The 72,089-nt window shown below is 40.1% G+C and overlaps 2 protein-coding genes and 1 long non-coding RNA gene across 3 annotated transcripts; 2 read left to right on the forward strand and 1 right to left on the reverse strand.

Annotated features, from left to right (window-relative positions):
* The first annotated feature begins 660 nt into the window (after window positions 1-660).
* On the forward strand, window positions 661-2,361 carry LOC309506067 (uncharacterized protein). Its single transcript, XM_082179616.1, has 2 exons — window positions 661-1,176; window positions 1,375-2,361. The coding sequence occupies exons 1-2, from the start codon at window positions 951-953 to the stop codon at window positions 2,172-2,174; spliced, it is 1,026 nt and encodes a 341-aa protein (XP_082035742.1). The 5' UTR covers window positions 661-950; the 3' UTR covers window positions 2,175-2,361.
* Window positions 2,362-8,579: 6,218 nt separating this feature from the next.
* On the forward strand, window positions 8,580-11,957 carry LOC309505447 (uncharacterized protein). The gene is made up of 2 exons (XM_082178829.1): window positions 8,580-8,882; window positions 9,534-11,957. Exons 1-2 carry the CDS (start codon window positions 8,648-8,650, stop codon window positions 10,748-10,750), a joined length of 1,452 nt encoding a protein of 483 aa, XP_082034955.1. The 5' UTR covers window positions 8,580-8,647; the 3' UTR covers window positions 10,751-11,957.
* On the reverse strand, window positions 9,846-13,582 carry LOC309505448. Its single transcript, XR_014208440.1, has 4 exons — window positions 13,035-13,582; window positions 12,800-12,926; window positions 12,502-12,630; window positions 9,846-10,511 (listed from the first exon to the last, which is right to left on the reverse strand). It is a non-coding gene; the product is annotated as an uncharacterized lncRNA (long non-coding RNA).
* Between the last annotated feature and the right edge of the window lie 58,507 nt (window positions 13,583-72,089).

Here is a 72,089-nt window from a genome sequence, read left to right on the forward strand (position 1 = left end):
ATGCGGGTCAGGAAGCGGGTCGGGTACAATATTTTCTTTCTCTTTTTTTGCGGTCCGAGTTGCGGGCGGGTTAGTTGAAAACGTCGGTCGGGTCCGGGTTGTTTATACATTGACCCGCGCATCACTGTTGAGCAGATCAACAAATGGACAGGGAACTACGTCATCACGTTGAAAAGTCACGCCGGCGCCGGCAGAAGTACAAACACATTTTAACAAAAAAAAGGTAAAACAATGATGGCAGACGATTTTGAAGTTGAGGGAGAAAATGAGATCGCTTTTTCACTTAGAAAGAGCGTTTGTCTCGTTTGTCTTAGTCTTCATACAGTCGCATTGTAAACAGTGTACTTCTGCCGGCGCCGGCGTGACCTTTCGACGTGATGACGTAGTTCCCTGTCCGTTTGTTGATCAGCTCAATGCTGGCTCAACATCATGATGTCTTGTCAGCCATTGCAATGGATGATGGCATCGTCTATCGGCCCAACCCTACAATGGCTAATTAATTGTTCATTTTAAATTAGTAAGTATTTACAACATTTTTATTTAAATAAATGTAATATTTATCTGAGAGACTGTCAGAACTGTATTACTGTTGTATAGTTTTAAAATGTTAATATTATTTTAGATAATTGTGCAGTTGATCTAATAAATGCTCCTCTCCAGTCACCCTACCACCTGCCCGCTTGACCCCATCCCCTCACACCTTCTACAAGCCATCTCTCCCACACTTCTACCATCACTCACACACATCATCAACTCATCCCTCCATACTGGCACCTTCCCTACAGCATTCAAGCAGGCTCGGGTTACTCCACTGCTCAAAAAACCCACGCTAAACACATCATTTGTAGAGAATTACAGACCTATCTCTCTCCTACCATTCATTGCGAAGACACTTGAAAGAGCTGTCTTCAACCAACTAACATCCTTCTTGTCTCTAAACAACTAGCTGGATGTTCAACCAATCTGGCTTCAAGAAAGGACATTCAACTGAGACTGCATTACTGTCAGTCACAGAAGCCCTACGGATCGCAAAAGCTGCTTCCAAATCTTCAGTCCTCATTCTCCTGGATCTGTCTGCTGCCTTCGACACGGTGAATCATCAGATCCTTATGTCCACCCTCTCATCACTGGGCATCACAGGAACTTCACTCCACTGGTTTGAGTCCTATCTCACAGGTAGGTCCTTCAAGGTCGCATGGAGAGGTGAGGTATCCAGAGCACATCAGCTGACCACAGGTGTTCCCCAGGGTTCAGTTCTTGGTCCCCTCCTCTTCTCCATCTACACCACATCACTGGGACACATCATACAGGCACACGGTTTTTCCTACCACTGCTATGCTGATGACACGCAGCTCTTCCTCTCCTTTCAACCAGATGATCCCACAGTAGCTGCACGGGTCTCAAGCTGTCTGGCGGACATCTCCACATGGATGAAGGAACATCACCTGCAGCTCAACCTGGCAAAGACTGAGCTTCTCGTCCTCCCTGCCAATCCGTCTCTACAGCACGACTTCACCATCCAGCTAGAGTCATCATTAATCACCCCATCAAGATCGGTCAGAAATCTTGGAGTAACGTTTGATGACCAGCTGACCTTCACAGATCACATTTCAAAGACAGCTCGATCATGCAGGTTTGCACTGCACAACATCAGGAAGATCAGGCCTTTCCTAACTGAGCATGCAACACAACTTATCGTCCAGGCCCTGGTCATCTCGAGGCTTGACTACTGCAATGCTCTTCTGGCTGGACTTCCAGCATGTGCAACCAAACCCCTACAGATGATCCAGAATGCTGCAGCTCGTCTTATCTTCAACGAGCCCAAGAGGGCCCACGTCACTCCTCTGTTCATCTCTCTGCACTGGCTACCTCTCGCTGCTCGCATCAAGTTCAAGGCACTGACGCTTGCTTACAGAACTATCACAGGCTCAGCTCCCTCCTACTTTCACTCACTCCTACGAGTCTACATCCCTACCAGACACCTACGATCGGTCAACGAGCGACGTCTCGTGGTTCCATCACAGAAAGCCACAAAATCACTTTCCAGAACATTCTCATTCACAGTTCCGTGCTGGTGGAACGCTCTCCCCACCCTCATCCGGAATGCAGAATCCCTGACAACATTCAAAAGACAGCTGAAAACCAATCTCTTCTGTGAGCACTTAACCTTATAGAAAAAAAAAAAAAAAAAAATTTCCTTTCCCTTTGAAACATCACTTATCAGGCTTATGCTACTCTGAATAATACCTGAACTTCGTATTTTGAGCACTTCTTGCGTTGTTGTTGCTTTTGCCTCTTTATGATGACTCGCTGAATTTTGTCCTAATTTGTAAGTCGCTTTGGATAAAGGCGTCTGCTAAATGACTTGTAAAAGCAATTTTCAGAGATTAATAAAAACAGCATCAAAGGTGTAAGAAAACTTTCAAGAGGCAAAGTTGTTTTAAAGAGAAAAGGTTTATTCTTTGAGGATTCTTTTCACATCCGCAGCCACCCAGATGTGAAACAGAATGACCTAGTGGACTCAATGAAACATAGACATTTTATACAGGTTTCTGACATTCTTGACTCCTCCTTTCCCAGTTTCTGTAAATTTCCTTAAAGACATCTTATATCTCAAGCTGGTATGGACTGATCCCCCCCCCCCAGAACACATGCTGTTCTTTGTCCCTGAGAAGTCAAAAGGCCTTCATCTACAATCTAAATGACCTCCTGCTTCCCTCAGGAGGGGGCCTGGGACCCTATTATTATACGACACCCTGTATTCCTTAACTAAAACTCTTTCTCGTGCCCCAGGTGGTTGTTCTCTTTCCTGGCCCATCTGGCATTATTGTGTTTATTCTTTCATGTCCCCTTCAGCTGTAAGAGATCCTCACAGAAACATATGACTAGATGATATTAACAGTTAGGAAAACGATGAAAATTAAGTAATACTGAATTTTTTCCATCACAATATTCCTTCTCTTTATCATTCTCTGATAAACAACATAGAAAAAATTCACTCTTGTTTCCTAATCAAACCCATTATACTGTTAAATCTTTGAGAATAGAATTAATTCAAGTCTTAATTCAAGAACAGTTATACCCTTCATGTCTGATTTTTTTTTTTTTTTTTTTTTGTATACCTGATCACTCTACTTGAACTTTGAAAGAAATACGATTTTTTAAAAGTAAAAAGCTTGTAACAAATAAATAAGCATTTTGCCTGAAACCGGGCTAAAAATGAACAAACATTGTTATCGCATTTTCCTGGTTGAGAACCAGACCCTCAGTCATCCCAGACATAGCTCAAAGCATATAGTGAGAAAAACGTAAATTATTATAATTGCAACTTCCGTTACTCGTACCATCTGCATATTTTGTTCATCCCTAGGATAGACTGTACCCATTAATAACAAAATTATCAGAATAACACATACAATCATAACACTATGTATTTGTATATGTAGCTTTTTCAATTAATCACAATATTTTGTCAGGAAATGGTTTTACTTCTAAAGCTATATTTAACTAAAATCTATTTAATAAAATCTAACCCGAAAAGTTTTATAATTTGATCATTCGTTGTTCGAAATTATCCCTGACTTTTCCATTACACACCGTCTTTTTTTTTTTTTTTATATCACCATACTTCACATTAATTAATAGATCTTCCACCTGAAAACACATTTTTCTTTGCACAAGTCAAATGATTAGATTTATATCAATACTAAGCCCTAATTTGATTCAATCAAATAAAAATCACAAAACTTTTCTTCAACCATTAATTGGTCAACATTTTCTCCAGATATGTTGATCATCTCGTTGCCTCATGGACGTTCCATCTTCACCAATATGACACTTTGCATGCCGTAGAGAGGATTTTTCCAACGTTGGCGGGGTAGATAGTTTCTAGCACATATCATTGATCCCCCACTTTATTCTTTGCGTTGGTGTTTTGGGTTGCTGACGTTGGTTGGTGTGGTTAAGGTCAGATGCTTCGACCCAGGTCTAACACTCTTCAATCATTTTCAAATCCTTTACAAGATTTTCCCTTAGATCACGATCGCACCCCCACTGGAATGAGTCATTTACTGTCTGCTGTCACCTGCGAAAGCAGACCTTAAGTGATTTTGTTAGTGACCGCTTGTCTTGCCGTCCCTTTGGTGTGACCTGTGAAATTTTCAACCTGAAACATATCACCGGATAATTTCTTGCTCATTGAATAGCACTCGGGGTCCTTGTTCCCCTAAAAAACATTCAACCCATGTTGCTCATGTTAACAAAACAATACAGAATCAGTTCTGTTTGGTTCAATCCGTTCTGACATCCTGCAAAATGAAAATGTTAAGTTATGCGTTGCACAGGGTTAGGCACTGTTTCTTCACTTTGCTCATGCCATGCGCAAAGTCTGCATCTTCTGTAAAGAAAAACAAATGTTGAGGTTATTGTCACATAGTTTTCTTTTGTCTGCTGTGCTGCCACATCTGCTCCGGCGTTTCCTGTCGAAACAATTCTTGTTATTAGCACACTTAAAATACAAACAATGCACACAATTAAACCCAATGTCCTCCCAACATTTATCTTCCCACCTGTGCGATGGCTTTCAGCAAATGTGAACCCCTTGGTAAACCAGATCTGGCTGGCTAAGACAAATAAAGTTCTTGCTTTCCCTCGGAAATCAAACCCATGACCTTGGCGTTACAGGTGTCACACTCTAATGTTCGAGCAACAGGAAAACTGCAATATTTGTTAATATTTATTTGGTAACATTTGTTTGGATATAGTTTGTTAACCCAAACGTTGTCCTTCAGCCAAATTTCCTTTAGACATCTTTCTCTGCCTCTGAAACAAAAATATTACTTAAAGCCACAATTTCATCTTCTTATCAAATTGTTTTAAGGCAACGGCCCCGAGTCTCACAGTGTTTCTTGCTTTTCAGGCCTATTGTTTGGTCTCTTAAGCAACTGTCATCTACGAACATTCTTCAGGTCATCAATTGGTCAGGTCAGGTTGTGGTTTCCACACTTCGTCAACGTCAGTCGAATGACAATCTCCCCCTACTTTACAATACATAGGCTAACTGTTAAGGGCTCTCTGGATAGTCTGATATTTACTTAGCCTACGTGTTTGTTGCTGTCAAATCTATAACATTTTCTCAACACATGACTGACGGCTATCTATGACTTCACAATTCTAATTTACACATCAATACTTAAACCTGTCCAGAAAGTAATTCAAATCTACTGCACATCATAAATGACCAAAATAACAATCAGACAGAGCTCGATGACCAATCAACTTAAGGCTCGTCCTATGTTCTGTGTTGCCTTCTCATCAGATTGACTCACAATCCTCAGCTTACTTTCAAATTTGTCATTTGCCTTAACCCATTTAAAATACTAAAACACTCTTTCCAGAGGTTAAATGACAAATTTATACACACTATTCAGACGGGATAGTTGTCCTTAACTAACGCATACTGTTCAAAACATGAATTAACACTCACACTCATCCCTGACTATGAACCGCTCATATTTCTTATTTATATATTTTCTCTAAAAATATTTAAATTTTAAATGACAGTTAAACCTTACATTTTCCTGTATCTTTTATCTAATGTTTTTATTTATGGCCTCTTAACCAGTTTCAAAGCATGTCTGTTCATTATTCATTTGATTTTAGAAAAGTCAGCTGGATTGTTTTGCTTCATCTTTCTTTGGCTGACTGATAACAGAAAGACAGGCAGAGTATCAAGCAGTCTCTCAGTAGTCCACTCAAGCAGTCTCTTTCTCTCTCACTATAAGCAAATAATCTTTTCAACAGCCTCCTAGGACTGTAACTAAAATAATCATAGTCATAGTCAACCCTTAATAGTTCACAAATGTCAAAATACAAATATTTGACTCAAATTAGAACCATTATAATAATCTAAAATACATTATTCTATGATCTTTTCTAAGGTTATCTTTAGTTTAAATACTCAATTCACCTAACCTTCGTTTTTTTCAGAAATTTCTCTTGACTCATCACAAGCTGTTCTCATCTTTAGCCACCACCATGTCTAACGACCTTCAGAAGTTAAAACTAGTTCAATATCAAACATTTTTTCCTTGCCCATGAGGCAACCAACATCATGTTCCTTATATAAATTAATACGACTTGTTACGGTCTCCACAACAAATAATGACAATCACCTCACGGTCTCAGTTGGCTCTTGAAAGCCTATTTCCATTAGCTCTTAAGCAATAATTTTCTTTTCTTCAGGGTGTTGTCTCCCTGGCATAGATGCAGACACGTCACAATGGAGGACAAGCCATACAATCAACGCGGTTTCTTGTGAGTGGTATAGGGGCTCACATTTTCTGGGGCAGACTGAACTTCTTACAGCTCATCTCACCTCTCAATTATCTGCTGATGCTGATCGCCACTCAGTCAATCAGCGCCACTCTCATATCCATCTCACATAAAAACACCTCCATCAGGAAATGCCCAGTGTTTTTGCGTGATCCTTCTGTCTTAGGTTGTCCTTTTGGCTTAAAAGATCTTACCCGTCTTTGAAGTAATCACTCGTACACACTGGTAACCGCTTTTCCCCATTACAGAATCTGTGACCGTTTTCTTCAACATAATCTGTTGTTTTCTGGAGCTTAGGAAAAGGCGCATTCAAGAGTCATCAGAGCCATTCGGACTGCCTACTAGTGTTAAACATAGGGAGACGGATTAATAACAGCAGTATTTAATCACTTAAATTCATTAATCATTTTAAAGGCAGCAACCTAGCTGCTTAGATTATACTCAGTGAATTTAGATCACAATCGTACATTCAGTGTACTGTTACTTCTGTAGCCGGAGCCATCAGCCCTGTTTTATGGTGGGGGCTAAAATGAGACAAAGTCACTGGTCCTAAAATAAACAAGTTCAAAACAGTATTATTTTAAAGACTTCTTTAAAGTCTTTCAGTTTTACTTTTAAAACGTTTTAAGTACAAATTGCCCTTTTGAATGGCAATGATTTCCTTTAACATCTCTGTGTCTATGATTTTCAACTGAAACACTGTGCTTTACACAGGCTCAGACAACAGCTTTCAGCTGACATTGAATGAGAGAGAGACTCTTGAGGCATTCAGGACTGATACACTGCATTCTCATAAACTTTTAACTTCAGACTTTATCTACCATCTTAAGGCATCTTTTCCATAAATTACATGTATTGTAATTTAGACATTACAAATTTCCACTCAGAATGAGTCTCTGTTGCACTGAAACTGTGGCAGTTTCAGTCACAGCACATACCAAATTCAGAAAAGCAAACCTGTTTTGGCCAATTCACAATCTTATCTTTTGAACCCAAAACATCAGCTGTTAGCTCTTTTCATAGTCAACAACAAGCTTTTGTTTAATCAAATGCCTTTTACACATTTTACATTTAGCAACTGTTAATCCTGTAACACTGCTTCTGTTTATTTTATCTTAAAAAATAATAAGAATTATTCTAGTTCTTAATAACGTTTAAAATTTCATTTCAATTTTAGTTGTCAGGTTTTCAATTACCATAATTTAATACCCGACTTCAATGTTTTCTCTAGGAGTTTATCAATCTGCTTCTATGGTTCCTACTAGCTTTTGAGGCTGCGCTCTCTGCTTTGTCATACATTTTATGATTATCACTATAAATCATTCGTTAGATTTGTCTCTCTATATCATCGCATTTTACAGTCACTGAATGACTCCGCTGACCGCAATAAAACACTCTTTGTTATTCTACCTACAGTCTTATCCCTGTGATCTTTCTAACATCTCCACCCTACTTTACACCCCTGAAGCAGTGTGTTCTTATTCAGGAAATGCAAACAGAGCCCCTGATAAGTTCTCTGCATTTTCCCCCACTGTCCGCTGCAAATTCAATTACAATAGCCGAATCACAATCTTCATCATATTAACACTGATCTACTTTCTATATTAACACAGACTTTTCTTTAAATTTGTGTTAGTTTGGCACTTTCTTTGTTTGGAGCCAGTCAAAGTTGATCTTTCCAATCAGAATCAAACTTTTACAAAAACATAATCTGCAAATCTCTTTAAACTGAGAGCTTCAGAGCAGAGCTGCTTACAGCATTTGCTCTCTTTTGTATCAGGACTATTCAGTTACTCTTCATACAGTATAAAGAAATTTAGCATGTCATTAATTTCATTAACACTGGTTTGATAGCTTATTCAAATGGTTAGTATGCAGATTCAACTTAATATTATCATTATTCAGTCCCACTTATCTCTACTGTTCCACAGAAATCACAAGATTCCTCAAATCTTGTTCTCAGTCTCTAAATTACACAGACAGCTATCCTAGCCGTTTGCACCTTCAACTCTTGTTATAAAAATATGGCAATCTACACTTAAATAACCTTGTTTTCATAACATTAATACAATAAAGCACATCCACATCATTATTATTGGCAGAACATTAATTTTCATAAGCGACATGGAAAATCAAAATATTCTAAGCGGGTTTCACAAAGTTTCTGATTAACTTTTAGTCATACGTGTCTAGGGAAATTATCTCCAACCCATAATTTCCTTTATAGACGGTTTCATCGCACGCACGCGCGTTGCCGGGGTTACGCATTGGCCCGAAGTTAACTTCCGGTCTGTGTTGTTTATCCGTAATAATTATGGCGCCGACTACAAACGCAGTTAAAATAAAGGTGATGAGTAGACTGAAGTTGGGCTCAGGTTGTTGTGCTGTGGGATGCAACCTGACCTCTGGAACAAATTCCTTATCGAAAATAAAAATGTTTCGGTTTCCTAAAAACGAAGGGAGACGGCGAGCATGGATCACCGCTGTGCGAAGGGAGGCTTGGCAGCCAGGCAACAATTCAAGGATCTGTAGCACTCACTTCGTTACAGGTAAGAAACTCATGATAAGCAACAGATAATAGCTAGCTGACCAGTAACAAGCCTGCAATAGTTAACGTTATGTGTTTAACTAAATTGATTACTAGCAGCTACACACGTAACGTCAGCTGTAACATTGTATACATTCATTTTACACAGTAACGTTAGCTCAATGTCGTAGTTGATACATTTTAGCTGCGCTATGATTTAAACTAGCGTTATGATACCTGATGTCTATCAAACATAAAAGCCACGATATTTTTCCATCAATGCTATAAAAATAAACTACATTATTTAACTAACAGTCACCTTTGGCTTATTTCCTGGGGACATAAATACAATAATGCATAAGCTCTTCTAATGAAGCTTTAAATGAAGTACTAAATATGGACTTTTACTACATTTTCACTGACGAATTTACTACATTATCACTGATATATTTTATCTGTAAAGCTGCTTTAAAACAATGTGCATTGTGAAATAAATTTGACTTTGATCTAATTTCATTGTACTAGAAAGGCTACTAATATTTTTTTTAATCAAGTTTTAATCAATATCATAGAAATGCACATGAAACCAGTTATGGATTATGCAAAGCATGCATGTATGATGCTTAGCAAGGTGCAATACTGTCAACACAAACTGTTTCTGTCTTTATTTTAGGTGCGCCATCAGTGGACCCATGCCATCCAGATTATGTTCCATCAGTTTTCGCTCATAAAAACACCATTGATGGTTCACAGAAGTTGGAGCGATACCAGAGGAGACAGAGGAGACCATCTGTGGTTGAGTCTATGGATTCACCTTCCTTAGAGGTCACCCACGCTGACCCTGAAGAAGGATGCACTGCTGTGGGTACAGATCTGTCAATGGCAGACATTGACCAGCTACAAAATGAAAACATTGAATTAAAAAGAAAAATGGCTTTACTGGAGAAGAAACTGGAATCTCAAGAAAAACGACTACAAGAGCACATGTTTGGCAGTCCGTCTGATTTTATTTTAAATGATGACAAGCACACTCATTTTTACACTGGTCTACCATCTGCTTCTGTGTTTTTCACCCTCCTCACTTACCTGACAACAACATGGAACGCATCATCAACCATACTTACCCTTCCCGAGCAGTTTCTTGTGGTCCTGATGAAGCTTCGTCTAGGCTTAACTCATCAAGACCTCGCTTTTCGCTTCAGAGTGAGTTGTGGAACTGTCTCAAACATCTTTCATGAATGGCTCGATGTGATGGCTAAAGAGTTACAATGCCTTGTCCGGTGGCCATCCAGGAAAGATATCAGAAGAAATCTCCCCACCCTCTTCAAGACTACAGGTTTTCAACAAGTTAGATGTATAATAGACTGTACTGAAGTGTTCATTGAGAGGCCAACTAGTTTGCAAACACGGGCAGTCACATACTCCCATTATAAATCACATAATACTGTGAAGTTCCTTGTTGGTATTAGTCCAACAGGAGCTTTTACATTTTTATCAAAAGTCTGGGGTGGTCGTGCTAGTGACAAGGTTATTACAAAAAATTCAGGCTTAATTGACCTTCTTGAACAAGGAGACCATGTAATGGCTGATCGAGGCTTCAATTTTCCCGAATATTTTGCCACCAAATGTGTTCGTCTTCATGTACCAGCATCTACAAAGGGAAGAAAACAATTGACAGGATTAGAGGTGACACACTCTAGAAAAATGTCCCGAGTGAGAATTCACGTGGAAAGGGCCATAGGAAAACTGAAGACATTCAGAATTCTGCGGAACACCCTGCCAGTCAGTATGGTCAAACGGAGAAATGATAACAGTCTTTGCACAATAGATAAAATATTAATTGTTTGTGCAGCACTTACAAATCTGGGGAAACCACTTGTACCAAAATAAAGCAGGACTTAACTACAACTTAAAGGGACAGTTCACCACCTAAAAACCCTCATGTCGTTCCAAACCTGCAAGACCTTTGTTCATCTTCGGAACACAAATTAAGCTATTTTTAATTATTAGGCTGTCAATGGAGGGACAGAAAGCTCTCGGATCTCATCAAAAATATCTTCATTTGTGTTCTGAAGATGAACGAAGGTCTTACAGGTTTGGAACGAAATGAGGGAGAGAAATGAATGACAGAATTTTCATTTTTGGGTGAACAAACTCTTTAATTTGATACTTTTACCTACGGGATTACTTTTTTCTTAAATTAAATATATTAAAATACCAAACACATGTATTATGATATTTGTAGTGCTGAACTTGTATCACAATGTTTCAAATGGATTGTAATTATAAAATGAAATGATATATTCACTAATGAACACCAACAAATATTGATTAACTGATTTATTGACTGATGAATAAAGTACTATAGACTACGATTTCCGTTTTTAATGTATTAATGTATTTGATGTAAAAAGTGAAAAAGCTTGGTGCTCAAAAAGGCAGGAACAACCTATGCTTTAAGACAAAAAACTTTCTTGTAAAACTTATTTCAGATCAGCACTATTAAGATGCTTTTGTGACAATTTTCATGTAGCTGTCACTCAACTGCAGTCTTCCCTCTACAAATGCATCCACAACTTTTGGCAGCATGTGTTTAAAGTAAAAGCTACGTAGCCTTTGCATATATGTGGAGACAAAACCATTGTCATAAGGCACATCAAGTTCCAGGTGCTGTACTGGGGTCCAAATAACAAGACAGGATGTTTTCAGCCCGAGACAGTGCATCCCTAACTGTATCTGCCTGTAGTAACCTCTGGGGCCTTTTGGGTTCACAATGTACTGCCCGCCCTCCACTCTGATGTCTTGGTTTGTGGCAGTGAGTGCATCATTAAGGGATGTGCAAGCATTGAGTGTGATAGGGCATTTTACTTCTAGCAGCTTGTCATCAATGATGCCATCAGGGCTTGCTGCCAGCCATGGGTCTCCTGCACACACCACCAACCCTTTGTCCATGACTATGCAGCCCCTCTCCCTAATCTGCTCCTTAGCAAGTCCCTCGCTTTCCTTCCCATACCTTGTGGCCATATTCCCCTGGAACTTTGGGTAGAGGTGTTCAGTGATAAACTTAGCCGGGTCAGTTGTCTCACGCTGAGGCACCTTGCTGGCTGGCTTGCGCGCATCATGCCAGAGTGGTTCTATGCTCTGTTTTCTAGTGTTTCTCTCTAGTTCCACCACTTGATCTGGGTTCAGTTTAATGAAGGCCTCATAAAATGTTGTGCACTTTGGACAGCTCAGAGCACTACCATGCTCACTGTGGGGCTGAGCTAAGCTGCTGAACATGTTGAGTTCCTCTCCCTGAGCATCCTGCTCTCCCTGACTGCTGATGAAATCCTGACTACCTGACTCAGAGGCTGTGTCTGTCTCACTGCTGTCACACATGACGGAAAAGAGAGCACAGCCTGGCACAACTTCCTAAAGTAAATGGTGAAAAGATCGTACCTTCACTGCTATATATATATATATATATATATATATATATATGTATATGTATGTGTGTGTGTGTGTGTGTATATATGTATATTTATGTATATGTATATATGTATCTTTTCTATATGTATCTTTATGTATATGTATCTGGTATAGTACTGAATCTTTTACATTAGACTAGTTGATTTGTTAGAGATATATGAACTATAACTTACTTTCAGGGCTTTAAAAAGCTTTTTTGGTGACCCATCTGGATTTAGTGGGGGGAGGCAGAGGGGAGCTTGTAGCTTGATCTTCTTGCCAGGTTTCAAGAAATCACACTGAGCTACTGGTTGTGGATCAGCCTGAAAGGATATTTGAAATGTACATTATACAAAAATATACATGATAATAAAAATAATTATTAAAGAAAATTTACATATGTAGTGTTGTACAAAATACCACCAATTGTACACTGATATTTGAAAAGACTAGGATATAATTATTAAATATAATAATTGTTAAAATGCTCACCTTTTTAGTCACCCGTGACCATACACTTGGTTTTGAAGTGACAGATGGGCCACTCTGGAGTCCATCCTGAACACACTGCTCCGCAGCAACCAAAATCGTACCCACATGGCTACACACCTCTCCATTGCTGCATAGATGCAGATAGACATTTTACCAACGGGATAAATGCAAGTATTGAAAAAGTGTATCTAAATACTATTGTAAAATGTAACGTTAGCTAGCCAGCCATACTTACCCTGCCATGCAGGTGCAATGTCCACTCTGGATTTCGCCGGACTTCTTCGCAATGATCCAGGCGGAGTAACTCTTTGAAAGCGTCTGACCCGCCTCGATTTCCCCGTAAACGACACAGGTATTTCCATCCGTGTGTGTAAGAATCATTTTAACTTTTCCGGAATGAAAATAGTTATAGGCATCCAAGCTGCGATATGCCTTGAACGCCTCCCTTGTGTACACACATTCCTTCTCGACTAAGTACTCAAATATATTTACCTGACTGACCTCCGGTAAATCAGACAGGTCTGTAGAAAAAAATGTTTGCCTCAAATTTTTGTTGAACGGGTCTGGCAGTGTAACGTTGTCACATTTAAGTTTGGCCAAGTAACGGCTCTTTTCTTCAATTGGTAGTCCCAAATAATACTGACTAGACATACTTGCTAGCTAATGTAATTTGCTTGTTTCTATACAGGTTTCTACAGAACTCTGTTGTTTGTTATTGATTCTACCGGAAGTTAAGTTTGGGCCACAAAAGCGCGCATGCGCAGTAACGTTTGTTTATGTTGTTGCCGTTGAAACCGTCTATAAAACAGACAATGTCCTTGTCTTTCAATGACTTAATTTCAACAAAATATCTGACTTTGTACATTATTGATTTCCCAAATCTTCAGACATAGCTGTCTTTACATCTATCTAATTGTGTTATCATCAACAACATTTTTATCTAAAACTCACTTTTCATATCATTTCAACTTAATTTGACTTAATCAGGCGTTCATAAATATGAATTTTATCTTCCCCTACATGCCAGTTTCCTCTGTATCTGTTCAATCCAACAATTCACTGTTTGTATTTTCCATCAGGAAAAACATTCTCTTTTTCCCTACATGCCAGTTCCTTCTCCTATCGACTCTGTTCTTTTTTTTTATCTGATTTTCCATCAGGAAAAACTTTCTCTTTTCCCTACATGCCAGTTCCTTCTCCTATCGACTCTGTTCTCTTTTATCTGCTTCTTTTCCATCCAACAATTCACTGTTTGTTCACATTTTTACACTCATGAACAAACTAACGTTACAACAACTCTTTGACTAGTAACGGATAAATTGGCACTTCAGAAAAACCCTGTACTTTTGCCCAATCTCATACGCTCATCATTTACAACACTGCTCAAATCATCAGTCATAGCTTTGCTCAAAGTTTCATCAGACACACAAAAAGATTTGCAAGCAGTTTCTTCATTGCAGATAGCAGAAAGAAAATCAGTGTATGTGTTTGTGTGTGCGTCGTGTGTGCGTTTGTTAGTAAAAATATTTTCACTTCCCTTTGCTGTAGCCAGACTGAATTCCCAGAGCCGAACCCTGCCCTCTCGGTTCAATCCGACTTTATGGCAGGACATGCGCTGCTCCAGTGTCCGTCCTTCTTGCATATTCTGCATTTTGTACAGTCTCGGTGCGAGTGGGCATTTGTTGCACAAACATAACAGTTCCATTTTCCTCCAGCAGCGCTTCCTCTCAGTCCTTTTCGATTAGCCGGGTTTGAATGGGAAAACACAGGTTTGTTCTTCGCTGCTTGTTGCGGTCTGTGCTGAGGAGTTTGCCTTCCCCTGCTGCACTGGCGCCGCTGGCGATGTGCATGAAACTGCGCTGTTTGTCTTTGTGCCATTCGCTGTCTGTCCTGCTCCAGTTCTTGTGCGGTTCTCATGGGCGACGGAGAGCGGTCCAGATCGAGGTCCAGCTGGGCCGTTATTTCTGCTATGGGGTAATGGTTTGTGTTGTAGGCAGGTGGCGGAGCCGTTGTCAACTCGGTACACACATGTTTAACACACACACAACAACAACCATTCTGTTTTCCCTCGTTCTTTTTCATTTGACAAAAAATAGGTGTGTGAAAATGGTCTACTTTACTGTTAGATGACCCCATTTTGGCTGAATCTCCCTTCTGGATTTCACAACTTCGACACGTGTCTTACAATATCTTGTCAAACGTCTTCGACAGATCCGATCTTTTTCCGTCACCCAAAATCGGTCGGGTTTCTGTAATTACGTTTTACTCAAAATCTTCCCATAGGCCTAAGCACTTTCTAGCGCTCTATTAATTATATTTCCTCAGGTTACAGAGACTTTGAGTAAAACTAACTAATCAGCAATTGTGATTATCTGAATCACCTGTGGCACTCCTGTCCACCTGTGGCACTCCCGTCCACCAACGAGCTAAGTGTGGTAGAAACTGATCCGAAGCTTCTTCAATTTCTTCCCCAAACAATTGTGATTATCTGAATCACCTCTCGCTCGTACCAAAGCAAAATTCAGCCAAAATGGTTCACGTTCACTCACAATTATCAAATTACACTTAACATCAATAAAACAATTCTGCCGTTTCTTACCCAGAGATGCTTTTCTGTTTTCTGTAATTGCCACGGATTCTTTTTGATCTTTGTGGGATTTCTTCAACTGGTCCTGAATGCGGGTATTTCAACCGTCGAGGTATGAGACGGCCACCTGACGCTGCCGGGTTGCACTTCCGTCAAATCCGTTCTCAGGACCAGGAGAAGAAGAGTCCGCACGAGATCCGACACTTCTGACACCACTTGTAAAAGCAATTTTCAGAGATTAATAAAAACAGCATCAAAGGTGTAAGAAAACTTTCAAGAGGCAAAGTTGTTTTAAAGAGAAAAGGTTTATTCTTTGAGGATTCTTTTCACATCCGCAGCCACCCAGATGTGAAACAGAATGACCTAGTGGACTCAATGAAACATAGACATTTTATACAGGTTTCTGACATTCTTGACTCCTCCTTTCCCAGTTTCTGTAAATTTCCTTAAAGACATCTTATATCTCAAGCTGGTATGGACTGGTCCCCCCTCAGTGTGGAAAGAGTTTCGCACGCAAACATAATCTCGAGATTCACATGAGGATCCACACTGGAGAGAAACCGTTCACATGTGATCAGTGTGGGAAGAGTTTCACACAAAAATCTCACTTTAAGAATCACATGAGGATCCACACTGGAGAGAAACCATTCACATGTGATCAGTGTGGGAAGAGTTTCGCACATAAATCTCACTTTAAGAATCACATGAGGATCCACACTGGAGAGAAACCATTCACATGTGATCAGTGTGGGAAGAGTTTCACACAAAAATCTCACTTTAAGAATCACATGAGGATCCACACTGGAGAGAAACCATTCACATGTGATCAATGTGGGAAGAGTTTCGCACAAAAATGTCACTTTAAGAATCACATGAGGATCCACACTGGAGAGAAACCCATCTCACCCAACCTCCAATCCCTCCACTGGCTCCCTGTGCACTTTCGTACTGATTTTAAAATTCAAATGTCTGCATGGCCTGGCCCCCCAGTACCTGTCTGATCTGTTCGTGCCCTACACCCCCTTTCGTTCGCTCCGGTCGGCTGACCAGGTACTGCTGGTCCGTCCCCAAGACCAAACGTAAATCTAGAGGTGACCGTGCGTTTGCCGTGGCAGCTCCGAGACTCTGGAATGAGCTGCCTTTGCACATCAGACTGACTGAGTCTCTTCCTGTTTTTAAATCTCATCTTAAAACTCATTTATTTTCTTTGGCTTTTAACTCAGTTTGAGGGTTGACTTTCAGTTTTGTATTATTGTTGCATTTATTTTTATTGTTATTTATTGTTTTATTATTTTTTTGTTGCGCCTCTGTTGTATGTTATTGTTTATTTATAGACTGTGTTCAGCACTTTGTTCAACAGTGTTATTTTTAAGGTGCTTTATAAATAAAGGTGGATTGGATTGGATTGGAGAAACCGTTCACATGTGATCAGTGTGGGAAGAGTTTCACACGCAAACATAATCTTACGATTCACATGAGGATCCACACTGGAGAGAAACCGTTCACATGTGATCAGTGTGGGAAAATGTTTTTCAGGGCTTCAGACCTGAAGAGTCACATGCTAGTTCATACACAGGAGAAACCACATTCATGTTCTTTGTGTGGAAAGAGTTTTTCTTATCTGCAGAATTTAAAAGTTCATCAGAAAATACATACTGGTGAAAAAGCTTATTTGTGCTTTGAGTGTGGGAAGCCTTTTATTACAGCTTTGAAAAGACACGAGAGGATCCACACTGGAGAGAAATCGTTCACATGTGATCAGTGTGGTAAAATGTTTTTCAGGGCTTCAGACCTGAAGAGTCACATGCTACACTGTTAGACCTTACCAGGTTTTTTCACAGTAAAATACTGGCAACACTGTTGCCAGTAATTTACTGTTAATTGTACAGTTCTTTACTGTAATCTACAGTATGTTACTGCAATGCACTAAATTAAAACTCGAGTTAACTAATTTCACTTGCAGAAACCGACTGCCTTAAATTGACCAACTGTCATTTAAATGTATTAACTAAAATGTATAATGCATTAATAAAGTGACCAAAGTATTACTGTGAACTTATTTCATTTGAGGCCACTAAAAAGCTATTGTACAAAAAAAGATTTCCACTGGACCAGCAACTACTCAGTCACAGCCTGTTAAATAAAGCAACACACAGCATATCATCAATGTTTGTAGATCTTCTCCTGGACTGAAGCACAGGCTCTGCTCTTCAGCACAACGGTGACCCAAAAAAAATACATTTTACAGTAAACTACTGGCAACAGTGTTACTGTTTTATAACTTACAGTTTATTACTGTTAAAATACAGTCAGTGGGTGTGTCATTTCATCTTACACTGTTAGCCCTGTCAACGCCACAGGAAAATCCACTCTACAAAGAGTAAAAGTAACATTGACGTAGTGTTGCAGTGAGATAATTAAGTGAATATGGTCCGACGGTATGGGCAACACCAATAGGTATCATGTAACACAAAATAACACAATCTTAGTTTGTTTTTTATTTTGTTCCCATTAGACATATGAGTGTGTTTTAATTTGAGGTATGAAAACCTGACGGTGGCACATATTGAAAGCTAACTTGATATAACATAAATTGTCAATTTGAAATGATACTGTACACTGGTGTACAGTAAGCATTTGTTGGCCTATTTAAATGTATAATAAATGAAATAAGATCAAAAGAACGCCGTGTTGCGATGAGGGTGTACCCAGCCAGATCTGCCAATCCTTCTAGCGATCAATGGGCGGGTACAGTCCTCATCGCTCTACACGACAATAAAGGAGTGCGCGCGGGGGCTATTTATAGCGCAGAGTCGACCTGTGTTTCTGTACGACGGTAACTGGAAATTCAAGCTTGGATTTTTCACGATGGATATACTCGCGACATCAAGTATAGATTGTGTTAAACACGACAAGAACACTACAAATTCTACGTTTGTTGGTTAAAACAGTCGGTATTTCCGGCAAAAGACTCTGATTTGCAGCTGCTGTTGGCGTACGTCACTTCTACCAAGCGCTGCTATTGGCCAACGTAAGGTCAGCTGTATTTTTAACTGTTTTTGAAATAAGTCTCTTATCCTCTGCGTTTATTTGATTAAAATATAGTAGCCCTAGGCTATGAACAACAGTATTGTGATATATTATTACAATTTGAAGTAACAGTTTCTATGTGGACATATATTACAAGGAATTTTTTTTTCTTCTTTTTTTGAGAAGCACCTGGCTGCAGCCTGCAGATTTGGGCGGGGGTGTACATCTCGTGAATATAAATATATATAAATATAAGGTATATATAAAAAATATATATATATAAAAATAACCTTCAAGCTTTTAAAACTATTTCAAACTTTTAGGATAGGCTTTCTCAAGCCAAATTAAAGTTTGTGTTGACAAACTTTTTCAACTAGTTTGTTGTTCATAAACAAAGTAAGTCTCTTAGGTACTTTACAGACAAAGCCAATAACACTCAAGCATATCTTGTCTAACATTTTCCTATAATATGTTTAAAATGTATAAAAAAGAAATTCCTTGTATGACTCTGTACTATTCTAATGCCTCTCTTTAAAATGATTCAATATTGTTTGTTCTGTATTTTATCTAAATTAGGTGTTGTGAACTGGAGTGCATTTTCCAGACAATATAGGCAAGAGTTCCGGGTGCCCTACTCGCTGACTCTGTGCTTGCACTGCACTGAAGTATACAAGGACTGCCCACCTGGGTCTGTGGGTGATGGCCGAAGCGGAGTCCTGCGGGGACTTTATTCTGAGAAGGAGGTTGAGGGCTATTGCTCGGTTGACTGTTTTTTTTTTCAGGCTGAGTAGATTGTGTGTGAGTGTACGTACTTGTGTGTTTGTGAGTGTACGTACGTGTGTGAGTGTGTGTGTGTGTGTGTGTGTGTGTGTGTACGTACGTGTGTGAGTGTACGTACGTGTGTGAGTGTTTGTGAGTGTACGTACGTGTGTGTGAGTGTACGTACGTGTGTGAGTGTACGTACGTGTGTGAGTGTACATACGTGTGTGAGTGTACGTACGTGTGTGAGTGTACGTACGTGTGTGAGTGTATATGCACACATACAGATAATCACGTACATCAACCGTACACACACATGCGTACGTACACACACGCATACACACAGACAGACGCGTACGTACACACACACACACACACACACACACACACACACACACACACACACGTACGTGTGTGTGTGTGTGTGTGTGTATGTGTGTGTGTGTGTGTGTGTGTGAGTGTACGTACGGATGTGTGTATGTACGTGTGTGAGTGTACGTACGTGTGTGTGTGTGTGTGTGTGTGTGTGTGTGTGTGTGGGTGTACGTACGTGTGTGTGTGTGTGTACGTACGTGTGTGTGTGAGTGTACGTGTGTGTGAGTGTACATGTGTGTGAGTGTACGTGCGTGTGTGTGTATGCACATACGTGTGCGTATGCGTGTGTGTGTGTGTACGGACGCGTCTGTCTGTGTGTGTGTGTGTGTGTGTGTGTGTGTGTGTGTGTGTGTGTGTGTGTGTGTGTGTGTGTGTGTGTGTGTGTGTGTGTGTGTGTACGTACGTACGCGTGTGTGTGTGTGTGTGTGTGTGTGTGTGTGTGTGCGTGTGTGTACGTACGCGTCTGTCTGTGTGTGTATACGTATGCGTGTGTGTACGTACACTACACGCGTGCGTGTGTGTACGTACGTACACGTGTGTGTGTGTGTGTGTGTGTGTGTGTGTGTGTCAGTTGTATTTTTAAATGTTTTTGAAATAAGTCTCTAATCCTCACCCAGCCTGCGTTTATTTGATTAAAATATAGTAGCCTAGGCTATGAACAACAGTATTGTGATGTATTATTACAATTTGAAATAACAGTTTGTATTTGGACATATATTAAAAGTATTTGATCAATTTTTTCCTGATTTCTCATTTGAACGATCTCTCATAGCTTTATGTATGCAATTGTAAATGCAGTGAAAATATATGAATGGCAGATCTGATGCCACTTCTGTGTATGCACTGCAAAGATGTATTTTCCTTGAATGATTTAATTTGACTGGTAACAGTGTATATTGTGTAATCATTGTAATAGGATTGAGTCGTTTCTCTCTGTTTTGCATGCATGACGTCATGGTAATCATGATTGTTATTATTATAATTTGTATTCTTTCTGTCTTTTTTTTCCTCTGTCACAGTGCATTCTTAACCTGAATTAGCACCGTTCATACGGTATGGGCAACACCAATAGGTATCATGTAAGACAAAATAAACATGTGTTTTCTTCATGATACAGGGCAGAATCTTAGTTTGTTTTTTATTTTGTTCCCATTAGACATATGAGTGTGTTTTAATTTGAGGTATGAAAACCTGACGGTGGCACATATTGAAAGCTAACTTGATATAACATAAATTGTCAATTTGAAATGATACTGTACACTGGTAAGCACAGTAAGCATTTGTTGGCCTATTTAAATGTATAATAAATGAAATAAGATCAAAAGAACGCCGTGCTGCGATGAGGGTGTACCCGCCCAGATCTGCCGAGCCTTCTAGCGATCAATGGGCGGGTACAGTCCTCATCGCTCTACACGACAATAAAGGAGTGCGCGCGGGGGCTATTTATAGCGCCGAGTCGACCTGTGTTTCTGTACGACGGTAACTGGAAATTCAAGCTTGGATTTTTCACGATGGATATACTCGCGACATCAAGTATAGATTGTGTTAAACACGACAAGAACACTACAAATTCTACGTTTGTTGGTTAAAACAGTCGGTATTTCCGGCAAAAGACTCTGATTTGCAGCTGCTGTTGGCGTACGTCACTTCTACCAAGCGCTGCTATTGGCCAACGTAAGGTCAGCTGTATTTTTAACTGTTTTTGAAATAAGTCTCTTATCCTCTGCGTTTATTTGATTAAAATATAGTAGCCCTAGGCTATGAACAACAGTATTGTGATATATTATTACAATTTGAAGTAACAGTTTCTATGTGGACATATATTACAAGGAATTTTTTTTTCTTCTTTTTTTGAGAAGCACCTGGCTGCAGCCTGCAGATTTGGGCGGGGGTGTACATCTCGTGAATATAAATATATATAAATATAAGGTATATATAAAAAATATATATATATATCAAAATAACCTTCAAGCTTTTAAAACTATTTCAAACTTTTAGGATAGGCTTTCTCAAGCCAAATTAAAGTTTGTGTTGACAAACTTTTTCAACTAGTTTGTTGTTCATAAACAAAGTAAGTCTCTTAGGTACTTTACAGACAAAGCCAATAACACTCAAGCATATCTTGTCTAACATTTTCCTATAATATGTTTAAAATGTATAAAAAAGAAATTCCTTGTATGACTCTGTACTATTCTAATGCCTCTCTTTAAAATGATTCAATATTGTTTGTTCTGTATTTTATCTAAATTAGGTGTTGTGAACTGGAGTGCATTTTCCAGACAATATAGGCAAGAGTTCCGGGTGCCCTACTCGCTGACTCTGTGCTTGCACTGCACTGAAGTATACAAGGACTGCCCACCTGGGTCTGTGGGTGATGGCCGAAGCGGAGTCCTGCGGGGACTTTATTCTGAGAAGGAGGTTGAGGGCTATTGCTCGGTTGACTGTTTTTTTTTTTCAGGCTGAGTAGATTGTGTGTGAGTGTACGTACTTGTGTGTTTGTGAGTGTACGTACGTGTGTGTGTGAGTGTGTGTGTGTGTGTGTGTGTGTGTGTGTGTACGTACGTGTGTGAGTGTACGTACGTGTGTGAGTGTTTGTGAGTGTACGTACGTGTGTGTGAGTGTACGTACGTGTGTGAGTGTACGTACGTGTGTGAGTGTACATACGTGTGTGAGTGTACGTACGTGTGTGAGTGTACGTACGTGTGTGAGTGTATATGCACACATACAGATAATCACGTACATCAACCGTACACACACATGCGTACGTACACACACGCATACACACAGACAGACGCGTACGTACACACACACACACACACACACACACACACACACACACACACACACACACGTACGTGTGTGTGTGTGTGTGTGTGTGTGTGTGTGTGTGTGTGTGTGTGTGTGTGTGTGTGTGTGAGTGTACGTACGGATGTGTGTATGTACGTGTGTGAGTGTACGTACGTGTGTGTGTGTGTGTGTGTGTGTGTGTGTGTGTGTGGGTGTACGTACGTGTGTGTGTGTACGTACGTGTGTGTGTGAGTGTACGTGTGTGTGAGTGTACATGTGTGTGAGTGTACGTGCGTGTGTGTGTATGCACATACGTGTGCGTATGCGTGTGTGTGTACGGACGCGTCTGTCTGTGTGTGTGTGTGTGTGTGTGTGTGTGTGTGTGTGTGTGTGTGTGTGTGTGTGTACGTACGTACGTACGTACGCGTGTGTGTGTGTGTGTGTGTGTGTGTGTGTGTGTGTGTGTGTGTGTGTGTGTGTGTGCGTGTGTGTACGTACGCGTCTGTCTGTGTGTATACGTATGCGTGTGTGTACGTACACTACACGCGTGCGTGTGTGTACGTACGTACGTACACGTGTGTGTGTGTGTGTGTGTGTGTGTCAGTTGTATTTTTAAATGTTTTTGAAATAAGTCTCTAATCCTCACCCAGCCTGCGTTTATTTGATTAAAATATAGTAGCCTAGGCTATGAACAACAGTATTGTGATGTATTATTACAATTTGAAATAACAGTTTGTATTTGGACATATATTAAAAGTATTTGATCAATTTTTTCCTGATTTCTCATTTGAACGATCTCTCATAGCTTTATGTATGCAATTGTAAATGCAGTGAAAATATATGAATGGCAGATCTGATGCCACTTCTGTGTATGCACTGCAAAGATGTATTTTCCTTGAATGATTTAATTTGACTGGTAACAGTGTATATTGTGTAATCATTGTAATAGGATTGAGTCGTTTCTCTCTGTTTTGCATGCATGACGTCATGGTAATCATGATTGTTATTATTATAATTTGTATTCTTTCTGTCTTTTTTTTCCTCTGTCACAGTGCATTCTTAACCTGAATTAGCACCGTTCATACGGTATGGGCAACACCAATAGGTATCATGTAAGACAAAATAAACATGTGTTTTCTTCATGATACAGGGCAGAATCTTAGTTTGTTTTTTATTTTGTTCCCATTAGACATATGAGTGTGTTTTAATTTGAGGTATGAAAACCTGACGGTGGCACATATTGAAAGCTAACTTGATATAACATAAATTGTCAATTTGAAATGATACTGTACACTGGTAAGCACAGTAAGCATTTGTTGGCCTATTTAAATGTATAATAAATGAAATAAGATCAAAAGAACGCCGTGCTGCGATGAGGGTGTACCCGCCCAGATCTGCCGAGCCTTCTAGCGATCAATGGGCGGGTACAGTCCTCATCGCTCTACACGACAATAAAGGAGTGCGCGCGGGGGCTATTTATAGCGCCGAGTCGACCTGTGTTTCTGTACGACGGTAACTGGAAATTCAAGCTTGGATTTTTGACGATGGATATACTCGCGACATCAAGTATAGATTGTGTTAAACACGACAAGAACACTACAAATTCTACGTTTGTTGGTTAAAACAGTCGGTATTTCCGGCAAAAGACTCTGATTTGCAGCTGCTGTTGGCGTACGTCACTTCTACCAAGCGCTGCTATTGGCCAACGTAAGGTCAGCTGTATTTTTAACTGTTTTTGAAATAAGTCTCTTATCCTCTGCGTTTATTTGATTAAAATATAGTAGCCCTAGGCTATGAACAACAGTATTGTGATATATTATTACAATTTGAAGTAACAGTTTCTATGTGGACATATATTACAAGGAATTTTTTTTTCTTCTTTTTTTGAGAAGCACCTGGCTGCAGCCTGCAGATTTGGGCGGGGGTGTACATCTCGTGAATATAAATATATATAAATATAAGGTATGTATAAAATATATATATATATCAAAATAACCTTCAAGCTTTTAAAACTATTTCAAACTTTTAGGATAGGCTTTCTCAAGCCAAATTAAAGTTTGTGTTGACAAACTTTTTCAACTAGTTTGTTGTTCATAAACAAAGTAAGTCTCTTAGGTACTTTACAGACAAAGCCAATAACACTCAAGCATATCTTGTCTAACATTTTCCTATAATATGTTTAAAATGTATAAAAAAGAAATTCCTTGTATGACTCTGTACTATTCTAATGCCTCTCTTTAAAATGATTCAATATTGTTTGTTCTGTATTTTATCTAAATTAGGTGTTGTGAACTGGAGTGCATTTTCCAGACAATATAGGCAAGAGTTCCGGGTGCCCTACTCGCTGACTCTGTGCTTGCACTGCACTGAAGTATACAAGGACTGCCCACCTGGGTCTGTGGGTGATGGCCGAAGCGGAGTCCTGCGGGGACTTTATTCTGAGAAGGAGGTTGAGGGCTATTGCTCGGTTGACTGTTTTTTTTTTTCAGGCTGAGTAGATTGTGTGTGAGTGTACGTACTTGTGTGTTTGTGAGTGTACGTACGTGTGTGTGTGAGTGTGTGTGTGTGTGTGTGTGTGTGTGTACGTACGTGTGTGAGTGTACGTACGTGTGTGAGTGTTTGTGAGTGTACGTACGTGTGTGTGAGTGTACGTACGTGTGTGAGTGTACGTACGTGTGTGAGTGTACATACGTGTGTGAGTGTACGTACGTGTGTGAGTGTACGTACGTGTGTGAGTGTATATGCACACATACAGATAATCACGTACATCAACCGTACACACACATGCGTACGTACACACACGCATACACACAGACAGACGCGTACGTACACACACACACACACACACACACACACACACACACACACACACACACACGTACGTGTGTGTGTGTGTGTGTGTGTGTGTGTGTGTGTGTGTGTGTGTGTGTGTGTGTGAGTGTACGTACGGATGTGTGTATGTACGTGTGTGAGTGTACGTACGTGTGTGTGTGTGTGTGTGTGTGTGTGTGTGTGTGTGGGTGTACGTACGTGTGTGTGTGTACGTACGTGTGTGTGTGAGTGTACGTGTGTGTGAGTGTACATGTGTGTGAGTGTACGTGCGTGTGTGTGTATGCACATACGTGTGCGTATGCGTGTGTGTGTACGGACGCGTCTGTCTGTGTGTGTGTGTGTGTGTGTGTGTGTGTGTGTGTGTGTGTGTGTGTGTGTGTGTGTGTGTACGTACGTACGTACGCGTGTGTGTGTGTGTGTGTGTGTGTGTGTGTGTGTGTGTGTGTGTGTGTGCGTGTGTGTACGTACGCGTCTGTCTGTGTGTATACGTATGCGTGTGTGTACGTACACTACACGCGTGCGTGTGTGTACGTACGTACGTACACGTGTGTGTGTGTGTGTGTGTGTGTGTCAGTTGTATTTTTAAATGTTTTTGAAATAAGTCTCTAATCCTCACCCAGCCTGCGTTTATTTGATTAAAATATAGTAGCCTAGGCTATGAACAACAGTATTGTGATGTATTATTACAATTTGAAATAACAGTTTGTATTTGGACATATATTAAAAGTATTTGATCAATTTTTTCCTGATTTCTCATTTGAACGATCTCTCATAGCTTTATGTATGCAATTGTAAATGCAGTGAAAATATATGAATGGCAGATCTGATGCCACTTCTGTGTATGCACTGCAAAGATGTATTTTCCTTGAATGATTTAATTTGACTGGTAACAGTGTATATTGTGTAATCATTGTAATAGGATTGAGTCGTTTCTCTCTGTTTTGCATGCATGACGTCATGGTAATCATGATTGTTATTATTATAATTTGTATTCTTTCTGTCTTTTTTTTCCTCTGTCACAGTGCATTCTTAACCTGAATTAGCACCGTTCATACGGTATGGGCAACACCAATAGGTATCATGTAAGACAAAATAAACATGTGTTTTCTTCATGATACAGGGCAGAATCTTAGTTTGTTTTTTATTTTGTTCCCATTAGACATATGAGTGTGTTTTAATTTGAGGTATGAAAACCTGACGGTGGCACATATTGAAAGCTAACTTGATATAACATAAATTGTCAATTTGAAATGATACTGTACACTGGTAAGCACAGTAAGCATTTGTTGGCCTATTTAAATGTATAATAAATGAAATAAGATCAAAAGAACGCCGTGCTGCGATGAGGGTGTACCCGCCCAGATCTGCCGAGCCTTCTAGCGATCAATGGGCGGGTACAGTCCTCATCGCTCTACACGACAATAAAGGAGTGCGCGCGGGGGCTATTTATAGCGCCGAGTCGACCTGTGTTTCTGTACGACGGTAACTGGAAATTCAAGCTTGGATTTTTGACGATGGATATACTCGCGACATCAAGTATAGATTGTGTTAAACACGACAAGAACACTACAAATTCTACGTTTGTTGGTTAAAACAGTCGGTATTTCCGGCAAAAGACTCTGATTTGCAGCTGCTGTTGGCGTACGTCACTTCTACCAAGCGCTGCTATTGGCCAACGTAAGGTCAGCTGTATTTTTAACTGTTTTTGAAATAAGTCTCTTATCCTCTGCGTTTATTTGATTAAAATATAGTAGCCCTAGGCTATGAACAACAGTATTGTGATATATTATTACAATTTGAAGTAACAGTTTCTATGTGGACATATATTACAAGGAATTTTTTTTTCTTCTTTTTTTGAGAAGCACCTGGCTGCAGCCTGCAGATTTGGGCGGGGGTGTACATCTCGTGAATATAAATATATATAAATATAAGGTATGTATAAAATATATATATATATATATATATATAAAAATAACCTTCAAGCTTTTAAAACTATTTCAAACTTTTAGGATAGGCTTTCTCAAGCCAAATTAAAGTTTGTGTTGACAAACTTTTTCAACTAGTTTGTTGTTCATAAACAAAGTAAGTCTCTTAGGTACTTTACAGACAAAGCCAATAACACTCAAGCATATCTTGTCTAACATTTTCCTATAATATGTTTAAAATGTATAAAAAAGAAATTCCTTGTATGACTCTGTACTATTCTAATGCCTCTCTTTAAAATGATTCAATATTGTTTGTTCTGTATTTTATCTAAATTAGGTGTTGTGAACTGGAGTGCATTTTCCAGACAATATAGGCAAGAGTTCCGGGTGCCCTACTCGCTGACTCTGTGCTTGCACTGCACTGAAGTATACAAGGACTGCCCACCTGGGTCTGTGGGTGATGGCCGAAGCGGAGTCCTGCGGGGACTTTATTCTGAGAAGGAGGTTGAGGGCTATTGCTCGGTTGACTGTTTTTTTTTTTCAGGCTGAGTAGATTGTGTGTGAGTGTACGTACTTGTGTGTTTGTGAGTGTACGTACGTGTGTGTGTGAGTGTGTGTGTGTGTGTGTGTGTGTACGTACGTGTGTGAGTGTACGTACGTGTGTGAGTGTTTGTGAGTGTACGTACGTGTGTGTGAGTGTACGTACGTGTGTGAGTGTACGTACGTGTGTGAGTGTACATACGTGTGTGAGTGTACGTACGTGTGTGAGTGTACGTACGTGTGTGAGTGTATATGCACACATACAGATAATCACGTACATCAACCGTACACACACATGCGTACGTACACACACGCATACACACAGACAGACGCGTACGTACACACACACACACACACACACACACACACACACACACACACACACACACACGTACGTGTGTGTGTGTGTGTGTGTGTGTGTGTGTGTGTGTGTGTGTGTGTGTGTGTGTGTGTGTGTGTGTGAGTGTACGTACGGATGTGTGTATGTACGTGTGTGAGTGTACGTACGTGTGTGTGTGTGTGTGTGTGTGTGTGTGTGTGTGTGGGTGTACGTACGTGTGTGTGTGTACGTACGTGTGTGTGTGAGTGTACGTGTGTGTGAGTGTACATGTGTGTGAGTGTACGTGCGTGTGTGTGTATGCACATACGTGTGCGTATGCGTGTGTGTGTACGGACGCGTCTGTCTGTGTGTGTGTGTGTGTGTGTGTGTGTGTGTGTGTGTGTGTGTGTGTGTGTGTGTGTGTGTACGTACGTACGTACGCGTGTGTGTGTGTGTGTGTGTGTGTGTGTGTGTGTGTGTGTGTGTGTGTGTGCGTGTGTGTACGTACGCGTCTGTCTGTGTGTATACGTATGCGTGTGTGTACGTACACTACACGCGTGCGTGTGTGTACGTACGTACGTACACGTGTGTGTGTGTGTGTGTGTGTGTGTCAGTTGTATTTTTAAATGTTTTTGAAATAAGTCTCTAATCCTCACCCAGCCTGCGTTTATTTGATTAAAATATAGTAGCCTAGGCTATGAACAACAGTATTGTGATGTATTATTACAATTTGAAATAACAGTTTGTATTTGGACATATATTAAAAGTATTTGATCAATTTTTTCCTGATTTCTCATTTGAACGATCTCTCATAGCTTTATGTATGCAATTGTAAATGCAGTGAAAATATATGAATGGCAGATCTGATGCCACTTCTGTGTATGCACTGCAAAGATGTATTTTCCTTGAATGATTTAATTTGACTGGTAACAGTGTATATTGTGTAATCATTGTAATAGGATTGAGTCGTTTCTCTCTGTTTTGCATGCATGACGTCATGGTAATCATGATTGTTATTATTATAATTTGTATTCTTTCTGTCTTTTTTTTCCTCTGTCACAGTGCATTCTTAACCTGAATTAGCACCGTTCATACGGTATGGGCAACACCAATAGGTATCATGTAAGACAAAATAAACATGTGTTTTCTTCATGATACAGGGCAGAATCTTAGTTTGTTTTTTATTTTGTTCCCATTAGACATATGAGTGTGTTTTAATTTGAGGTATGAAAACCTGACGGTGGCACATATTGAAAGCTAACTTGATATAACATAAATTGTCAATTTGAAATGATACTGTACACTGGTAAGCACAGTAAGCATTTGTTGGCCTATTTAAATGTATAATAAATGAAATAAGATCAAAAGAACGCCGTGCTGCGATGAGGGTGTACCCGCCCAGATCTGCCGAGCCTTCTAGCGATCAATGGGCGGGTACAGTCCTCATCGCTCTACACGACAATAAAGGAGTGCGCGCGGGGGCTATTTATAGCGCCGAGTCGACCTGTGTTTCTGTACGACGGTAACTGGAAATTCAAGCTTGGATTTTTCACGATGGATATACTCGCGACATCAAGTATAGATTGTGTTAAACACGACAAGAACACTACAAATTCTACGTTTGTTGGTTAAAACAGTCGGTATTTCCGGCAAAAGACTCTGATTTGCAGCTGCTGTTGGCGTACGTCACTTCTACCAAGCGCTGCTATTGGCCAACGTAAGGTCAGCTGTATTTTTAACTGTTTTTGAAATAAGTCTCTTATCCTCTGCGTTTATTTGATTAAAATATAGTAGCCCTAGGCTATGAACAACAGTATTGTGATATATTATTACAATTTGAAGTAACAGTTTCTATGTGGACATATATTACAAGGAATTTTTTTTTCTTCTTTTTTTGAGAAGCACCTGGCTGCAGCCTGCAGATTTGGGCGGGGGTGTACATCTCGTGAATATAAATATATATAAATATAAGGTATGTATAAAATATATATATATATCAAAATAACCTTCAAGCTTTTAAAACTATTTCAAACTTTTAGGATAGGCTTTCTCAAGCCAAATTAAAGTTTGTGTTGACAAACTTTTTCAACTAGTTTGTTGTTCATAAACAAAGTAAGTCTCTTAGGTACTTTACAGACAAAGCCAATAACACTCAAGCATATCTTGTCTAACATTTTCCTATAATATGTTTAAAATGTATAAAAAAGAAATTCCTTGTATGACTCTGTACTATTCTAATGCCTCTCTTTAAAATGATTCAATATTGTTTGTTCTGTATTTTATCTAAATTAGGTGTTGTGAACTGGAGTGCATTTTCCAGACAATATAGGCAAGAGTTCCGGGTGCCCTACTCGCTGACTCTGTGCTTGCACTGCACTGAAGTATACAAGGACTGCCCACCTGGGTCTGTGGGTGATGGCCGAAGCGGAGTCCTGCGGGGACTTTATTCTGAGAAGGAGGTTGAGGGCTATTGCTCGGTTGACTGTTTTTTTTTTTCAGGCTGAGTAGATTGTGTGTGAGTGTACGTACTTGTGTGTTTGTGAGTGTACGTACGTGTGTGTGTGAGTGTGTGTGTGTGTGTGTGTGTGTGTGTGTGTACGTACGTGTGTGAGTGTACGTACGTGTGTGAGTGTTTGTGAGTGTACGTACGTGTGTGTGAGTGTACGTACGTGTGTGAGTGTACGTACGTGTGTGAGTGTACATACGTGTGTGAGTGTACGTACGTGTGTGAGTGTACGTACGTGTGTGAGTGTATATGCACACATACAGATAATCACGTACATCAACCGTACACACACATGCGTACGTACACACACGCATACACACAGACAGACGCGTACGTACACACACACACACACACACACACACACACACACACACACACACACACACGTACGTGTGTGTGTGTGTGTGTGTGTGTGTGTGTGTGTGTGTGTGTGTGTGTGTGTGTGAGTGTACGTACGGATGTGTGTATGTACGTGTGTGAGTGTACGTACGTGTGTGTGTGTGTGTGTGTGTGTGTGTGTGTGTGTGGGTGTACGTACGTGTGTGTGTGTACGTACGTGTGTGTGTGAGTGTACGTGTGTGTGAGTGTACATGTGTGTGAGTGTACGTGCGTGTGTGTGTATGCACATACGTGTGCGTATGCGTGTGTGTGTACGGACGCGTCTGTCTGTGTGTGTGTGTGTGTGTGTGTGTGTGTGTGTGTGTGTGTGTGTGTGTGTGTACGTACGTACGTACGTACGCGTGTGTGTGTGTGTGTGTGTGTGTGTGTGTGTGTGTGTGTGTGTGTGTGTGTGTGCGTGTGTGTACGTACGCGTCTGTCTGTGTGTATACGTATGCGTGTGTGTACGTACACTACACGCGTGCGTGTGTGTACGTACGTACGTACACGTGTGTGTGTGTGTGTGTGTCAGTTGTATTTTTAAATGTTTTTGAAATAAGTCTCTAATCCTCACCCAGCCTGCGTTTATTTGATTAAAATATAGTAGCCTAGGCTATGAACAACAGTATTGTGATGTATTATTACAATTTGAAATAACAGTTTGTATTTGGACATATATTAAAAGTATTTGATCAATTTTTTCCTGATTTCTCATTTGAACGATCTCTCATAGCTTTATGTATGCAATTGTAAATGCAGTGAAAATATATGAATGGCAGATCTGATGCCACTTCTGTGTATGCACTGCAAAGATGTATTTTCCTTGAATGATTTAATTTGACTGGTAACAGTGTATATTGTGTAATCATTGTAATAGGATTGAGTCGTTTCTCTCTGTTTTGCATGCATGACGTCATGGTAATCATGATTGTTATTATTATAATTTGTATTCTTTCTGTCTTTTTTTTCCTCTGTCACAGTGCATTCTTAACCTGAATTAGCACCGTTCATACGGTATGGGCAACACCAATAGGTATCATGTAAGACAAAATAAACATGTGTTTTCTTCATGATACAGGGCAGAATCTTAGTTTGTTTTTTATTTTGTTCCCATTAGACATATGAGTGTGTTTTAATTTGAGGTATGAAAACCTGACGGTGGCACATATTGAAAGCTAACTTGATATAACATAAATTGTCAATTTGAAATGATACTGTACACTGGTAAGCACAGTAAGCATTTGTTGGCCTATTTAAATGTATAATAAATGAAATAAGATCAAAAGAACGCCGTGCTGCGATGAGGGTGTACCCGCCCAGATCTGCCGAGCCTTCTAGCGATCAATGGGCGGGTACAGTCCTCATCGCTCTACACGACAATAAAGGAGTGCGCGCGGGGGCTATTTATAGCGCCGAGTCGACCTGTGTTTCTGTACGACGGTAACTGGAAATTCAAGCTTGGATTTTTCACGATGGATATACTCGCGACATCAAGTATAGATTGTGTTAAACACGACAAGAACACTACAAATTCTACGTTTGTTGGTTAAAACAGTCGGTATTTCCGGCAAAAGACTCTGATTTGCAGCTGCTGTTGGCGTACGTCACTTCTACCAAGCGCTGCTATTGGCCAACGTAAGGTCAGCTGTATTTTTAACTGTTTTTGAAATAAGTCTCTTATCCTCTGCGTTTATTTGATTAAAATATAGTAGCCCTAGGCTATGAACAACAGTATTGTGATATATTATTACAATTTGAAGTAACAGTTTCTATGTGGACATATATTACAAGGAATTTTTTTTTCTTCTTTTTTTGAGAAGCACCTGGCTGCAGCCTGCAGATTTGGGCGGGGGTGTACATCTCGTGAATATAAATATATATAAATATAAGGTATGTATAAAATATATATATATATAAAAATAACCTTCAAGCTTTTAAAACTATTTCAAACTTTTAGGATAGGCTTTCTCAAGCCAAATTAAAGTTTGTGTTGACAAACTTTTTCAACTAGTTTGTTGTTCATAAACAAAGTAAGTCTCTTAGGTACTTTACAGACAAAGCCAATAACACTCAAGCATATCTTGTCTAACATTTTCCTATAATATGTTTAAAATGTATAAAAAAGAAATTCCTTGTATGACTCTGTACTATTCTAATGCCTCTCTTTAAAATGATTCAATATTGTTTGTTCTGTATTTTATCTAAATTAGGTGTTGTGAACTGGAGTGCATTTTCCAGACAATATAGGCAAGAGTTCCGGGTGCCCTACTCGCTGACTCTGTGCTTGCACTGCACTGAAGTATACAAGGACTGCCCACCTGGGTCTGTGGGTGATGGCCGAAGCGGAGTCCTGCGGGGACTTTATTCTGAGAAGGAGGTTGAGGGCTATTGCTCGGTTGACTGTTTTTTTTTTTCAGGCTGAGTAGATTGTGTGTGAGTGTACGTACTTGTGTGTTTGTGAGTGTACGTACGTGTGTGTGAGTGTACGTACGTGTGTGAGTGTACATACGTGTGTGAGTGTACGTACGTGTGTGAGTGTACGTACGTGTGTGTGTGTGTGTGTGTGTGTGTGTGTGGGTGGGTGTACGTACGTGTGGGTGTACGTACGTGTGTGTGTGTACGTACGTGTGTGTGTGAGTGTACGTGTGTGTGAGTGTACATGTGTGTGAGTGTACGTGCGTGTGTGTGTATGCACATACGTGTGCGTATGCGTGTGTGTGTACGGACGCGTCTGTCTGTGTGTGTGTGTGTGTGTGTGTGTGTGTGTGTGTGTGTGTGTGTGTGTGTGTGTGTGTGTGTACGTACGTACGTACGCGTGTGTGTGTGTGTGTGTGTGTGTGTGTGTGTGTGTGTGTGTGTGTGTGTGTGCGTGTGTGTACGTACGCGTCTGTCTGTGTGTATACGTATGCGTGTGTGTACGTACACTACACGCGTGCGTGTGTGTACGTACGTACACGTGTGTGTGTGTGTGTGTGTGTCAGTTGTATTTTTAAATGTTTTTGAAATAAGTCTCTAATCCTCACCCAGCCTGCGTTTATTTGATTAAAATATAGTAGCCTAGGCTATGAACAACAGTATTGTGATGTATTATTACAATTTGAAATAACAGTTTGTATTTGGACATATATTAAAAGTATTTGATCAATTTTTTCCTGATTTCTCATTTGAACGATCTCTCATAGCTTTATGTATGCAATTGTAAATGCAGTGAAAATATATGAATGGCAGATCTGATGCCACTTCTGTGTATGCACTGCAAAGATGTATTTTCCTTGAATGATTTAATTTGACTGGTAACAGTGTATATTGTGTAATCATTGTAATAGGATTGAGTCGTTTCTCTCTGTTTTGCATGCATGACGTCATGGTAATCATGATTGTTATTATTATAATTTGTATTCTTTCTGTCTTTTTTTTCCTCTGTCACAGTGCATTCTTAACCTGAATTAGCACCGTTCATACGGTATGGGCAACACCAATAGGTATCATGTAAGACAAAATAAACATGTGTTTTCTTCATGATACAGGGCAGAATCTTAGTTTGTTTTTTATTTTGTTCCCATTAGACATATGAGTGTGTTTTAATTTGAGGTATGAAAACCTGACGGTGGCACATATTGAAAGCTAACTTGATATAACATAAATTGTCAATTTGAAATGATACTGTACACTGGTAAGCACAGTAAGCATTTGTTGGCCTATTTAAATGTATAATAAATGAAATAAGATCAAAAGAACGCCGTGCTGCGATGAGGGTGTACCCGCCCAGATCTGCCGAGCCTTCTAGCGATCAATGGGCGGGTACAGTCCTCATCGCTCTACACGACAATAAAGGAGTGCGCGCGGGGGCTATTTATAGCGCCGAGTCGACCTGTGTTTCTGTACGACGGTAACTGGAAATTCAAGCTTGGATTTTTGACGATGGATATACTCGCGACATCAAGTATAGATTGTGTTAAACACGACAAGAACACTACAAATTCTACGTTTGTTGGTTAAAACAGTCGGTATTTCCGGCAAAAGACTCTGATTTGCAGCTGCTGTTGGCGTACGTCACTTCTACCAAGCGCTGCTATTGGCCAACGTAAGGTCAGCTGTATTTTTAACTGTTTTTGAAATAAGTCTCTTATCCTCTGCGTTTATTTGATTAAAATATAGTAGCCCTAGGCTATGAACAACAGTATTGTGATATATTATTACAATTTGAAGTAACAGTTTCTATGTGGACATATATTACAAGGAATTTTTTTTTCTTCTTTTTTTGAGAAGCACCTGGCTGCAGCCTGCAGATTTGGGCGGGGGTGTACATCTCGTGAATATAAATATATATAAATATAAGGTATATATAAAAAAAATATATATATATCAAAATAACCTTCAAGCTTTTAAAACTATTTCAAACTTTTAGGATAGGCTTTCTCAAGCCAAATTAAAGTTTGTGTTGACAAACTTTTTCAACTAGTTTGTTGTTCATAAACAAAGTAAGTCTCTTAGGTACTTTACAGACAAAGCCAATAACACTCAAGCATATCTTGTCTAACATTTTCCTATAATATGTTTAAAATGTATAAAAAAGAAATTCCTTGTATGACTCTGTACTATTCTAATGCCTCTCTTTAAAATGATTCAATATTGTTTGTTCTGTATTTTATCTAAATTAGGTGTTGTGAACTGGAGTGCATTTTCCAGACAATATAGGCAAGAGTTCCGGGTGCCCTACTCGCTGACTCTGTGCTTGCACTGCACTGAAGTATACAAGGACTGCCCACCTGGGTCTGTGGGTGATGGCCGAAGCGGAGTCCTGCGGGGACTTTATTCTGAGAAGGAGGTTGAGGGCTATTGCTCGGTTGACTGTTTTTTTTTTTCAGGCTGAGTAGATTGTGTGTGAGTGTACGTACTTGTGTGTTTGTGAGTGTACGTACGTGTGTGAGTGTGTGTGTGTGTGTGTGTGTGTGTGTGTGTGTGTGTGTGTGTGTACGTACGTGTGTGAGTGTACGTACGTGTGTGAGTGTTTGTGAGTGTACGTACGTGTGTGTGAGTGTACGTACGTGTGTGAGTGTACGTACGTGTGTGAGTGTACATACGTGTGTGAGTGTACGTACGTGTGTGAGTGTACGTACGTGTGTGAGTGTATATGCACACATACAGATAATCACGTACATCAACCGTACACACACATGCGTACGTACACACACGCATACACACAGACAGACGCGTACGTACACACACACACACACACACACACACACACACACACACACACACACACACACACGTACGTGTGTGTGTGTGTGTGTGTGTGTGTGTGTGTGTGTGTGTGTGTGTGTGTGTGAGTGTACGTACGGATGTGTGTATGTACGTGTGTGAGTGTACGTACGTGTGTGTGTGTGTGTGTGTGTGTGTGTGTGTGTGTGGGTGTACGTACGTGTGTGTGTGTACGTACGTGTGTGTGTGAGTGTACGTGTGTGTGAGTGTACATGTGTGTGAGTGTACGTGCGTGTGTGTGTATGCACATACGTGTGCGTATGCGTGTGTGTGTGTACGGACGCGTCTGTCTGTGTGTGTGTGTGTGTGTGTGTGTGTGTGTGTGTGTGTGTGTGTGTGTGTGTGTACGTACGTACGTACGCGTGTGTGTGTGTGTGTGTGTGTGTGTGTGTGTGTGTGTGTGTGTGTGTGTGTGTGCGTGTGTGTACGTACGCGTCTGTCTGTGTGTATACGTATGCGTGTGTGTACGTACACTACACGCGTGCGTGTGTGTACGTACGTACGTACACGTGTGTGTGTGTGTGTGTGTGTGTGTCAGTTGTATTTTTAAATGTTTTTGAAATAAGTCTCTAATCCTCACCCAGCCTGCGTTTATTTGATTAAAATATAGTAGCCTAGGCTATGAACAACAGTATTGTGATGTATTATTACAATTTGAAATAACAGTTTGTATTTGGACATATATTAAAAGTATTTGATCAATTTTTTCCTGATTTCTCATTTGAACGATCTCTCATAGCTTTATGTATGCAATTGTAAATGCAGTGAAAATATATGAATGGCAGATCTGATGCCACTTCTGTGTATGCACTGCAAAGATGTATTTTCCTTGAATGATTTAATTTGACTGGTAACAGTGTATATTGTGTAATCATTGTAATAGGATTGAGTCGTTTCTCTCTGTTTTGCATGCATGACGTCATGGTAATCATGATTGTTATTATTATAATTTGTATTCTTTCTGTCTTTTTTTTCCTCTGTCACAGTGCATTCTTAACCTGAATTAGCACCGTTCATACGGTATGGGCAACACCAATAGGTATCATGTAAGACAAAATAAACATGTGTTTTCTTCATGATACAGGGCAGAATCTTAGTTTGTTTTTTATTTTGTTCCCATTAGACATATGAGTGTGTTTTAATTTGAGGTATGAAAAGCTGACGGTGGCACATATTGAAAGCTAACTTGATATAACATAAATTGTCAATTTGAAATGATACTGTACACTGGTAAGCACAGTAAGCATTTGTTGGCCTATTTAAATGTATAATAAATGAAATAAGATCAAAAGAACGCCGTGCTGCGATGAGGGTGTACCCGCCCAGATCTGCCGAGCCTTCTAGCGATCAATGGGCGGGTACAGTCCTCATCGCTCTACACGACAATAAAGGAGTGCGCGCGGGGGCTATTTATAGCGCCGAGTCGACCTGTGTTTCTGTACGACGGTAACTGGAAATTCAAGCTTGGATTTTTGACGATGGATATACTCGCGACATCAAGTATAGATTGTGTTAAACACGACAAGAACACTACAAATTCTACGTTTGTTGGTTAAAACAGTCGGTATTTCCGGCAAAAGACTCTGATTTGCAGCTGCTGTTGGCGTACGTCACTTCTACCAAGCGCTGCTATTGGCCAACGTAAGGTCAGCTGTATTTTTAACTGTTTTTGAAATAAGTCTCTTATCCTCTGCGTTTATTTGATTAAAATATAGTAGCCCTAGGCTATGAACAACAGTATTGTGATATATTATTACAATTTGAAGTAACAGTTTCTATGTGGACATATATTACAAGGAATTTTTTTTTCTTCTTTTTTTGAGAAGCACCTGGCTGCAGCCTGCAGATTTGGGCGGGGGTGTACATCTCGTGAATATAAATATATATAAATATAAGGTATATATAAAAAAAATATATATATATCAAAATAACCTTCAAGCTTTTAAAACTATTTCAAACTTTTAGGATAGGCTTTCTCAAGCCAAATTAAAGTTTGTGTTGACAAACTTTTTCAACTAGTTTGTTGTTCATAAACAAAGTAAGTCTCTTAGGTACTTTACAGACAAAGCCAATAACACTCAAGCATATCTTGTCTAACATTTTCCTATAATATGTTTAAAATGTATAAAAAAGAAATTCCTTGTATGACTCTGTACTATTCTAATGCCTCTCTTTAAAATGATTCAATATTGTTTGTTCTGTATTTTATCTAAATTAGGTGTTGTGAACTGGAGTGCATTTTCCAGACAATATAGGCAAGAGTTCCGGGTGCCCTACTCGCTGACTCTGTGCTTGCACTGCACTGAAGTATACAAGGACTGCCCACCTGGGTCTGTGGGTGATGGCCGAAGCGGAGTCCTGCGGGGACTTTATTCTGAGAAGGAGGTTGAGGGCTATTGCTCGGTTGACTGTTTTTTTTTTTCAGGCTGAGTAGATTGTGTGTGAGTGTACGTACTTGTGTGTTTGTGAGTGTACGTACGTGTGTGAGTGTGTGTGTGTGTGTGTGTGTGTGTGTGTGTGTGTGTGTGTGTGTACGTACGTGTGTGAGTGTACGTACGTGTGTGAGTGTTTGTGAGTGTACGTACGTGTGTGTGAGTGTACGTACGTGTGTGAGTGTACGTACGTGTGTGAGTGTACATACGTGTGTGAGTGTACGTACGTGTGTGAGTGTACGTACGTGTGTGAGTGTATATGCACACATACAGATAATCACGTACATCAACCGTACACACACATGCGTACGTACACACACGCATACACACAGACAGACGCGTACGTACACACACACACACACACACACACACACACACACACACACACACACACACACACGTACGTGTGTGTGTGTGTGTGTGTGTGTGTGTGTGTGTGTGTGTGTGTGTGTGTGTGAGTGTACGTACGGATGTGTGTATGTACGTGTGTGAGTGTACGTACGTGTGTGTGTGTGTGTGTGTGTGTGTGTGTGTGTGTGGGTGTACGTACGTGTGTGTGTGTACGTACGTGTGTGTGTGAGTGTACGTGTGTGTGAGTGTACATGTGTGTGAGTGTACGTGCGTGTGTGTGTATGCACATACGTGTGCGTATGCGTGTGTGTGTGTACGGACGCGTCTGTCTGTGTGTGTGTGTGTGTGTGTGTGTGTGTGTGTGTGTGTGTGTGTGTGTGTGTGTACGTACGTACGTACGCGTGTGTGTGTGTGTGTGTGTGTGTGTGTGTGTGTGTGTGTGTGTGTGTGTGTGTGCGTGTGTGTACGTACGCGTCTGTCTGTGTGTATACGTATGCGTGTGTGTACGTACACTACACGCGTGCGTGTGTGTACGTACGTACGTACACGTGTGTGTGTGTGTGTGTGTGTGTGTCAGTTGTATTTTTAAATGTTTTTGAAATAAGTCTCTAATCCTCACCCAGCCTGCGTTTATTTGATTAAAATATAGTAGCCTAGGCTATGAACAACAGTATTGTGATGTATTATTACAATTTGAAATAACAGTTTGTATTTGGACATATATTAAAAGTATTTGATCAATTTTTTCCTGATTTCTCATTTGAACGATCTCTCATAGCTTTATGTATGCAATTGTAAATGCAGTGAAAATATATGAATGGCAGATCTGATGCCACTTCTGTGTATGCACTGCAAAGATGTATTTTCCTTGAATGATTTAATTTGACTGGTAACAGTGTATATTGTGTAATCATTGTAATAGGATTGAGTCGTTTCTCTCTGTTTTGCATGCATGACGTCATGGTAATCATGATTGTTATTATTATAATTTGTATTCTTTCTGTCTTTTTTTTCCTCTGTCACAGTGCATTCTTAACCTGAATTAGCACCGTTCATACGGTATGGGCAACACCAATAGGTATCATGTAAGACAAAATAAACATGTGTTTTCTTCATGATACAGGGCAGAATCTTAGTTTGTTTTTTATTTTGTTCCCATTAGACATATGAGTGTGTTTTAATTTGAGGTATGAAAAGCTGACGGTGGCACATATTGAAAGCTAACTTGATATAACATAAATTGTCAATTTGAAATGATACTGTACACTGGTAAGCACAGTAAGCATTTGTTGGCCTATTTAAATGTATAATAAATGAAATAAGATCAAAAGAACGCCGTGCTGCGATGAGGGTGTACCCGCCCAGATCTGCCGAGCCTTCTAGCGATCAATGGGCGGGTACAGTCCTCATCGCTCTACACGACAATAAAGGAGTGCGCGCGGGGGCTATTTATAGCGCCGAGTCGACCTGTGTTTCTGTACGACGGTAACTGGAAATTCAAGCTTGGATTTTTCACGATGGATATACTCGCGACATCAAGTATAGATTGTGTTAAACACGACAAGAACACTACAAATTCTACGTTTGTTGGTTAAAACAGTCGGTATTTCCGGCAAAAGACTCTGATTTGCAGCTGCTGTTGGCGTACGTCACTTCTACCAAGCGCTGCTATTGGCCAACGTAAGGTCAGCTGTATTTTTAACTGTTTTTGAAATAAGTCTCTTATCCTCTGCGTTTATTTGATTAAAATATAGTAGCCCTAGGCTATGAACAACAGTATTGTGATATATTATTACAATTTGAAGTAACAGTTTCTATGTGGACATATATTACAAGGAATTTTTTTTTCTTCTTTTTTTGAGAAGCACCTGGCTGCAGCCTGCAGATTTGGGCGGGGGTGTACATCTCGTGAATATAAATATATATAAATATAAGGTATGTATAAAATATATATATATATATATATATATAAAAATAACCTTCAAGCTTTTAAAACTATTTCAAACTTTTAGGATAGGCTTTCTCAAGCCAAATTAAAGTTTGTGTTGACAAACTTTTTCAACTAGTTTGTTGTTCATAAACAAAGTAAGTCTCTTAGGTACTTTACAGACAAAGCCAATAACACTCAAGCATATCTTGTCTAACATTTTCCTATAATATGTTTAAAATGTATAAAAAAGAAATTCCTTGTATGACTCTGTACTATTCTAATGCCTCTCTTTAAAATGATTCAATATTGTTTGTTCTGTATTTTATCTAAATTAGGTGTTGTGAACTGGAGTGCATTTTCCAGACAATATAGGCAAGAGTTCCGGGTGCCCTACTCGCTGACTCTGTGCTTGCACTGCACTGAAGTATACAAGGACTGCCCACCTGGGTCTGTGGGTGATGGCCGAAGCGGAGTCCTGCGGGGACTTTATTCTGAGAAGGAGGTTGAGGGCTATTGCTCGGTTGACTGTTTTTTTTTTTCAGGCTGAGTAGATTGTGTGTGAGTGTACGTACTTGTGTGTTTGTGAGTGTACGTACGTGTGTGTGTGAGTGTGTGTGTGTGTGTGTGTGTGTACGTACGTGTGTGAGTGTACGTACGTGTGTGAGTGTTTGTGAGTGTACGTACGTGTGTGTGAGTGTACGTACGTGTGTGAGTGTACGTACGTGTGTGAGTGTACATACGTGTGTGAGTGTACGTACGTGTGTGAGTGTACGTACGTGTGTGAGTGTATATGCACACATACAGATAATCACGTACATCAACCGTACACACACATGCGTACGTACACACACGCATACACACAGACAGACGCGTACGTACACACACACACACACACACACACACACACACACACACACACACACACACACACACACACACGTACGTGTGTGTGTGTGTGTGTGTGTGTGTGTGTGTGTGTGTGTGTGTGTGTGTGTGAGTGTACGTACGGATGTGTGTATGTACGTGTGTGAGTGTACGTACGTGTGTGTGTGTGTGTGTGTGTGTGTGTGGGTGGGTGTACGTACGTGTGGGTGTACGTACGTGTGTGTGTGTACGTACGTGTGTGTGTGAGTGTACGTGTGTGTGAGTGTACATGTGTGTGAGTGTACGTGCGTGTGTGTGTATGCACATACGTGTGCGTATGCGTGTGTGTGTACGGACGCGTCTGTCTGTGTGTGTGTGTGTGTGTGTGTGTGTGTGTGTGTGTGTGTGTGTGTGTGTGTGTGTGTGTGTGTGTGTGTGTGTGTGTGTGTGTGTGTGTGTGTGTGCGTGTGTGTACGTACGCGTCTGTCTGTGTGTATACGTATGCGTGTGTGTACGTACACTACACGCGTGCGTGTGTGTACGTACGTACACGTGTGTGTGTGTGTGTGTGTGTCAGTTGTATTTTTAAATGTTTTTGAAATAAGTCTCTAATCCTCACCCAGCCTGCGTTTATTTGATTAAAATATAGTAGCCTAGGCTATGAACAACAGTATTGTGATGTATTATTACAATTTGAAATAACAGTTTGTATTTGGACATATATTAAAAGTATTTGATCAATTTTTTCCTGATTTCTCATTTGAACGATCTCTCATAGCTTTATGTATGCAATTGTAAATGCAGTGAAAATATATGAATGGCAGATCTGATGCCACTTCTGTGTATGCACTGCAAAGATGTATTTTCCTTGAATGATTTAATTTGACTGGTAACAGTGTATATTGTGTAATCATTGTAATAGGATTGAGTCGTTTCTCTCTGTTTTGCATGCATGACGTCATGGTAATCATGATTGTTATTATTATAATTTGTATTCTTTCTGTCTTTTTTTTCCTCTGTCACAGTGCATTCTTAACCTGAATTAGCACCGTTCATACGGTATGGGCAACACCAATAGGTATCATGTAAGACAAAATAAACATGTGTTTTCTTCATGATACAGGGCAGAATCTTAGTTTGTTTTTTATTTTGTTCCCATTAGACATATGAGTGTGTTTTAATTTGAGGTATGAAAACCTGACGGTGGCACATATTGAAAGCTAACTTGATATAACATAAATTGTCAATTTGAAATGATACTGTACACTGGTAAGCACAGTAAGCATTTGTTGGCCTATTTAAATGTATAATAAATGAAATAAGATCAAAAGAACGCCGTGCTGCGATGAGGGTGTACCCGCCCAGATCTGCCGAGCCTTCTAGCGATCAATGGGCGGGTACAGTCCTCATCGCTCTACACGACAATAAAGGAGTGCGCGCGGGGGCTATTTATAGCGCCGAGTCGACCTGTGTTTCTGTACGACGGTAACTGGAAATTCAAGCTTGGATTTTTCACGATGGATATACTCGCGACATCAAGTATAGATTGTGTTAAACACGACAAGAACACTACAAATTCTACGTTTGTTGGTTAAAACAGTCGGTATTTCCGGCAAAAGACTCTGATTTGCAGCTGCTGTTGGCGTACGTCACTTCTACCAAGCGCTGCTATTGGCCAACGTAAGGTCAGCTGTATTTTTAACTGTTTTTGAAATAAGTCTCTTATCCTCTGCGTTTATTTGATTAAAATATAGTAGCCCTAGGCTATGAACAACAGTATTGTGATATATTATTACAATTTGAAGTAACAGTTTCTATGTGGACATATATTACAAGGAATTTTTTTTTCTTCTTTTTTTGAGAAGCACCTGGCTGCAGCCTGCAGATTTGGGCGGGGGTGTACATCTCGTGAATATAAATATATATAAATATAAGGTATATATAAAAAATATATATATATATCAAAATAACCTTCAAGCTTTTAAAACTATTTCAAACTTTTAGGATAGGCTTTCTCAAGCCAAATTAAAGTTTGTGTTGACAAACTTTTTCAACTAGTTTGTTGTTCATAAACAAAGTAAGTCTCTTAGGTACTTTACAGACAAAGCCAATAACACTCAAGCATATCTTGTCTAACATTTTCCTATAATATGTTTAAAATGTATAAAAAAGAAATTCCTTGTATGACTCTGTACTATTCTAATGCCTCTCTTTAAAATGATTCAATATTGTTTGTTCTGTATTTTATCTAAATTAGGTGTTGTGAACTGGAGTGCATTTTCCAGACAATATAGGCAAGAGTTCCGGGTGCCCTACTCGCTGACTCTGTGCTTGCACTGCACTGAAGTATACAAGGACTGCCCACCTGGGTCTGTGGGTGATGGCCGAAGCGGAGTCCTGCGGGGACTTTATTCTGAGAAGGAGGTTGAGGGCTATTGCTCGGTTGACTGTTTTTTTTTTTCAGGCTGAGTAGATTGTGTGTGAGTGTACGTACTTGTGTGTTTGTGAGTGTACGTACGTGTGTGTGTGAGTGTGTGTGTGTGTGTGTGTGTGTGTGTGTGTACGTACGTGTGTGAGTGTACGTACGTGTGTGAGTGTTTGTGAGTGTACGTACGTGTGTGTGAGTGTACGTACGTGTGTGAGTGTACGTACGTGTGTGAGTGTACATACGTGTGTGAGTGTACGTACGTGTGTGAGTGTACGTACGTGTGTGAGTGTATATGCACACATACAGATAATCACGTACATCAACCGTACACACACATGCGTACGTACACACACGCATACACACAGACAGACGCGTACGTACACACACACACACACACACACACACACACACACACACACACACACACACGTACGTGTGTGTGTGTGTGTGTGTGTGTGTGTGTGTGTGTGTGTGTGTGTGTGTGTGTGTGTGTGAGTGTACGTACGGATGTGTGTATGTACGTGTGTGAGTGTACGTACGTGTGTGTGTGTGTGTGTGTGTGTGTGGGTGTACGTACGTGTGTGTGTGTACGTACGTGTGTGTGTGAGTGTACGTGTGTGTGAGTGTACATGTGTGTGAGTGTACGTGCGTGTGTGTGTATGCACATACGTGTGCGTATGCGTGTGTGTGTACGGACGCGTCTGTCTGTGTGTGTGTGTGTGTGTGTGTGTGTGTGTGTGTGTGTGTGTGTGTGTGTACGTACGTACGTACGCGTGTGTGTGTGTGTGTGTGTGTGTGTGTGTGTGTGTGTGTGTGTGTGTGTGCGTGTGTGTACGTACGCGTCTGTCTGTGTGTATACGTATGCGTGTGTGTACGTACACTACACGCGTGCGTGTGTGTACGTACGTACGTACACGTGTGTGTGTGTGTGTGTGTCAGTTGTATTTTTAAATGTTTTTGAAATAAGTCTCTAATCCTCACCCAGCCTGCGTTTATTTGATTAAAATATAGTAGCCTAGGCTATGAACAACAGTATTGTGATGTATTATTACAATTTGAAATAACAGTTTGTATTTGGACATATATTAAAAGTATTTGATCAATTTTTTCCTGATTTCTCATTTGAACGATCTCTCATAGCTTTATGTATGCAATTGTAAATGCAGTGAAAATATATGAATGGCAGATCTGATGCCACTTCTGTGTATGCACTGCAAAGATGTATTTTCCTTGAATGATTTAATTTGACTGGTAACAGTGTATATTGTGTAATCATTGTAATAGGATTGAGTCGTTTCTCTCTGTTTTGCATGCATGACGTCATGGTAATCATGATTGTTATTATTATAATTTGTATTCTTTCTGTCTTTTTTTTCCTCTGTCACAGTGCATTCTTAACCTGAATTAGCACCGTTCATACGGTATGGGCAACACCAATAGGTATCATGTAAGACAAAATAAACATGTGTTTTCTTCATGATACAGGGCAGAATCTTAGTTTGTTTTTTATTTTGTTCCCATTAGACATATGAGTGTGTTTTAATTTGAGGTATGAAAAGCTGACGGTGGCACATATTGAAAGCTAACTTGATATAACATAAATTGTCAATTTGAAATGATACTGTACACTGGTAAGCACAGTAAGCATTTGTTGGCCTATTTAAATGTATAATAAATGAAATAAGATCAAAAGAACGCCGTGCTGCGATGAGGGTGTACCCGCCCAGATCTGCCGAGCCTTCTAGCGATCAATGGGCGGGTACAGTCCTCATCGCTCTACACGACAATAAAGGAGTGCGCGCGGGGGCTATTTATAGCGCCGAGTCGACCTGTGTTTCTGTACGACGGTAACTGGAAATTCAAGCTTGGATTTTTGACGATGGATATACTCGCGACATCAAGTATAGATTGTGTTAAACACGACAAGAACACTACAAATTCTACGTTTGTTGGTTAAAACAGTCGGTATTTCCGGCAAAAGACTCTGATTTGCAGCTGCTGTTGGCGTACGTCACTTCTACCAAGCGCTGCTATTGGCCAACGTAAGGTCAGCTGTATTTTTAACTGTTTTTGAAATAAGTCTCTTATCCTCTGCGTTTATTTGATTAAAATATAGTAGCCCTAGGCTATGAACAACAGTATTGTGATATATTATTACAATTTGAAGTAACAGTTTCTATGTGGACATATATTACAAGGAATTTTTTTTTCTTCTTTTTTTGAGAAGCACCTGGCTGCAGCCTGCAGATTTGGGCGGGGGTGTACATCTCGTGAATATAAATATATATAAATATAAGGTATGTATAAAATATATATATATATAAAAATAACCTTCAAGCTTTTAAAACTATTTCAAACTTTTAGGATAGGCTTTCTCAAGCCAAATTAAAGTTTGTGTTGACAAACTTTTTCAACTAGTTTGTTGTTCATAAACAAAGTAAGTCTCTTAGGTACTTTACAGACAAAGCCAATAACACTCAAGCATATCTTGTCTAACATTTTCCTATAATATGTTTAAAATGTATAAAAAAGAAATTCCTTGTATGACTCTGTACTATTCTAATGCCTCTCTTTAAAATGATTCAATATTGTTTGTTCTGTATTTTATCTAAATTAGGTGTTGTGAACTGGAGTGCATTTTCCAGACAATATAGGCAAGAGTTCCGGGTGCCCTACTCGCTGACTCTGTGCTTGCACTGCACTGAAGTATACAAGGACTGCCCACCTGGGTCTGTGGGTGATGGCCGAAGCGGAGTCCTGCGGGGACTTTATTCTGAGAAGGAGGTTGAGGGCTATTGCTCGGTTGACTGTTTTTTTTTTTCAGGCTGAGTAGATTGTGTGTGAGTGTACGTACTTGTGTGTTTGTGAGTGTACGTACGTGTGTGTGTGAGTGTGTGTGTGTGTGTGTGTGTGTACGTACGTGTGTGAGTGTACGTACGTGTGTGAGTGTTTGTGAGTGTACGTACGTGTGTGTGAGTGTACGTACGTGTGTGAGTGTACGTACGTGTGTGAGTGTACATACGTGTGTGAGTGTACGTACGTGTGTGAGTGTACGTACGTGTGTGAGTGTATATGCACACATACAGATAATCACGTACATCAACCGTACACACACATGCGTACGTACACACACGCATACACACAGACAGACGCGTACGTACACACACACACACACACACACACACACACACACACACACACACACACACACACGTACGTGTGTGTGTGTGTGTGTGTGTGTGTGTGTGTGTGTGTGTGTGTGTGTGTGTGTGTGTGTGTGAGTGTACGTACGGATGTGTGTATGTACGTGTGTGAGTGTACGTACGTGTGTGTGTGTGTGTGTGTGTGTGTGTGGGTGTACGTACGTGTGTGTGTGTACGTACGTGTGTGTGTGAGTGTACGTGTGTGTGAGTGTACATGTGTGTGAGTGTACGTGCGTGTGTGTGTATGCACATACGTGTGCGTATGCGTGTGTGTGTACGGACGCGTCTGTCTGTGTGTGTGTGTGTGTGTGTGTGTGTGTGTGTGTGTGTGTGTGTGTGTGTGTGTGTGTGTGTACGTACGTACGTACGCGTGTGTGTGTGTGTGTGTGTGTGTGTGTGTGTGTGTGTGTGTGTGTGTGTGTGTGTGTGCGTGTGTGTACGTACGCGTCTGTCTGTGTGTATACGTATGCGTGTGTGTACGTACACTACACGCGTGCGTGTGTGTACGTACGTACGTACACGTGTGTGTGTGTGTGTGTGTGTGTGTCAGTTGTATTTTTAAATGTTTTTGAAATAAGTCTCTAATCCTCACCCAGCCTGCGTTTATTTGATTAAAATATAGTAGCCTAGGCTATGAACAACAGTATTGTGATGTATTATTACAATTTGAAATAACAGTTTGTATTTGGACATATATTAAAAGTATTTGATCAATTTTTTCCTGATTTCTCATTTGAACGATCTCTCATAGCTTTATGTATGCAATTGTAAATGCAGTGAAAATATATGAATGGCAGATCTGATGCCACTTCTGTGTATGCACTGCAAAGATGTATTTTCCTTGAATGATTTAATTTGACTGGTAACAGTGTATATTGTGTAATCATTGTAATAGGATTGAGTCGTTTCTCTCTGTTTTGCATGCATGACGTCATGGTAATCATGATTGTTATTATTATAATTTGTATTCTTTCTGTCTTTTTTTTCCTCTGTCACAGTGCATTCTTAACCTGAATTAGCACCGTTCATACGGTATGGGCAACACCAATAGGTATCATGTAAGACAAAATAAACATGTGTTTTCTTCATGATACAGGGCAGAATCTTAGTTTGTTTTTTATTTTGTTCCCATTAGACATATGAGTGTGTTTTAATTTGAGGTATGAAAACCTGACGGTGGCACATATTGAAAGCTAACTTGATATAACATAAATTGTCAATTTGAAATGATACTGTACACTGGTAAGCACAGTAAGCATTTGTTGGCCTATTTAAATGTATAATAAATGAAATAAGATCAAAAGAACGCCGTGCTGCGATGAGGGTGTACCCGCCCAGATCTGCCGAGCCTTCTAGCGATCAATGGGCGGGTACAGTCCTCATCGCTCTACACGACAATAAAGGAGTGCGCGCGGGGGCTATTTATAGCGCCGAGTCGACCTGTGTTTCTGTACGACGGTAACTGGAAATTCAAGCTTGGATTTTTGACGATGGATATACTCGCGACATCAAGTATAGATTGTGTTAAACACGACAAGAACACTACAAATTCTACGTTTGTTGGTTAAAACAGTCGGTATTTCCGGCAAAAGACTCTGATTTGCAGCTGCTGTTGGCGTACGTCACTTCTACCAAGCGCTGCTATTGGCCAACGTAAGGTCAGCTGTATTTTTAACTGTTTTTGAAATAAGTCTCTTATCCTCTGCGTTTATTTGATTAAAATATAGTAGCCCTAGGCTATGAACAACAGTATTGTGATATATTATTACAATTTGAAGTAACAGTTTCTATGTGGACATATATTACAAGGAATTTTTTTTTCTTCTTTTTTTGAGAAGCACCTGGCTGCAGCCTGCAGATTTGGGCGGGGGTGTACATCTCGTGAATATAAATATATATAAATATAAGGTATATATAAAAAATATATATATATATCAAAATAACCTTCAAGCTTTTAAAACTATTTCAAACTTTTAGGATAGGCTTTCTCAAGCCAAATTAAAGTTTGTGTTGACAAACTTTTTCAACTAGTTTGTTGTTCATAAACAAAGTAAGTCTCTTAGGTACTTTACAGACAAAGCCAATAACACTCAAGCATATCTTGTCTAACATTTTCCTATAATATGTTTAAAATGTATAAAAAAGAAATTCCTTGTATGACTCTGTACTATTCTAATGCCTCTCTTTAAAATGATTCAATATTGTTTGTTCTGTATTTTATCTAAATTAGGTGTTGTGAACTGGAGTGCATTTTCCAGACAATATAGGCAAGAGTTCCGGGTGCCCTACTCGCTGACTCTGTGCTTGCACTGCACTGAAGTATACAAGGACTGCCCACCTGGGTCTGTGGGTGATGGCCGAAGCGGAGTCCTGCGGGGACTTTATTCTGAGAAGGAGGTTGAGGGCTATTGCTCGGTTGACTGTTTTTTTTTTTCAGGCTGAGTAGATTGTGTGTGAGTGTACGTACTTGTGTGTTTGTGAGTGTACGTACGTGTGTGTGTGAGTGTGTGTGTGTGTGTGTGTGTGTACGTACGTGTGTGAGTGTACGTACGTGTGTGAGTGTTTGTGAGTGTACGTACGTGTGTGTGAGTGTACGTACGTGTGTGAGTGTACGTACGTGTGTGAGTGTACATACGTGTGTGAGTGTACGTACGTGTGTGAGTGTACGTACGTGTGTGAGTGTATATGCACACATACAGATAATCACGTACATCAACCGTACACACACATGCGTACGTACACACACGCATACACACAGACAGACGCGTACGTACACACACACACACACACACACACACACACACACACACACACACACACACACACACACGTACGTGTGTGTGTGTGTGTGTGTGTGTGTGTGTGTGTGTGTGTGTGTGTGTGTGTGTGTGTGTGTGAGTGTACGTACGGATGTGTGTATGTACGTGTGTGAGTGTACGTACGTGTGTGTGTGTGTGTGTGTGTGTGTGTGTGTGTGTGGGTGTACGTACGTGTGTGTGTGTACGTACGTGTGTGTGTGAGTGTACGTGTGTGTGAGTGTACATGTGTGTGAGTGTACGTGCGTGTGTGTGTATGCACATACGTGTGCGTATGCGTGTGTGTGTACGGACGCGTCTGTCTGTGTGTGTGTGTGTGTGTGTGTGTGTGTGTGTGTGTGTGTGTGTGTGTGTGTGTGTGTGTGTACGTACGTACGTACGCGTGTGTGTGTGTGTGTGTGTGTGTGTGTGTGTGTGTGTGTGTGTGTGTGTGCGTGTGTGTACGTACGCGTCTGTCTGTGTGTATACGTATGCGTGTGTGTACGTACACTACACGCGTGCGTGTGTGTACGTACGTACGTACACGTGTGTGTGTGTGTGTGTGTGTGTGTCAGTTGTATTTTTAAATGTTTTTGAAATAAGTCTCTAATCCTCACCCAGCCTGCGTTTATTTGATTAAAATATAGTAGCCTAGGCTATGAACAACAGTATTGTGATGTATTATTACAATTTGAAATAACAGTTTGTATTTGGACATATATTAAAAGTATTTGATCAATTTTTTCCTGATTTCTCATTTGAACGATCTCTCATAGCTTTATGTATGCAATTGTAAATGCAGTGAAAATATATGAATGGCAGATCTGATGCCACTTCTGTGTATGCACTGCAAAGATGTATTTTCCTTGAATGATTTAATTTGACTGGTAACAGTGTATATTGTGTAATCATTGTAATAGGATTGAGTCGTTTCTCTCTGTTTTGCATGCATGACGTCATGGTAATCATGATTGTTATTATTATAATTTGTATTCTTTCTGTCTTTTTTTTCCTCTGTCACAGTGCATTCTTAACCTGAATTAGCACCGTTCATACGGTATGGGCAACACCAATAGGTATCATGTAAGACAAAATAAACATGTGTTTTCTTCATGATACAGGGCAGAATCTTAGTTTGTTTTTTATTTTGTTCCCATTAGACATATGAGTGTGTTTTAATTTGAGGTATGAAAACCTGACGGTGGCACATATTGAAAGCTAACTTGATATAACATAAATTGTCAATTTGAAATGATACTGTACACTGGTAAGCACAGTAAGCATTTGTTGGCCTATTTAAATGTATAATAAATGAAATAAGATCAAAAGAACGCCGTGCTGCGATGAGGGTGTACCCGCCCAGATCTGCCGAGCCTTCTAGCGATCAATGGGCGGGTACAGTCCTCATCGCTCTACACGACAATAAAGGAGTGCGCGCGGGGGCTATTTATAGCGCCGAGTCGACCTGTGTTTCTGTACGACGGTAACTGGAAATTCAAGCTTGGATTTTTCACGATGGATATACTCGCGACATCAAGTATAGATTGTGTTAAACACGACAAGAACACTACAAATTCTACGTTTGTTGGTTAAAACAGTCGGTATTTCCGGCAAAAGACTCTGATTTGCAGCTGCTGTTGGCGTACGTCACTTCTACCAAGCGCTGCTATTGGCCAACGTAAGGTCAGCTGTATTTTTAACTGTTTTTGAAATAAGTCTCTTATCCTCTGCGTTTATTTGATTAAAATATAGTAGCCCTAGGCTATGAACAACAGTATTGTGATATATTATTACAATTTGAAGTAACAGTTTCTATGTGGACATATATTACAAGGAATTTTTTTTTCTTCTTTTTTTGAGAAGCACCTGGCTGCAGCCTGCAGATTTGGGCGGGGGTGTACATCTCGTGAATATAAATATATATAAATATAAGGTATGTATAAAATATATATATATATCAAAATAACCTTCAAGCTTTTAAAACTATTTCAAACTTTTAGGATAGGCTTTCTCAAGCCAAATTAAAGTTTGTGTTGACAAACTTTTTCAACTAGTTTGTTGTTCATAAACAAAGTAAGTCTCTTAGGTACTTTACAGACAAAGCCAATAACACTCAAGCATATCTTGTCTAACATTTTCCTATAATATGTTTAAAATGTATAAAAAAGAAATTCCTTGTATGACTCTGTACTATTCTAATGCCTCTCTTTAAAATGATTCAATATTGTTTGTTCTGTATTTTATCTAAATTAGGTGTTGTGAACTGGAGTGCATTTTCCAGACAATATAGGCAAGAGTTCCGGGTGCCCTACTCGCTGACTCTGTGCTTGCACTGCACTGAAGTATACAAGGACTGCCCACCTGGGTCTGTGGGTGATGGCCGAAGCGGAGTCCTGCGGGGACTTTATTCTGAGAAGGAGGTTGAGGGCTATTGCTCGGTTGACTGTTTTTTTTTTTCAGGCTGAGTAGATTGTGTGTGAGTGTACGTACTTGTGTGTTTGTGAGTGTACGTACGTGTGTGTGTGAGTGTGTGTGTGTGTGTGTGTGTGTGTGTGTGTACGTACGTGTGTGAGTGTACGTACGTGTGTGAGTGTTTGTGAGTGTACGTACGTGTGTGTGAGTGTACGTACGTGTGTGAGTGTACGTACGTGTGTGAGTGTACATACGTGTGTGAGTGTACGTACGTGTGTGAGTGTACGTACGTGTGTGAGTGTATATGCACACATACAGATAATCACGTACATCAACCGTACACACACATGCGTACGTACACACACGCATACACACAGACAGACGCGTACGTACACACACACACACACACACACACACACACACACACACACACACACACACGTACGTGTGTGTGTGTGTGTGTGTGTGTGTGTGTGTGTGTGTGTGTGTGTGTGTGAGTGTACGTACGGATGTGTGTATGTACGTGTGTGAGTGTACGTACGTGTGTGTGTGTGTGTGTGTGTGTGTGTGTGTGTGTGGGTGTACGTACGTGTGTGTGTGTACGTACGTGTGTGTGTGAGTGTACGTGTGTGTGAGTGTACATGTGTGTGAGTGTACGTGCGTGTGTGTGTATGCACATACGTGTGCGTATGCGTGTGTGTGTACGGACGCGTCTGTCTGTGTGTGTGTGTGTGTGTGTGTGTGTGTGTGTGTGTGTGTGTGTGTGTGTACGTACGTACGTACGTACGCGTGTGTGTGTGTGTGTGTGTGTGTGTGTGTGTGTGTGTGTGTGTGTGTGTGTGTGCGTGTGTGTACGTACGCGTCTGTCTGTGTGTATACGTATGCGTGTGTGTACGTACACTACACGCGTGCGTGTGTGTACGTACGTACGTACACGTGTGTGTGTGTGTGTGTGTCAGTTGTATTTTTAAATGTTTTTGAAATAAGTCTCTAATCCTCACCCAGCCTGCGTTTATTTGATTAAAATATAGTAGCCTAGGCTATGAACAACAGTATTGTGATGTATTATTACAATTTGAAATAACAGTTTGTATTTGGACATATATTAAAAGTATTTGATCAATTTTTTCCTGATTTCTCATTTGAACGATCTCTCATAGCTTTATGTATGCAATTGTAAATGCAGTGAAAATATATGAATGGCAGATCTGATGCCACTTCTGTGTATGCACTGCAAAGATGTATTTTCCTTGAATGATTTAATTTGACTGGTAACAGTGTATATTGTGTAATCATTGTAATAGGATTGAGTCGTTTCTCTCTGTTTTGCATGCATGACGTCATGGTAATCATGATTGTTATTATTATAATTTGTATTCTTTCTGTCTTTTTTTTCCTCTGTCACAGTGCATTCTTAACCTGAATTAGCACCGTTCATACGGTATGGGCAACACCAATAGGTATCATGTAAGACAAAATAAACATGTGTTTTCTTCATGATACAGGGCAGAATCTTAGTTTGTTTTTTATTTTGTTCCCATTAGACATATGAGTGTGTTTTAATTTGAGGTATGAAAAGCTGACGGTGGCACATATTGAAAGCTAACTTGATATAACATAAATTGTCAATTTGAAATGATACTGTACACTGGTAAGCACAGTAAGCATTTGTTGGCCTATTTAAATGTATAATAAATGAAATAAGATCAAAAGAACGCCGTGCTGCGATGAGGGTGTACCCGCCCAGATCTGCCGAGCCTTCTAGCGATCAATGGGCGGGTACAGTCCTCATCGCTCTACACGACAATAAAGGAGTGCGCGCGGGGGCTATTTATAGCGCCGAGTCGACCTGTGTTTCTGTACGACGGTAACTGGAAATTCAAGCTTGGATTTTTCACGATGGATATACTCGCGACATCAAGTATAGATTGTGTTAAACACGACAAGAACACTACAAATTCTACGTTTGTTGGTTAAAACAGTCGGTATTTCCGGCAAAAGACTCTGATTTGCAGCTGCTGTTGGCGTACGTCACTTCTACCAAGCGCTGCTATTGGCCAACGTAAGGTCAGCTGTATTTTTAACTGTTTTTGAAATAAGTCTCTTATCCTCTGCGTTTATTTGATTAAAATATAGTAGCCCTAGGCTATGAACAACAGTATTGTGATATATTATTACAATTTGAAGTAACAGTTTCTATGTGGACATATATTACAAGGAATTTTTTTTTCTTCTTTTTTTGAGAAGCACCTGGCTGCAGCCTGCAGATTTGGGCGGGGGTGTACATCTCGTGAATATAAATATATATAAATATAAGGTATGTATAAAATATATATATATATAAAAATAACCTTCAAGCTTTTAAAACTATTTCAAACTTTTAGGATAGGCTTTCTCAAGCCAAATTAAAGTTTGTGTTGACAAACTTTTTCAACTAGTTTGTTGTTCATAAACAAAGTAAGTCTCTTAGGTACTTTACAGACAAAGCCAATAACACTCAAGCATATCTTGTCTAACATTTTCCTATAATATGTTTAAAATGTATAAAAAAGAAATTCCTTGTATGACTCTGTACTATTCTAATGCCTCTCTTTAAAATGATTCAATATTGTTTGTTCTGTATTTTATCTAAATTAGGTGTTGTGAACTGGAGTGCATTTTCCAGACAATATAGGCAAGAGTTCCGGGTGCCCTACTCGCTGACTCTGTGCTTGCACTGCACTGAAGTATACAAGGACTGCCCACCTGGGTCTGTGGGTGATGGCCGAAGCGGAGTCCTGCGGGGACTTTATTCTGAGAAGGAGGTTGAGGGCTATTGCTCGGTTGACTGTTTTTTTTTTTCAGGCTGAGTAGATTGTGTGTGAGTGTACGTACTTGTGTGTTTGTGAGTGTACGTACGTGTGTGTGAGTGTACGTACGTGTGTGAGTGTACATACGTGTGTGAGTGTACGTACGTGTGTGAGTGTACGTACGTGTGTGTGTGTGTGTGTGTGTGTGTGTGTGGGTGGGTGTACGTACGTGTGGGTGTACGTACGTGTGTGTGTGTACGTACGTGTGTGTGTGAGTGTACGTGTGTGTGAGTGTACATGTGTGTGAGTGTACGTGCGTGTGTGTGTATGCACATACGTGTGCGTATGCGTGTGTGTGTACGGACGCGTCTGTCTGTGTGTGTGTGTGTGTGTGTGTGTGTGTGTGTGTGTGTGTGTGTGTGTGTGTGTGTGTGTGTACGTACGTACGTACGCGTGTGTGTGTGTGTGTGTGTGTGTGTGTGTGTGTGTGTGTGTGTGTGTGTGTGCGTGTGTGTACGTACGCGTCTGTCTGTGTGTATACGTATGCGTGTGTGTACGTACACTACACGCGTGCGTGTGTGTACGTACGTACACGTGTGTGTGTGTGTGTGTGTGTCAGTTGTATTTTTAAATGTTTTTGAAATAAGTCTCTAATCCTCACCCAGCCTGCGTTTATTTGATTAAAATATAGTAGCCTAGGCTATGAACAACAGTATTGTGATGTATTATTACAATTTGAAATAACAGTTTGTATTTGGACATATATTAAAAGTATTTGATCAATTTTTTCCTGATTTCTCATTTGAACGATCTCTCATAGCTTTATGTATGCAATTGTAAATGCAGTGAAAATATATGAATGGCAGATCTGATGCCACTTCTGTGTATGCACTGCAAAGATGTATTTTCCTTGAATGATTTAATTTGACTGGTAACAGTGTATATTGTGTAATCATTGTAATAGGATTGAGTCGTTTCTCTCTGTTTTGCATGCATGACGTCATGGTAATCATGATTGTTATTATTATAATTTGTATTCTTTCTGTCTTTTTTTTCCTCTGTCACAGTGCATTCTTAACCTGAATTAGCACCGTTCATACGGTATGGGCAACACCAATAGGTATCATGTAAGACAAAATAAACATGTGTTTTCTTCATGATACAGGGCAGAATCTTAGTTTGTTTTTTATTTTGTTCCCATTAGACATATGAGTGTGTTTTAATTTGAGGTATGAAAACCTGACGGTGGCACATATTGAAAGCTAACTTGATATAACATAAATTGTCAATTTGAAATGATACTGTACACTGGTAAGCACAGTAAGCATTTGTTGGCCTATTTAAATGTATAATAAATGAAATAAGATCAAAAGAACGCCGTGCTGCGATGAGGGTGTACCCGCCCAGATCTGCCGAGCCTTCTAGCGATCAATGGGCGGGTACAGTCCTCATCGCTCTACACGACAATAAAGGAGTGCGCGCGGGGGCTATTTATAGCGCCGAGTCGACCTGTGTTTCTGTACGACGGTAACTGGAAATTCAAGCTTGGATTTTTGACGATGGATATACTCGCGACATCAAGTATAGATTGTGTTAAACACGACAAGAACACTACAAATTCTACGTTTGTTGGTTAAAACAGTCGGTATTTCCGGCAAAAGACTCTGATTTGCAGCTGCTGTTGGCGTACGTCACTTCTACCAAGCGCTGCTATTGGCCAACGTAAGGTCAGCTGTATTTTTAACTGTTTTTGAAATAAGTCTCTTATCCTCTGCGTTTATTTGATTAAAATATAGTAGCCCTAGGCTATGAACAACAGTATTGTGATATATTATTACAATTTGAAGTAACAGTTTCTATGTGGACATATATTACAAGGAATTTTTTTTTCTTCTTTTTTTGAGAAGCACCTGGCTGCAGCCTGCAGATTTGGGCGGGGGTGTACATCTCGTGAATATAAATATATATAAATATAAGGTATATATAAAAAAAATATATATATATCAAAATAACCTTCAAGCTTTTAAAACTATTTCAAACTTTTAGGATAGGCTTTCTCAAGCCAAATTAAAGTTTGTGTTGACAAACTTTTTCAACTAGTTTGTTGTTCATAAACAAAGTAAGTCTCTTAGGTACTTTACAGACAAAGCCAATAACACTCAAGCATATCTTGTCTAACATTTTCCTATAATATGTTTAAAATGTATAAAAAAGAAATTCCTTGTATGACTCTGTACTATTCTAATGCCTCTCTTTAAAATGATTCAATATTGTTTGTTCTGTATTTTATCTAAATTAGGTGTTGTGAACTGGAGTGCATTTTCCAGACAATATAGGCAAGAGTTCCGGGTGCCCTACTCGCTGACTCTGTGCTTGCACTGCACTGAAGTATACAAGGACTGCCCACCTGGGTCTGTGGGTGATGGCCGAAGCGGAGTCCTGCGGGGACTTTATTCTGAGAAGGAGGTTGAGGGCTATTGCTCGGTTGACTGTTTTTTTTTTTCAGGCTGAGTAGATTGTGTGTGAGTGTACGTACTTGTGTGTTTGTGAGTGTACGTACGTGTGTGAGTGTGTGTGTGTGTGTGTGTGTGTGTGTGTGTGTGTGTGTGTGTGTACGTACGTGTGTGAGTGTACGTACGTGTGTGAGTGTTTGTGAGTGTACGTACGTGTGTGTGAGTGTACGTACGTGTGTGAGTGTACGTACGTGTGTGAGTGTACATACGTGTGTGAGTGTACGTACGTGTGTGAGTGTACGTACGTGTGTGAGTGTATATGCACACATACAGATAATCACGTACATCAACCGTACACACACATGCGTACGTACACACACGCATACACACAGACAGACGCGTACGTACACACACACACACACACACACACACACACACACACACACACACACACACACACGTACGTGTGTGTGTGTGTGTGTGTGTGTGTGTGTGTGTGTGTGTGTGTGTGTGTGTGAGTGTACGTACGGATGTGTGTATGTACGTGTGTGAGTGTACGTACGTGTGTGTGTGTGTGTGTGTGTGTGTGTGTGTGTGTGGGTGTACGTACGTGTGTGTGTGTACGTACGTGTGTGTGTGAGTGTACGTGTGTGTGAGTGTACATGTGTGTGAGTGTACGTGCGTGTGTGTGTATGCACATACGTGTGCGTATGCGTGTGTGTGTGTACGGACGCGTCTGTCTGTGTGTGTGTGTGTGTGTGTGTGTGTGTGTGTGTGTGTGTGTGTGTGTGTGTGTACGTACGTACGTACGCGTGTGTGTGTGTGTGTGTGTGTGTGTGTGTGTGTGTGTGTGTGTGTGTGTGTGTGTGCGTGTGTGTACGTACGCGTCTGTCTGTGTGTATACGTATGCGTGTGTGTACGTACACTACACGCGTGCGTGTGTGTACGTACGTACGTACACGTGTGTGTGTGTGTGTGTGTGTGTGTCAGTTGTATTTTTAAATGTTTTTGAAATAAGTCTCTAATCCTCACCCAGCCTGCGTTTATTTGATTAAAATATAGTAGCCTAGGCTATGAACAACAGTATTGTGATGTATTATTACAATTTGAAATAACAGTTTGTATTTGGACATATATTAAAAGTATTTGATCAATTTTTTCCTGATTTCTCATTTGAACGATCTCTCATAGCTTTATGTATGCAATTGTAAATGCAGTGAAAATATATGAATGGCAGATCTGATGCCACTTCTGTGTATGCACTGCAAAGATGTATTTTCCTTGAATGATTTAATTTGACTGGTAACAGTGTATATTGTGTAATCATTGTAATAGGATTGAGTCGTTTCTCTCTGTTTTGCATGCATGACGTCATGGTAATCATGATTGTTATTATTATAATTTGTATTCTTTCTGTCTTTTTTTTCCTCTGTCACAGTGCATTCTTAACCTGAATTAGCACCGTTCATACGGTATGGGCAACACCAATAGGTATCATGTAAGACAAAATAAACATGTGTTTTCTTCATGATACAGGGCAGAATCTTAGTTTGTTTTTTATTTTGTTCCCATTAGACATATGAGTGTGTTTTAATTTGAGGTATGAAAAGCTGACGGTGGCACATATTGAAAGCTAACTTGATATAACATAAATTGTCAATTTGAAATGATACTGTACACTGGTAAGCACAGTAAGCATTTGTTGGCCTATTTAAATGTATAATAAATGAAATAAGATCAAAAGAACGCCGTGCTGCGATGAGGGTGTACCCGCCCAGATCTGCCGAGCCTTCTAGCGATCAATGGGCGGGTACAGTCCTCATCGCTCTACACGACAATAAAGGAGTGCGCGCGGGGGCTATTTATAGCGCCGAGTCGACCTGTGTTTCTGTACGACGGTAACTGGAAATTCAAGCTTGGATTTTTCACGATGGATATACTCGCGACATCAAGTATAGATTGTGTTAAACACGACAAGAACACTACAAATTCTACGTTTGTTGGTTAAAACAGTCGGTATTTCCGGCAAAAGACTCTGATTTGCAGCTGCTGTTGGCGTACGTCACTTCTACCAAGCGCTGCTATTGGCCAACGTAAGGTCAGCTGTATTTTTAACTGTTTTTGAAATAAGTCTCTTATCCTCTGCGTTTATTTGATTAAAATATAGTAGCCCTAGGCTATGAACAACAGTATTGTGATATATTATTACAATTTGAAGTAACAGTTTCTATGTGGACATATATTACAAGGAATTTTTTTTTCTTCTTTTTTTGAGAAGCACCTGGCTGCAGCCTGCAGATTTGGGCGGGGGTGTACATCTCGTGAATATAAATATATATAAATATAAGGTATGTATAAAATATATATATATATATATATATATAAAAATAACCTTCAAGCTTTTAAAACTATTTCAAACTTTTAGGATAGGCTTTCTCAAGCCAAATTAAAGTTTGTGTTGACAAACTTTTTCAACTAGTTTGTTGTTCATAAACAAAGTAAGTCTCTTAGGTACTTTACAGACAAAGCCAATAACACTCAAGCATATCTTGTCTAACATTTTCCTATAATATGTTTAAAATGTATAAAAAAGAAATTCCTTGTATGACTCTGTACTATTCTAATGCCTCTCTTTAAAATGATTCAATATTGTTTGTTCTGTATTTTATCTAAATTAGGTGTTGTGAACTGGAGTGCATTTTCCAGACAATATAGGCAAGAGTTCCGGGTGCCCTACTCGCTGACTCTGTGCTTGCACTGCACTGAAGTATACAAGGACTGCCCACCTGGGTCTGTGGGTGATGGCCGAAGCGGAGTCCTGCGGGGACTTTATTCTGAGAAGGAGGTTGAGGGCTATTGCTCGGTTGACTGTTTTTTTTTTTCAGGCTGAGTAGATTGTGTGTGAGTGTACGTACTTGTGTGTTTGTGAGTGTACGTACGTGTGTGTGTGAGTGTGTGTGTGTGTGTGTGTGTGTACGTACGTGTGTGAGTGTACGTACGTGTGTGAGTGTTTGTGAGTGTACGTACGTGTGTGTGAGTGTACGTACGTGTGTGAGTGTACGTACGTGTGTGAGTGTACATACGTGTGTGAGTGTACGTACGTGTGTGAGTGTACGTACGTGTGTGAGTGTATATGCACACATACAGATAATCACGTACATCAACCGTACACACACATGCGTACGTACACACACGCATACACACAGACAGACGCGTACGTACACACACACACACACACACACACACACACACACACACACACACACACACACACACACGTACGTGTGTGTGTGTGTGTGTGTGTGTGTGTGTGTGTGTGTGTGTGTGTGTGTGTGAGTGTACGTACGGATGTGTGTATGTACGTGTGTGAGTGTACGTACGTGTGTGTGTGTGTGTGTGTGTGTGTGTGGGTGGGTGTACGTACGTGTGGGTGTACGTACGTGTGTGTGTGTACGTACGTGTGTGTGTGAGTGTACGTGTGTGTGAGTGTACATGTGTGTGAGTGTACGTGCGTGTGTGTGTATGCACATACGTGTGCGTATGCGTGTGTGTGTACGGACGCGTCTGTCTGTGTGTGTGTGTGTGTGTGTGTGTGTGTGTGTGTGTGTGTGTGTGTGTGTGTGTGTGTGTGTGTGTGTGTGTGTGTGTGTGTGTGTGTGTGTGTGTGCGTGTGTGTACGTACGCGTCTGTCTGTGTGTATACGTATGCGTGTGTGTACGTACACTACACGCGTGCGTGTGTGTACGTACGTACACGTGTGTGTGTGTGTGTGTGTGTCAGTTGTATTTTTAAATGTTTTTGAAATAAGTCTCTAATCCTCACCCAGCCTGCGTTTATTTGATTAAAATATAGTAGCCTAGGCTATGAACAACAGTATTGTGATGTATTATTACAATTTGAAATAACAGTTTGTATTTGGACATATATTAAAAGTATTTGATCAATTTTTTCCTGATTTCTCATTTGAACGATCTCTCATAGCTTTATGTATGCAATTGTAAATGCAGTGAAAATATATGAATGGCAGATCTGATGCCACTTCTGTGTATGCACTGCAAAGATGTATTTTCCTTGAATGATTTAATTTGACTGGTAACAGTGTATATTGTGTAATCATTGTAATAGGATTGAGTCGTTTCTCTCTGTTTTGCATGCATGACGTCATGGTAATCATGATTGTTATTATTATAATTTGTATTCTTTCTGTCTTTTTTTTCCTCTGTCACAGTGCATTCTTAACCTGAATTAGCACCGTTCATACGGTATGGGCAACACCAATAGGTATCATGTAAGACAAAATAAACATGTGTTTTCTTCATGATACAGGGCAGAATCTTAGTTTGTTTTTTATTTTGTTCCCATTAGACATATGAGTGTGTTTTAATTTGAGGTATGAAAAGCTGACGGTGGCACATATTGAAAGCTAACTTGATATAACATAAATTGTCAATTTGAAATGATACTGTACACTGGTAAGCACAGTAAGCATTTGTTGGCCTATTTAAATGTATAATAAATGAAATAAGATCAAAAGAACGCCGTGCTGCGATGAGGGTGTACCCGCCCAGATCTGCCGAGCCTTCTAGCGATCAATGGGCGGGTACAGTCCTCATCGCTCTACACGACAATAAAGGAGTGCGCGCGGGGGCTATTTATAGCGCCGAGTCGACCTGTGTTTCTGTACGACGGTAACTGGAAATTCAAGCTTGGATTTTTGACGATGGATATACTCGCGACATCAAGTATAGATTGTGTTAAACACGACAAGAACACTACAAATTCTACGTTTGTTGGTTAAAACAGTCGGTATTTCCGGCAAAAGACTCTGATTTGCAGCTGCTGTTGGCGTACGTCACTTCTACCAAGCGCTGCTATTGGCCAACGTAAGGTCAGCTGTATTTTTAACTGTTTTTGAAATAAGTCTCTTATCCTCTGCGTTTATTTGATTAAAATATAGTAGCCCTAGGCTATGAACAACAGTATTGTGATATATTATTACAATTTGAAGTAACAGTTTCTATGTGGACATATATTACAAGGAATTTTTTTTTCTTCTTTTTTTGAGAAGCACCTGGCTGCAGCCTGCAGATTTGGGCGGGGGTGTACATCTCGTGAATATAAATATATATAAATATAAGGTATGTATAAAATATATATATATATATATATATATAAAAATAACCTTCAAGCTTTTAAAACTATTTCAAACTTTTAGGATAGGCTTTCTCAAGCCAAATTAAAGTTTGTGTTGACAAACTTTTTCAACTAGTTTGTTGTTCATAAACAAAGTAAGTCTCTTAGGTACTTTACAGACAAAGCCAATAACACTCAAGCATATCTTGTCTAACATTTTCCTATAATATGTTTAAAATGTATAAAAAAGAAATTCCTTGTATGACTCTGTACTATTCTAATGCCTCTCTTTAAAATGATTCAATATTGTTTGTTCTGTATTTTATCTAAATTAGGTGTTGTGAACTGGAGTGCATTTTCCAGACAATATAGGCAAGAGTTCCGGGTGCCCTACTCGCTGACTCTGTGCTTGCACTGCACTGAAGTATACAAGGACTGCCCACCTGGGTCTGTGGGTGATGGCCGAAGCGGAGTCCTGCGGGGACTTTATTCTGAGAAGGAGGTTGAGGGCTATTGCTCGGTTGACTGTTTTTTTTTTTCAGGCTGAGTAGATTGTGTGTGAGTGTACGTACTTGTGTGTTTGTGAGTGTACGTACGTGTGTGTGTGAGTGTGTGTGTGTGTGTGTGTGTGTACGTACGTGTGTGAGTGTACGTACGTGTGTGAGTGTTTGTGAGTGTACGTACGTGTGTGTGAGTGTACGTACGTGTGTGAGTGTACGTACGTGTGTGAGTGTACATACGTGTGTGAGTGTACGTACGTGTGTGAGTGTACGTACGTGTGTGAGTGTATATGCACACATACAGATAATCACGTACATCAACCGTACACACACATGCGTACGTACACACACGCATACACACAGACAGACGCGTACGTACACACACACACACACACACACACACACACACACACACACACACACACACACACACACACACGTACGTGTGTGTGTGTGTGTGTGTGTGTGTGTGTGTGTGTGTGTGTGTGTGTGTGTGAGTGTACGTACGGATGTGTGTATGTACGTGTGTGAGTGTACGTACGTGTGTGTGTGTGTGTGTGTGTGTGTGTGGGTGGGTGTACGTACGTGTGGGTGTACGTACGTGTGTGTGTGTACGTACGTGTGTGTGTGAGTGTACGTGTGTGTGAGTGTACATGTGTGTGAGTGTACGTGCGTGTGTGTGTATGCACATACGTGTGCGTATGCGTGTGTGTGTACGGACGCGTCTGTCTGTGTGTGTGTGTGTGTGTGTGTGTGTGTGTGTGTGTGTGTGTGTGTGTGTGTGTGTGTGTGTGTGTGTGTGTGTGTGTGTGTGTGTGTGTGTGTGCGTGTGTGTACGTACGCGTCTGTCTGTGTGTATACGTATGCGTGTGTGTACGTACACTACACGCGTGCGTGTGTGTACGTACGTACACGTGTGTGTGTGTGTGTGTGTGTCAGTTGTATTTTTAAATGTTTTTGAAATAAGTCTCTAATCCTCACCCAGCCTGCGTTTATTTGATTAAAATATAGTAGCCTAGGCTATGAACAACAGTATTGTGATGTATTATTACAATTTGAAATAACAGTTTGTATTTGGACATATATTAAAAGTATTTGATCAATTTTTTCCTGATTTCTCATTTGAACGATCTCTCATAGCTTTATGTATGCAATTGTAAATGCAGTGAAAATATATGAATGGCAGATCTGATGCCACTTCTGTGTATGCACTGCAAAGATGTATTTTCCTTGAATGATTTAATTTGACTGGTAACAGTGTATATTGTGTAATCATTGTAATAGGATTGAGTCGTTTCTCTCTGTTTTGCATGCATGACGTCATGGTAATCATGATTGTTATTATTATAATTTGTATTCTTTCTGTCTTTTTTTTCCTCTGTCACAGTGCATTCTTAACCTGAATTAGCACCGTTCATACGGTATGGGCAACACCAATAGGTATCATGTAAGACAAAATAAACATGTGTTTTCTTCATGATACAGGGCAGAATCTTAGTTTGTTTTTTATTTTGTTCCCATTAGACATATGAGTGTGTTTTAATTTGAGGTATGAAAAGCTGACGGTGGCACATATTGAAAGCTAACTTGATATAACATAAATTGTCAATTTGAAATGATACTGTACACTGGTAAGCACAGTAAGCATTTGTTGGCCTATTTAAATGTATAATAAATGAAATAAGATCAAAAGAACGCCGTGCTGCGATGAGGGTGTACCCGCCCAGATCTGCCGAGCCTTCTAGCGATCAATGGGCGGGTACAGTCCTCATCGCTCTACACGACAATAAAGGAGTGCGCGCGGGGGCTATTTATAGCGCCGAGTCGACCTGTGTTTCTGTACGACGGTAACTGGAAATTCAAGCTTGGATTTTTGACGATGGATATACTCGCGACATCAAGTATAGATTGTGTTAAACACGACAAGAACACTACAAATTCTACGTTTGTTGGTTAAAACAGTCGGTATTTCCGGCAAAAGACTCTGATTTGCAGCTGCTGTTGGCGTACGTCACTTCTACCAAGCGCTGCTATTGGCCAACGTAAGGTCAGCTGTATTTTTAACTGTTTTTGAAATAAGTCTCTTATCCTCTGCGTTTATTTGATTAAAATATAGTAGCCCTAGGCTATGAACAACAGTATTGTGATATATTATTACAATTTGAAGTAACAGTTTCTATGTGGACATATATTACAAGGAATTTTTTTTTCTTCTTTTTTTGAGAAGCACCTGGCTGCAGCCTGCAGATTTGGGCGGGGGTGTACATCTCGTGAATATAAATATATATAAATATAAGGTATGTATAAAATATATATATATATATATATATATAAAAATAACCTTCAAGCTTTTAAAACTATTTCAAACTTTTAGGATAGGCTTTCTCAAGCCAAATTAAAGTTTGTGTTGACAAACTTTTTCAACTAGTTTGTTGTTCATAAACAAAGTAAGTCTCTTAGGTACTTTACAGACAAAGCCAATAACACTCAAGCATATCTTGTCTAACATTTTCCTATAATATGTTTAAAATGTATAAAAAAGAAATTCCTTGTATGACTCTGTACTATTCTAATGCCTCTCTTTAAAATGATTCAATATTGTTTGTTCTGTATTTTATCTAAATTAGGTGTTGTGAACTGGAGTGCATTTTCCAGACAATATAGGCAAGAGTTCCGGGTGCCCTACTCGCTGACTCTGTGCTTGCACTGCACTGAAGTATACAAGGACTGCCCACCTGGGTCTGTGGGTGATGGCCGAAGCGGAGTCCTGCGGGGACTTTATTCTGAGAAGGAGGTTGAGGGCTATTGCTCGGTTGACTGTTTTTTTTTTTCAGGCTGAGTAGATTGTGTGTGAGTGTACGTACTTGTGTGTTTGTGAGTGTACGTACGTGTGTGTGTGAGTGTGTGTGTGTGTGTGTGTGTGTACGTACGTGTGTGAGTGTACGTACGTGTGTGAGTGTTTGTGAGTGTACGTACGTGTGTGTGAGTGTACGTACGTGTGTGAGTGTACGTACGTGTGTGAGTGTACATACGTGTGTGAGTGTACGTACGTGTGTGAGTGTACGTACGTGTGTGAGTGTATATGCACACATACAGATAATCACGTACATCAACCGTACACACACATGCGTACGTACACACACGCATACACACAGACAGACGCGTACGTACACACACACACACACACACACACACACACACACACACACACACACACACACACACACACACGTACGTGTGTGTGTGTGTGTGTGTGTGTGTGTGTGTGTGTGTGTGTGTGTGTGTGTGTGTGTGAGTGTACGTACGGATGTGTGTATGTACGTGTGTGAGTGTACGTACGTGTGTGTGTGTGTGTGTGTGTGTGTGTGGGTGGGTGTACGTACGTGTGGGTGTACGTACGTGTGTGTGTGTACGTACGTGTGTGTGTGAGTGTACGTGTGTGTGAGTGTACATGTGTGTGAGTGTACGTGCGTGTGTGTGTATGCACATACGTGTGCGTATGCGTGTGTGTGTACGGACGCGTCTGTCTGTGTGTGTGTGTGTGTGTGTGTGTGTGTGTGTGTGTGTGTGTGTGTGTGTGTGTGTGTACGTACGTACGTACGTACGCGTGTGTGTGTGTGTGTGTGTGTGTGTGTGTGTGTGTGTGTGTGTGTGTGTGTGTGTGCGTGTGTGTACGTACGCGTCTGTCTGTGTGTATACGTATGCGTGTGTGTACGTACACTACACGCGTGCGTGTGTGTACGTACGTACACGTGTGTGTGTGTGTGTGTGTGTGTGTGTCAGTTGTATTTTTAAATGTTTTTGAAATAAGTCTCTAATCCTCACCCAGCCTGCGTTTATTTGATTAAAATATAGTAGCCTAGGCTATGAACAACAGTATTGTGATGTATTATTACAATTTGAAATAACAGTTTGTATTTGGACATATATTAAAAGTATTTGATCAATTTTTTCCTGATTTCTCATTTGAACGATCTCTCATAGCTTTATGTATGCAATTGTAAATGCAGTGAAAATATATGAATGGCAGATCTGATGCCACTTCTGTGTATGCACTGCAAAGATGTATTTTCCTTGAATGATTTAATTTGACTGGTAACAGTGTATATTGTGTAATCATTGTAATAGGATTGAGTCGTTTCTCTCTGTTTTGCATGCATGACGTCATGGTAATCATGATTGTTATTATTATAATTTGTATTCTTTCTGTCTTTTTTTTCCTCTGTCACAGTGCATTCTTAACCTGAATTAGCACCGTTCATACGGTATGGGCAACACCAATAGGTATCATGTAAGACAAAATAAACATGTGTTTTCTTCATGATACAGGGCAGAATCTTAGTTTGTTTTTTATTTTGTTCCCATTAGACATATGAGTGTGTTTTAATTTGAGGTATGAAAAGCTGACGGTGGCACATATTGAAAGCTAACTTGATATAACATAAATTGTCAATTTGAAATGATACTGTACACTGGTAAGCACAGTAAGCATTTGTTGGCCTATTTAAATGTATAATAAATGAAATAAGATCAAAAGAACGCCGTGCTGCGATGAGGGTGTACCCGCCCAGATCTGCCGAGCCTTCTAGCGATCAATGGGCGGGTACAGTCCTCATCGCTCTACACGACAATAAAGGAGTGCGCGCGGGGGCTATTTATAGCGCCGAGTCGACCTGTGTTTCTGTACGACGGTAACTGGAAATTCAAGCTTGGATTTTTGACGATGGATATACTCGCGACATCAAGTATAGATTGTGTTAAACACGACAAGAACACTACAAATTCTACGTTTGTTGGTTAAAACAGTCGGTATTTCCGGCAAAAGACTCTGATTTGCAGCTGCTGTTGGCGTACGTCACTTCTACCAAGCGCTGCTATTGGCCAACGTAAGGTCAGCTGTATTTTTAACTGTTTTTGAAATAAGTCTCTTATCCTCTGCGTTTATTTGATTAAAATATAGTAGCCCTAGGCTATGAACAACAGTATTGTGATATATTATTACAATTTGAAGTAACAGTTTCTATGTGGACATATATTACAAGGAATTTTTTTTTCTTCTTTTTTTGAGAAGCACCTGGCTGCAGCCTGCAGATTTGGGCGGGGGTGTACATCTCGTGAATATAAATATATATAAATATAAGGTATGTATAAAATATATATATATATAAAAATAACCTTCAAGCTTTTAAAACTATTTCAAACTTTTAGGATAGGCTTTCTCAAGCCAAATTAAAGTTTGTGTTGACAAACTTTTTCAACTAGTTTGTTGTTCATAAACAAAGTAAGTCTCTTAGGTACTTTACAGACAAAGCCAATAACACTCAAGCATATCTTGTCTAACATTTTCCTATAATATGTTTAAAATGTATAAAAAAGAAATTCCTTGTATGACTCTGTACTATTCTAATGCCTCTCTTTAAAATGATTCAATATTGTTTGTTCTGTATTTTATCTAAATTAGGTGTTGTGAACTGGAGTGCATTTTCCAGACAATATAGGCAAGAGTTCCGGGTGCCCTACTCGCTGACTCTGTGCTTGCACTGCACTGAAGTATACAAGGACTGCCCACCTGGGTCTGTGGGTGATGGCCGAAGCGGAGTCCTGCGGGGACTTTATTCTGAGAAGGAGGTTGAGGGCTATTGCTCGGTTGACTGTTTTTTTTTTTCAGGCTGAGTAGATTGTGTGTGAGTGTACGTACTTGTGTGTTTGTGAGTGTACGTACGTGTGTGTGTGAGTGTGTGTGTGTGTGTGTGTGTGTACGTACGTGTGTGAGTGTACGTACGTGTGTGAGTGTTTGTGAGTGTACGTACGTGTGTGTGAGTGTACGTACGTGTGTGAGTGTACGTACGTGTGTGAGTGTACATACGTGTGTGAGTGTACGTACGTGTGTGAGTGTACGTACGTGTGTGAGTGTATATGCACACATACAGATAATCACGTACATCAACCGTACACACACATGCGTACGTACACACACGCATACACACAGACAGACGCGTACGTACACACACACACACACACACACACACACACACACACACACGTACGTGTGTGTGTGTGTGTGTGTGTGTGTGTGTGTGTGTGTGTGTGTGTGTGTGTGTGTGTGTGTGTGTGTGTGTGTGTGTGAGTGTACGTACGGATGTGTGTATGTACGTGTGTGAGTGTACGTACGTGTGTGTGTGTGTGTGTGTGTGTGTGTGTGTGTGTGTGTGTGTGTGTGGGTGTACGTACGTGTGTGTGTGTACGTACGTGTGTGTGTGTGAGTGTACGTGTGTGTGAGTGTACATGTGTGTGAGTGTACGTGCGTGTGTGTGTATGCACATACGTGTGCGTATGCGTGTGTGTGTACGGACGCGTCTGTCTGTGTGTGTGTGTGTGTGTGTGTGTGTGTGTGTGTGTGTGTGTGTGTGTGTGTGTGTGTGTATGTACGTACGTACGTACGTACGTACGTACGTACGTACGTACGTACGCGTGTGTGTGTGTGTGTGTGTGTGTGTGTGTGTGTGCGTGTGTGTACGTACGCGTCTGTCTGTGTGTATACGTATGCGTGTGTGTACGTACACTACACGCGTGCGTGTGTGTACGTACGTACACGTGTGTGTGTGTGTGTGTGTGTGTGTGTGTGTGTCAGTTGTATTTTTAAATGTTTTTGAAATAAGTCTCTAATCCTCACCCAGCCTGCGTTTATTTGATTAAAATATAGTAGCCTAGGCTATGAACAACAGTATTGTGATGTATTATTACAATTTGAAATAACAGTTTGTATTTGGACATATATTAAAAGTATTTGATCAATTTTTTCCTGATTTCTCATTTGAACGATCTCTCATAGCTTTATGTATGCAATTGTAAATGCAGTGAAAATATATGAATGGCAGATCTGATGCCACTTCTGTGTATGCACTGCAAAGATGTATTTTCCTTGAATGATTTAATTTGACTGGTAACAGTGTATATTGTGTAATCATTGTAATAGGATTGAGTCGTTTCTCTCTGTTTTGCATGCATGACGTCATGGTAATCATGATTGTTATTATTATAATTTGTATTCTTTCTGTCTTTTTTTTCCTCTGTCACAGTGCATTCTTAACCTGAATTAGCACCGTTCATACGGTATGGGCAACACCAATAGGTATCATGTAAGACAAAATAAACATGTGTTTTCTTCATGATACAGGGCAGAATCTTAGTTTGTTTTTTATTTTGTTCCCATTAGACATATGAGTGTGTTTTAATTTGAGGTATGAAAAGCTGACGGTGGCACATATTGAAAGCTAACTTGATATAACATAAATTGTCAATTTGAAATGATACTGTACACTGGTAAGCACAGTAAGCATTTGTTGGCCTATTTAAATGTATAATAAATGAAATAAGATCAAAAGAACGCCGTGCTGCGATGAGGGTGTACCCGCCCAGATCTGCCGAGCCTTCTAGCGATCAATGGGCGGGTACAGTCCTCATCGCTCTACACGACAATAAAGGAGTGCGCGCGGGGGCTATTTATAGCGCCGAGTCGACCTGTGTTTCTGTACGACGGTAACTGGAAATTCAAGCTTGGATTTTTGACGATGGATATACTCGCGACATCAAGTATAGATTGTGTTAAACACGACAAGAACACTACAAATTCTACGTTTGTTGGTTAAAACAGTCGGTATTTCCGGCAAAAGACTCTGATTTGCAGCTGCTGTTGGCGTACGTCACTTCTACCAAGCGCTGCTATTGGCCAACGTAAGGTCAGCTGTATTTTTAACTGTTTTTGAAATAAGTCTCTTATCCTCTGCGTTTATTTGATTAAAATATAGTAGCCCTAGGCTATGAACAACAGTATTGTGATATATTATTACAATTTGAAGTAACAGTTTCTATGTGGACATATATTACAAGGAATTTTTTTTTCTTCTTTTTTTGAGAAGCACCTGGCTGCAGCCTGCAGATTTGGGCGGGGGTGTACATCTCGTGAATATAAATATATATAAATATAAGGTATATATAAAAAATATATATATATATCAAAATAACCTTCAAGCTTTTAAAACTATTTCAAACTTTTAGGATAGGCTTTCTCAAGCCAAATTAAAGTTTGTGTTGACAAACTTTTTCAACTAGTTTGTTGTTCATAAACAAAGTAAGTCTCTTAGGTACTTTACAGACAAAGCCAATAACACTCAAGCATATCTTGTCTAACATTTTCCTATAATATGTTTAAAATGTATAAAAAAGAAATTCCTTGTATGACTCTGTACTATTCTAATGCCTCTCTTTAAAATGATTCAATATTGTTTGTTCTGTATTTTATCTAAATTAGGTGTTGTGAACTGGAGTGCATTTTCCAGACAATATAGGCAAGAGTTCCGGGTGCCCTACTCGCTGACTCTGTGCTTGCACTGCACTGAAGTATACAAGGACTGCCCACCTGGGTCTGTGGGTGATGGCCGAAGCGGAGTCCTGCGGGGACTTTATTCTGAGAAGGAGGTTGAGGGCTATTGCTCGGTTGACTGTTTTTTTTTTTCAGGCTGAGTAGATTGTGTGTGAGTGTACGTACTTGTGTGTTTGTGAGTGTACGTACGTGTGTGTGTGAGTGTGTGTGTGTGTGTGTGTGTGTGTGTGTGTACGTACGTGTGTGAGTGTACGTACGTGTGTGAGTGTTTGTGAGTGTACGTACGTGTGTGTGAGTGTACGTACGTGTGTGAG

The sequence above is a fragment of the Leuciscus leuciscus genome (assembly GCF_965113295.1).
Source record: "Leuciscus leuciscus genome assembly, chromosome: 9".
Lineage (NCBI taxonomy): Eukaryota > Metazoa > Chordata > Actinopteri > Cypriniformes > Leuciscidae > Leuciscus > Leuciscus leuciscus.

Coding starts and splice junctions, on each gene's coding strand:
- LOC309506067 (XM_082179616.1), top strand. CDS start 951: ATGTTCAACCAATCTGGCTTCAAGAAAGGACATTCAACTGAGACTGCA. Junction 1,177..1,374: donor GTTTGAGTCCTATCTCACAG/GTAGGTCCTTCA, acceptor CCTTTCAACCAG/ATGATCCCACAGTAGCTGCA.
- LOC309505447 (XM_082178829.1), top strand. CDS start 8,648: ATGGCGCCGACTACAAACGCAGTTAAAATAAAGGTGATGAGTAGACTG. Junction 8,883..9,533: donor TAGCACTCACTTCGTTACAG/GTAAGAAACTCA, acceptor TCTTTATTTTAG/GTGCGCCATCAGTGGACCCA.